Below are 72,089 nucleotides of genomic sequence, written 5' to 3'. Positions count from 1 at the left end.
AAAGCAGAAAATTAAAAAAAAAAAATCAAATATGAAAAAAAGTGCGATAAAAACATATGGTGAAAACCTGGCAAACAAGCGTTATCTATCGGCTAGCTCTGCCATCTATTGGTTCACGTAGTCTTTCGCTTGCATTCTTTTCCATCAGCACTGTTCATATCCATCATAAAGCCTTTGTACATACGCAGGCATCCTGGGTGATTTCTCATCATGGTTTGGATCATTGACTGTATCATAATAAGGTTTGTTTCTAGGTTGGGGGCAAAATCCTGAACCTAGTTGGGGGCAAAAAGTTGCAATCATTTTGAGCTTAATCAAAGCAGGTAGAACAACAGTCAGACAACGCTTGTCAAGCGAAAAACTGAGATACATCCAACATTGACCATAAGATAACATTGTCAACCATTAACTATCACATATCAATCTAAACATGACAAAACACATATCAATGGATGATATATCTTGACTCATGATTTTAACACTTTGGCAATAATGGTTCAACTATTTTATTTTGATTTTCGCTATCATGATTTCTGAGTAACTCGAGGATGTCTTTGACTAGAGGAAAGAACGTGATATTTTTCTTGTCTACTGTCTGTAAGTTAATCATTAATCTGTGCAAAGTTGTCTAAGGAAATGATCATCAGAGTATCATCGAATACATTTCGAACTTGCATATAGAAATGGTTAATACTGCTTGTTTTACGCAAGCAACACTCTGGTCATCTTGGTTCAATATACCTCGATGCTTGTGCTAACTTGCAATATCAAAACCCAGGAAAGTAGTGCTCAGGTCATCATGGTTCAATTATATCATTGATGTTTGCACTCACTTCCCACATTTTAAAGGCTCAATGATGAAACAAACCAATGACTCCATGACCGGTTCAATCACTGCATTGCATTGCATCTTAAGATAGATTTGCATTTCATTCTGCATGGGATCACAATGCTCATCTTTTCCAAGGCCAAAGCTAACATGGTGTTATCTCTCTTATTACGTGATTGAGTACATTGTACAATAACAAAAATAATCAATTCATTCATCCTACATGATAAGTTAGTTCATCTCATGTAACCATTGCATACCAAGGCATCATTCATATAAAGCATCAACTCATTCATTCATTTAGTAAGATCATTGCATGGCATTCATCAAATAACAAATCATATAAAAGAACACCATTGCATTGCATTGCATCCATCTCCTATTAACATGCATGAGAAAATCATAAAATATCATAAACATAGAAAGCATTGCATTGCACAAATATCGCATAACAATTATAAGCATCACCATACATATTTGCATTTGCATACATCATGTAAATACTGCATCATCATATATCCATCATCTAGAATTCATAAGCGTATAGAAATTAAAGCATACATGAAGCATATGTCATGAAAGTTACTGCACATCATAATCATATATCATATAGAATACATCCATCATTTCATAGGTCATGTAGAGCGAATAGAATCAACTGCATATCATATCATCAAAACAAGATCAATGTCCAAGATATAATGATATCACAAAATATATGAGATACATCACAAATATACATCACAAGAATCATCAATATCTCATCACAAAAATGTGTGTACATAAATGGATCAATGTCCCATATCAGTGTGACCACTAGGACGTGGAGCATAACTCTGTCCTGACCCGACAGGTAGAGTAGCACTAGCTGGTACTCTTGTACCTGAGTCCCCACCTGGGGGAGCTCTCTGAAGTGGCCCTGTCACTCCTCGACTCTTAGTCTGGCTTTGTCCCGATCTCTTGCTCAACTGTGAAAATCCTGGAGCCCTCCGATCAGGAGGAACAGCAGTAAAGTATAATGTCCTGTAATACTCAGCCTCTCGGATCCCCTGGCACATCATCTTCAAGGCAATCTACCCTGAAGTAGACCCTCCTGACAATTGTACCTATGTCTCGACCTACCGACACCTATCCATAGCTGCGTCTCTCTCGACTAGGAGAGAAACCATCTAAATCTCTAGCTGGGCCATCTAAGAGTCCCTCTCTGCTAGTTGACTCTCTAGCTGCTGAACCTGAGCCTGTAAGTCCGTAATCTGAGCCTGTTGCTGATGAGACGGCATCCTAATGAGGATCCATCGAGCTGCCTCTACCTGTGGCTGCTCAGCCCATGATACTGTCATATGTACCTGCTCAACTGGGGGAACCTCCTGCTCTGGGACCTGATGCCCCTGATCCCCGAGAACTGATCTCCTGCGTCTGACCACTTGGGCCATCCAATCTATATATACATCTCTGGTAGATCTAGAACTACTAGCTCCTGGTGTGCCTGTTGCTGTCACTACCACTGCTCGACCATCTCCCCCATCATCATCTCCCCCATCCCCTCCATCATCATCTCCGGCACCATGATCTCCTCCATATCCATCCCCATCTCCGCTCTCATCTCTCACCTCACCATCCCTCCATCGTCTAGGAGCTCTGCGTCGTAGCCTCTCATCATCCTCATCAAAAACTGGCTCTGGCTCATCCGAACGTGTCAGCCTCGAAAACTATGTACAGTACAATGCATGGCATACTCATGTGTCATCCCGCTATCCATCGCGCCTAGAAGATGATCCCAATCAACTGGCTCCAATGATCGATACTCTGCGCAAGCCTGGTCGTATGAAATAGAAGGCCCCCAAGTAGCCACATCCAATCTCCGACAAGCATAATGAGTTGTACCCTGTGGCATCCCCTATATCCTGCCATACTGTCTCAACACCCTCATAAAAAGGAATCGCTCAATGACATAGGGTGTTGATCCAATCAGATATTGCGTCATGAATACATACGACATCTCCACTGCATCCTCAAGCCAAATCTCACAATCCATGTAGGGTCTCCATATCACAATATCCAGATCATCCAAGGTCTGTCGCCAGTACTCTAATTTGTCCAGCTTTCGCTAGACAATAATACCTGGATACCCCTCAGCATAAGGCCTGCCTACAGGTCTATCTCGGTCAGCCAATGGTCGTGTGATAGGTAAATGCTCCCAAGCCCATATCTGAAGCACAATCACCCCTGTTGATAATGCAACTGATCCCTGATACACAACTCGGTGCAAGTCATGATACAAATGCGCCAACATACATGACCCCCATGCAAAGCGGGTCCCCTCTGTCACCATCTGCTCAAGCAGACGACCCCATCCAACAGATAATCCCTTTGACCTGTGATCAGGACAAAGGAAGCCTCCAATAAATTTGGCAAGCACAGTCGGTAATGTGGCATATCCTAGCTCTAGCATCTCCTGCCACGCAATATCATACCCACCTATCTCATCATCCCCAAACACATGGCAAAGTGCCTCTGTCCCACCCCACTCGTTGAGATCATAATATACTAGATCGCCCATAACAGGGATGCGCAGAATCCGATAAACATCCTCGGGTGTCACCGTAATCTCTCTCGTTGGCAAATGAAACGTGTTATGCTCACTATGCCAACGCTCTGCTAAAGCTGTCAGTAATCCTCAGTTTATCAAAGGCCGGGGCATGTCAAGAAAGGAAGATAAACCACACCTGCCAATGTGGTCTCGCTCCGCCTGGCTAAAGCGGGGTATCAGCATCCATGTCTTTGGGAAACGCTCCCGAGACTGAAGAACGGTAAAGTGCTCCTGCACTCAAATCATCTCATCATATCAGTTTCTTGATTTATCTATCTATCAAATCAATCTATCTATCGGTCTATTTTGCTCAATGGAGATTTTTATCAAATCTCGTTGGGCCCCTATCAATGACGCTCGTCTATCATGAGGTCATTATCAATCTTATCTCATCTCGCACGTGCATCGAGATAATCAGAACTGATCATCAAATTTATCAATCAGGAGCGTCTAATTTTATCAATTAGATAGCTAATCAAATCTTACCCTTTCAAAAATCAAAAAATCAAATCCAATTGACAGCAAATTAGACCAATTGGCAAATCAGATCATTTTCTCAAAATCACCTACATCGAAATAATCAAAAAATCAAATCAATTCATCAAAACCTCATCGCCAAAAATCGTCAAATCATCAAAAATCATCAAAATCGAAAAGTCAAAATAAATAAATAAAAAGATTCCCCCCGCGAGGTAGCGCCACCCATGGCGCCCTAGGCACTTGCGGTGGCATCCAAGACGCCGCCCGCAGCGCCGAAGGCGCCCGCGGTGCCTCTTGCCACCATCGCCCCTCTTCCCGCCGAAAATTTCAAAACAAAAAAATAATTTATTTTTTTTAATGTAACTTTTTTGTTTTTTAACAAAAAAAAAATGCATGTATAATTAATTTTTTCGAATGCAAATTGGAAAAAATTTCAAAAATCCAGAAAAAACCCATTTCATGAATCGAAAAACCCATTTCAAATATACAATTTTCTTCCCAACCCATATGGCAAAAACGCTAAAAAATGATTTTTTATGCAAATAGCTAATTTTTTCAAAAATTAACTAAAAATTAACAAAGCTGAGTTTTCTCGAAGTACGTATCGGTGGACCGTATGTCGGAGGACACTCATATCGCCGAACTCGCTCGAACCTATGCTGGTGGTACGGGATTGCCATTTCCTTTCTCCAGAGCAAATTTTCTCCAAAAACTACAGTGCACAAATGAGGAGTGGTAAAAGAAATTCACCTTTTTAAACTCATAATGGGGCATTTAAGTGGGATTTTTATTCCTTATTTTTAATCATCTAATCAACTAATCAGCCTGGCAGGGCAACATTTTCAAATTTCTTATCGGAAAATGAATCGGATTGACTCTAAAAATCTCTAAAAATCGGAAAATCATTAAAAATTTAAAAATCGAAAGAATTTCAAAAAATTTCAAAAAAATCAAAAAATCGCAAAAAAATCAAAAACATTAGAAAATTATTTGATTCATCTCCCAAGGGGCATCCTCGCATCGATATCTATCAATCAACGTCTGGGACATCATATCGAGATTTATCATCTCCAAAATCGAATCGACATCATATCGAGATTTATCATCGCCAAATCAAATCAGTATCATATCAAAACCAAATCCGCATCAAATCAAGATCGAATCTACATGCTATCAAAATCAATATCAACAACATCATCAATCAAGTTTTCTTTGAACCAACGCGTCGTCACACATCGCTTCAAAGAGGGGCAAAATGTATACACCTAAAAATGGTCTGAAGATAGTTAATTAAATACACAGTTATTTGATTAATTCTACTTCCCAATTAATTGAATTCACAAGCAATTTAATTAATTTCTCTATTCATCTACTAGTAAATAAATCTAAATGATTTATTTATATAGTTCATCTCACATCCCCCTTTGATTAATTAATTCTAAATTAATTAATGTCTCCCCATACTAATCAATTCTTCTAATCACTAATTAAGATTAACAAACTCAAGTTTGTTGAGATTAATTGTCATTTTCCAATTATTTGAATTTCTAAATTCAAATGAGCACATGGCTCCTAACTTTAACCACCTAACCTAGCCATCCCCTAACTTAACCCATTCAATCTAATATTGGGTCTAACTAACCCTCTCCTATCTTGCACATCCTAACCTCCTTATCATAACCTCCCATGGTGTGGATATTCTCTCCTTGAGACACATGGCACTTTTGCCACATGTCTCATCCCTTGGACACTTTCCCTCTCATGAGCAAGGCTCCTTGACACTTGTCACCACAGAGATGACAAGTGTCCCTTCCTTCAACCTCTTCTCCAACTTCCTCAATCTTGGCCCTTGATATCTTCAGATCAAATATGGACCGTCGATTCCTGCCACCTCAGCTTTGGCCTTGTAATTCTTATAAATATCCCCCATTTTGGAGCAATATGGATCCCATCTCATATCAATTTAAGCATCATTACTATAGGCAATTTGCATTTCAATTATCTAGCATTTAGCTTTTGGATTAATCATAGCATGTTAATCTAGTTTCTTAAATCAAGCATTTCATATCATCTCCATAGTTAATCATGATCAAATAGCTACTCAACTCTTGAGTTGTCACTTTGGAGGTCATTGCTCCGCTGAGAACCCATCAATCCAACACCTTCAAGATCCTCAAGAATAGAGGAAAATGGGACATTTCAAGGAAGGCTTATGGTTTGCATATTTGATTTAGTTTTGAAATTAAGCTTTTCAATTATATTATATTGTCTCATTATATGTGTATGTCTCTTATATACCACATTTTTAGCATCACAATACCAAATGTTGAAAATATAATAAAACCATACAGTGAAATTATGTTGATAATTTTATATATCCAATTAAACAAATAGGAGTAAATCATAGATGAAAATGGATAACAAAATGAATGCAAACCATAACTCAAGAATTACGTGGAGAAACCCTTACAAAAAAAACTCCACACCCAAAGAGATCCAAGACTTGTATTAATCCTTCAACTAAGTTACATCAATACAACTTCTCTCTGCATTCCTTGAGCACTTCTTTACTTCAACAACTTACGAATAACATGTGCTTCCTTCAACTCAAGCACTAAATATATAAGCATGAGAGAAACCATTAAAATCACAAATGATTTTGAAAACTACTTAGGCACAAATCACAACAACAACAAAATATAAAACTTCATCTTTCAAATTGTGATTTTATCTATCTTTTAAAAGATCCCCCTCATCTTCTCAAGCTTTCATTTATCTTTTCCTTTTTTATGTTTTTACCATTTTGACAATTAAAAAACACCTTATAAGTTGTCCCAATTGCATTTAGCAACTTTCATGACAACTAAAAGATAATTACAATTTATCAATTAATAATTTAATTCAAATATAGAAACAGTAAGATTTAACATTTTCTCAACATTAATAAGAAGATATTCATGTCTCAGAACTTAGAAGGTTAGGGCCACTAACTGTATGTCAGTTCACTCAATGATTCCTACCATAGATGCAAAAGAAAACATCACAATTTTTTACAAATAGCTCAAAATTATTATCTTAATGAACTTGTTAGACATGTAAGATGAATATCAAATGCAAGTTCTTAACTTGAAATGCAGGGATCACAACAAATACAATCTATGTACTAGAATATATTCACAATTGAGTATGAAATGGTATAACTGAAAATATTGTCTAAAACAAGTCCTACCACCTACGAAACCCCTATTGGAAATTTATTGCCCTAAGCACTCCCATTAGCCACCTACCTATCAATAGCTTCTCGTGAAAATCTTCATGGGATCTTCATCCCTCCTTCCCCCTAAAACACAACAATAATAGTTTAATGTTTTTCCAGTGAAGTTAATGTCAGTTGGCAAGTTTGAAATTTAAAATTTGACTAAAATATTTTGTGAAGGATAGGAAGAGACAAATAGTAGTTAGTTTTTGTGGAGAAGAATGTTTTTGTGAACAACAATTCTGAGTAGAGGAATGTTGCAGCAGCAGCTATGTTTGTGAAGAGTGAGCAGTGCATTAGTAGGCACAAATATAGAAGTTAGCGTGTAAGCTCCAGACAAGCAGAGGAACATGGAGTTCTGAGCAGCTCCAAATTGGATGTGCTTGGGTGCATCTCCAGATCACTACTAAATTGTTTGTATTAAACATTGTAGTCTAAATTTGAAATTGTTTATAAATGTCATCTTTTATGATTAATAAAAAATAGAAATTGTCTCTAGCTTTGTGTGTTTTGAGTGTGTTGCCAGTTGTTTGGCAAACAAAGCAACGTCTCTGTGTGTTGTATTTTGGGGGATTTTATCCCATCAGATTCATATCTGGTGCAACCATAACTGGTGAATCCTCAAAAGAGAACTGATCGGCTTATGCAATAAGAGTAACACAATGAAAGCAACAATAAAACATAGAAAGATTACGAAAACGGATCATATTATTATCTTAGATCCTCCGGCAACCAACTGGTTATCATCATACAGTCATCATAGAACATCTGGTAGTCAATCGGTTACATGCAGGCTAACATGCTAGAAACAATCCATCTGGAACTCTCAGAGTCAATCGGATCTCTAATCATGAATTTAAATCCTTATTCTGATCTCTACTGTCCTACAAATGATTACATAATACCCTATATATACCCTCTGGAACACATCTGAGTCAGCCACAAAATATTACATTTACCAATGCAGGAAAAATGAAACGTGTAACTAGGTCGGCCCTAAGAATGAAAAAAATTCCTCCGGAAAATAACAACCAAGAAATGTGGATCAACAGGAAGGTCAGCCACATGCCAAAAAACATCGGACAAGACCCCAAATAGATCCACACGCCAAGAAACCGTTCTGGAAATGAAGAAAAACCAACCAGTAAGCTCAAGAACTGTCCCGGAACCCAAAAATAGTCAAACCGGAAGTGATAACTAGTCGGAAAATAATCCAAATGGACTGAAAATCTGGAATTAAGCACATGAACCAGCCTGGAAACCAAAAATAAGATTTGCAATGAAAAGCAAGCAACTATCGGCACCTACCGACAGGAACATCGAAAACTGCACATAGAACTAAAAAAGAACTAAACTGAAAGGAAATGTTTTTGGTTGATGCAAGATTGCTCATAGACCGGGAATGCTCCTACATCAATATCAGAGTTGTGCACTCTATGATTTATTGGGATTTAATTCCTACAACCCAGCCCATCCATTTCTTGATAAATGTTTGCAATATATGTTTAATATACTCAGCAAATTAGAACGCATGCAGTTTTCAATATTTGAAAGTAAAATTCAGGTATTTTGAACCATTTACACACAGAATGCCATTCACAATATGTTTAAAAATGAATTGAAAAACAGATTGACCTTTCAAATATGAACGCTCACATTCTATGGTTATGCCTAATTTGCATAGAGCTGATACAAGCACCATGAGATTTTATGAGCCAAAGTAAAACCTGTCTTTTTTAAAATGCATGACACTTACAACCTAAGATATCTGTTAAGATCTTAACAACAGACACTTTGAACCCAAAGCTTCATTCTCCAGGCAGCCTTGCAGACACTTCCACATGGTATGCATAAAAAATATTTTTTTACGTTGTTATTTGACAAACAATACTACAAACTATCCCAGTGTCTTAAACATTGCAGAGTAAACAATTACATCTTACTGCAACTTGCTGTTAAAAACCCACAAGTAGCCATTAAGGCAAAAAAAAATACTGCAATAAAGGAAGATTAACAAAATTTAACATGTCTGCCTCAAATAACTCCGTAGAGGTAACAGTTCATGCAAGACAACCCACAAAAAAATTCATGTCTCAAAAAACCCGTGCTTCCAAAAATTGTGTAGTGAAGTGCTGCATCAAAACTGCTCTGGCACCTTATGATGAGATGCCACTACGAAGAGGGACTCTCTTTTGTCTAGTTGCGGATGCAATCTGAGATTCAGCCTGCTTACAAACCAGGAATATTTTAGTCAAAATCTGTAAAATGACAATAAAGCACATTAATAAATTGTGTTGACAAATATTCATAGGGTCACTCAGAAAAGTTTTATAATTCTAAAAATGCAATAAAAATCCAAAAAAATGCAGAGATGGGAGTTATTTATACATGACAAACCTTCACACAAATTTCATTTCACACCAACCATCATGTTCAGTATTGACAGGAACACACATTTTCTTCTAACATGAAAAGTAACTAAATTTCACTTAACAAAAGTATAAGATGCTGACTAAATATGCCTGTGAAATTTCAAGTAATGACAATATACAAACATCATTCAAGAGTAATTGGAAATGTTATGAAATGCTTAACAAAGTATCTTTCATGTACATCTTTTTGAATATCTACTTTTATTCATTTTAAATATTGAAGTAAAATAACATTTAAAGAAAGAGAGTTTAGACTCTATTGTAATCTGGATGATTGAACTGTATCAGAAGTCTCAGAGTGATTCTATGTGAGGGAGAGCATCACTCGAATGCTTTACTTCCAACCACAGACCTAGCAGTCCCCCACGCACCTTCCTTATGGAATTGGCTCCACTCTTCACAAAGATGCAGCACAAGGATTGGTCAAAGTTGCCATCTGAGCTTAGTGTTTGCATCCTACACAATTCTAGTCAGTCACACAACTATAGCTCTTTGCTAAATATTCATGACCCAATAACTAGACTATATATCTGAACATAGTGAAATGACTAAGCGCAAACAGAACTATGCACCACCTTTACCAAGGTTTTTATACTAAGCACTTTCAAGAAGTGCAATCATCTACTCACACACCCTTACTCAACTTGATACTTCAAATGTCCTATGATTATAACTTATTGACTCATTAGATTATCTGACTTGGTTGATAATGAACTCCTGGTAATGCATTCACCCAATCTCCGACCTTGGCATTTGCCTCTAGATCTCTTGTAAAAGTATCGTATAGATGGTGTAGTTTCACTTTTAACTTTGTTATTCTTGACTTTCAAGTTTAAAGATACACATCTTTCACTTCTCACGCTCTTGTGTCTAAGGGAACTTATGTGCTTAGAACGAGGAAGTCTAGATTGAATTATCACTATATTCTATATACCTCGCTGGCCACATCCATCTAAGAATTGTTTTTGCCTAAGCTCTGTGGGACCCTTACTGTGATTACAACATTAGATCCTCCCGGGCATCATTAACTAGTTCTTTATTGAGAAAGAAAACATTTATGGAAAGCAGCTCCTTAAAAGTCTACTTGAGTCTTAATAGTTAATACGGTTTTCTTGAGGTTCCCTTTCATATGGAATCATGTAATTCGGCCCCTTAGATTTCCAACAAACTTATGTAAGCATGTAATTCGGCCCTTGAACTTTAATGTGTCATATGGAAGTATAACCCAAGAAATTACTTATTCAGATCCTTAGGTACAATCAGTTCTCAATTACATAAGACTGAATTAGTCTCTAGAACATACATCCTGTTTGTTATGAACCTATCATATATCCGAAAGGTTGACTTCATAACAAATTTCTTTTCATAAAGAACACTTCTAAAAACTGAAAATTTTCATTATATCTAAACTATGTTCATTATCAATTTTTTTTGGTTCACCATGAACATTTCAAATAACTGAAAATCTAAATTCATATATCTAAACTATGTTCATAAAGAACACTTGAACTGACTGAAGATTGTGTTACTTACAGCATTACAATGATAAAGAACATTCAAAGAACCTTGCTGGTATAAAGTGTAGCCAAGATAGATCTAGCTAGGAAGATAAAAACAAAACTTACAGATCTAATGCACATAAGAAAAAGAAAGAGAAGCTAAGAAAATGAAATGTCAATTACATTATGCAAAAATGCATGTTAATTCAGAGAACCATCGCATTAGCAACGGAGGAAACTAATTCATAACAACTACTCCATGCTAAAATTACGGTGGAAATAAAGGCAACCATTGGCGCCTGGCAGTGAAAGAGGCGGAGAAACCAAGCCTAACACCATGTCCATATTAGTTAGCTTATGCAAAGCAGAGCAGACTGCGCCCTTGACTATCATGTAACATGAGTTCTTCGTGGATTACGGTAGCAAACAAAGTGTTATATGGTCAAACAGGAAGATTTGCGCTAACATAAAGAAGCAACTGTATTATTATTTTTTAAAAGAAACTACGAGTCTTACTCATAAAATATTATCTTCTTATTAAGAGCTTCGTACTTAAGTATGGAGAATTGTATTCCCTTTACGATTCCTTAGAAATGATAACTTATGATAAGGAAGGAAATAACCGATAGTGGAAAACTCTTGCCTAGTAAATAAGTTTCAAGGGAAATGGAATACACAGCTGCGACTTTCTTTGAAAGCCGACACTTCCTTCCATGACCTGCGCCTTTCCACCATTTCTAGCTTCTATCAAAACTATATAAGCCTAAACTCAGCTTTGTGAAGCTCTTTTACAATGCTAATGCGCACTTTCTCCTCCAACTACTAATGCGAGCTCTTAATTATTAATAATATCAAGTTCACCATACTTTCCTCGAATGTTCACCATAAAAGTCCAAGAGAAAGAAGTGTTTCTATGTCCTCGCCGAATGAGAAGCATAAAGGATAATAATGAATATTAACCACCTTGAAGAACTAATTGTTAGGATTATCTCCCAAAGTGTGGACTTGAAAACAATCAGTTGAGTTTCTTTTAGGATACATTAAGAATACATTTTTAGGCTTAAAAGTGTTAAACATTCAGAGTTGACTAACATTCTTTAGACTTAATATGTTGCTTAGTTTGTGTGGTTTAAGGCTGGCCGGCTTAAACCCCACACACTAAGCTTATAATACTTCTAGACTTAAAAGTGTTAAACACTCAGAGTTGACTGACATTTTCTAGGCATAATATGTTGCTTAATGTGTGTGGTCACACTAAGAATACACTTCTCGGCTTAAAAGTGTTAAACACCCAGAGTTGACTGGCATTCTCTAGGCTTAATATCCTGCTTAATGTGTGTTGTTTAAGGCTGGTCAGCTTAAACCACACACACTAAGCTTATAATACTTCTAGACTTAAAAGTGTTAAACACTCAGAGTTGACTGATATTTTCTAGGCTTAATATGTTGCTTAATGTGTGTGGTCACACTAAGAATACACTTCTAGGCTTAAAAGTGTTAAACACTCAAAGTTGACTAACATTCTCTAGGCTTAATATGTTGCTTAGTGTGTGTGGTTTAAGGCTGACCATCTAAGTCATTCCTTATCGTATGTCAGCCTTAAACCACACACACTAAGCAACATATTAAGCCTAGAGAATGTTAGTCAACTCTGAATTTTTTAACACTTTTAAGACTAGAAGTGTATTAAATCAAATTCCTCAAGGATGGTTTGAATATCTTTAGGAGAGTTTTCTCTAAAAGCATTCTAAACTTATATAAATAAAGTGTGAAGGTTGCGTTAACACATGCAGTCACAACATAAGTCTTTAAGAAAGAGATCTTCTCCATGATTAATATCCGGCTGATATTGGCCTATAATTAACTTTCAAAAGTTATTTGAGCAGTTCAAAGCTTGGTTTGAAATAGTTGTTAGTAATCGTCTTGCAATAATATTAAAAATCTCAACTTCAATGTTGGCTAATTAGCCATAGGGTACTAAACTTAAATTTCTCATTGGATAATATAACTTAGTCCTCAATATTGTTAATATGTATATATCTTCATATATAAAGCCTATGCATGTACATGCATATACCTATATGTGTTTTTATTTACATATACATATGTACGTATATACATTACGTAATTGTATATCCCGATACATATATGTATTAATAGTAATCAAACAATATCAGAAGTATAAAAATTTTGACATTTTAAATTGCATATGTCATTAAATTGATTAAGAAGATTAAGCTCAAGACGTCGACTCACTCTTAGGTCTAGCTTGACGTCTAAAGTCACTGCAAATTCAATTGATACATAATAGACGAAACACAAGGATAAACCATCTAAGGTTTGACTAAGGACAACTTATCCTTTCGTAAGTATGTGTGTAGACTCAAATGGCAACCTTGCTTGTTCTTGTGTGTACAACCCTCTCTCTGGTGATACTCTCCATTTTCTCTTGGAAGGCGGGGTGATGTGTCCTACAACCAACTTGGATTCATGACTATAGTTAGGCCACACATATATAACCATTTTGAATATAATGAACATCGAAATATAAATCACATTCATTAATCATAAAATTAAGCATTCACTCCATGAAAACTCATTTGACAACAATAATTTGATGTAGTTCCACATCTAATCATATATTCACCACAAAATTACTATGCAAGTAAGAAACATTATCAGCATCATAAGGAGGGTTGTAACACATTTGATATGAAAAGATAATCCAATTCTTAAACGAGTCGCTTACGATTGCAACAATAGTCAACAATGAGAATACCTTTTTTTAAGCAGGTGTCTCTTTTTCAAAGAGTATAAACTCAATGTGGCATGTATGCGACTGGTAAGCAGCAAATCCAAATAACCCAAAGGTAATTTAAATCCAATAAATGGCTAAGAATCAATGAAGAAATGAGCAAATGAAAGTATACCAGAATTGTTAACCACAACATATTAGAAGGAACTAAAAGCATACGACCGATTCTTCTAAGAGAACAATAAGTTCTTCTTTGTTGATTTTGTGCTTGGTTGCTTAGGCTTAACCAATGCACTCTAACTTTTGACTGCTTAGATTCCTGGCGTGGGCCCATTCTTTCCCCCAAAGTCTGTCATCCCTTGCAACTCATAAGGCAATGGTTGTGGAGGTGTCGAATGCGATTGTGAAGGATGGAATTGCTTGACTGTTACACTTTTTGTTGATGTTGTCAATCAACAATAAATACATTCAAAGTCCACAAGGAGAAGCTTGCATAACAATGAGAATATAACTCATAATGGCATTTACTATGTTCTTGCATGTTTCCTATTTTAATTGTTCTTTAATGTAATGTGAGTTCAATTAGGATTGTCACACCATTTACTCTTGTTGGTTAGGTTGTTATTGCTAGTTATGGAGAAAATAAGCGATCCTTCATTTTCATGAAGGGTCAATAATTGTTAAAAAAATTGTTTAGTTTTAAAGAAATTCACTTTCGAGTTACAAATATAAATTCTAAATCTTAACAGGGTTAGGGGGTTATAGGGGATATAATAGTTATTCAATTGTTAGATTTTATAATAGATTTTTTGTCAATTAGTGAATACTATTATCAACTTATGTATTTGTGTTTTGAATTTGAATAAAGGATAAAATATTGATGATATTTTGAGTTAGACTAAACATTTGATGATATTCTGAGTTAGACCAAATATTGTTAACAAAGGTTGCAACACTCAAGCAAAGGCCACTTCAGCATTGTAACTCTCTTTGTAAGCATCTATATTGTTAATGTCGATGATAGTTAGAATGTTCATTGATTTGATAATTTAATTATCATGTTTATTTCCTTTGATTGGCATGATCGATTGATAGCTTTATTAGAATAAGTTGTGTATCTTAAGCTGCAACATAGTCATAGTAGACAATCACCCATAACCACTGTTGTGTCAATTAATCAATGACCTACAAGACCTGTTATGTAGTTAGTCTTATTTCTAGCATCATTATGTTTTCAATCTAATTCATTATGTTCAGTGACTTTTGTATACACAATTGATAATATAACTTAGAGAGCCCTTATTTGTACATATAGTTCTATCATCATCCAAGAAGACACATCCATGGTTGATGATTAAATGAAACCCTTTGGGATAATAGGTTGCTTGATAAGGTATCCATTAGTCTGTTCAGTTGTATGCAATGAATTTTCTACATCAACCTATTACACTTAGTAGTAGTCAATCAAGGGCCAAAGTGGTTGAGGCAATGGATGTAATCATGTTATATAGTAATAATTCCAAAGCTAAGAATAAGTCATACCCAAAAGGAGTAGTCAAGATCATATAGAGGTATCCTAGTAGATGAAGATCTACTATTAGCATTCATGGAAGTCAATAGGTAGATACAACATAAATGAGAGTAATGGGACACTCAAAACCTTTAGTTTCGTATTTATCATTTAAATCTTCATTAAAACCTCTCCCCTTATATTTTGTCAAAGTTTTAGAATAAACACGAACCTTGTCACATTTTTGTAAAGTTTGTGAACTTTATGATATTTGGAACTTTGTAACTCTTCATCATTTCCTTCTTTATCTATTTCCATTCCTTCTATCTTTTCTTTGTTGCACCTTTTTCATATCGGTGAACTATGTTGTACTTTCATGAAGTTTGCAAACTTAAAAACTTTGTGATATAAAGAATCATGTGGAATTATATCTCCCTTTACTTTTTTTTTTTATTACTATAAAATTATTCTTTTATTAACTTAAAAAACCTATGTTGCATCATTGTGGCGTTTGTTGGGAATTAAGGCGTCTCAACCTTAATATTTCCTAGCATTGATTTATGTATTTAATGTATTTAATTGATTCTTATATTGTATTTTCTTGCACATCCTATTTTGTCTTCTAGTGTGGCTTGGCAGAGTGAGTTTTCATCACACTAGGAGGTGACATGAAATGTGACAAGGATGGATTTTTCCTCATACGAGGAGCTAGGTGTCCCACTTTATGGTAAAGTTATTTTTCCATGTGTCGACACTTTAGGTAGTCTGTAAGAAGCTATAATGACTTATGACAAGTTATGACATGTAAGAACATAACTTTATGACATAATGGACATGTGTCAAGAGACGCATTTGCATGGAGAAGGTGGGCACCCAAGTTGGGTTATGAGAGGTTGTAAGAGGATCAACTATTAATGGTTAGTTATGATAGATTTTCTTACAATTGTAAGTGTTGTCAGTTATGATAGATTTTACGCAATTGTTAGGTGTATAAGAACATATGTCACACCTTATTATACTAAATTTTGGGTGCCCAAGTTTAGAGGTATGTATGCTGGAATAGAAAATGATGTACAAGTGACATTTGCATACTTACATGTGATTGGGAAATGTGCCACTTTTTTTTGGATGCCCATCTATTCTAGGTTAGCTTAGATGCTTTGTCCTTGCTTGAATTCTCTATATATTAGATGTCTTGTTGAGCTTATTGTATCAAGTTTTATGAGAATTTTTATGTAGGTGAGTTGAGTTGCCAAAATCATTTCAAGTGTAGGATAAATTGTATTATACTCATGTTTAAGAACCCTGGTGTTGTCATTGTATTATAATCGCTTTGTTTATAGATTTGACAAAGTGTTGTGCTTTTGGAGTGTGAGGTTTTTCTCCTTAAAGGTTTTTCCCACAAATATTATGTGTTCAGAGTAATATCCTATTAGCATGTTTTGTTATCTCTTTTTGTATGTGTTTCTTTTATTATAGCAATTAAGATTTGTTTGAAAAAATTGCAATAACTACCCCAATAGGTTAGTGGTTGGAAGTGTTTTTTGCACTTTGTTTCCTTTCAATGTTCAAAAAATTGTAAACTTTACAATAATACAACCCTATAATTTTTATTCTTTTGTCCCTTAGCCACATGTTGCGACCTCAAATATTTTTAGAACTTTGTTGAGGTTCATGGTGTTCAAATACTAGTAAAAACCATGACACAATAACTTAATAATTTCAAGGACCTCTAAAGAATATAAACATGAATAGAGGGGGTAAAAGTATAAAGTTGTGTCACACTTTTATAAAGGAAATGGCCAATGATGATTCAAATTTTTAAATTGAATCAATAAAAATTGAAAAATATGTTTTGAATTTTGACTAATACCATGGGATTACAAATTATTGACCTCACGTTTAATATTGGCTACTAAGTTTTTCACTTTATTAAACTATTTTCTCTAGTATTAAATAAATACAATTACATGTGACATACAACACATAAAGTGGCCCGAAGAATGTTAACTTAGATAGTGATACACATACATCTAGGTCCCCCTAGGTGCACCACGCATATAATAATAATGATACATTATAAACATTATTCAAGGTGTACAACACCTAATTCCCAACAAGAATCATATAATAAATTTGGAAGTTTCATAGGAATCTCTTATTATATCAAAGAAAGATGATTCATTATTTATTTGTATGGCTAAAACATTCATGTGCAATTCTATTGGTCTCATTCACTTCTAGCAATTATAGGATCATCTACGAGACTGTAAAGCGGAAAATCACGATCGAACCCTAGTTGCTCTCCCCTCTTCCAACTCCAAGGAGAGAGAAGGGAGGTTCACTAGGGTTGATGGTTTTCACTTAGGGGAGAGACTTTGCATTCAAAAGAGGGGTTGAAACCCACAAGATCCAATCCCACGCAATGCAAGATTGGATGCTAAATGTGTTTCAAGGGTTAAGACAGCAAGGCTACCCTCTTTTGTAAAGAATGTTGATAGAAGAATTAAGCTAAGCATGCATAGAAAGTGATAAAGATTCACTTATAAACTGAGATAGGAATACAGTATGAAGCTGCGGACCTGGAATTAGCAGTAAAATGTCGATACGCCGTTGTCCTGCAAATTTGAGCAAAAGTTGTCGGGACGATGGCGCCCGGCGCCACGGTCCTCCGAAAAATCCGCGAAACGAAGGGGGATCTGTTCGTCTCTGCACAAGGATTCCAGATCTTCAATTTCAGCCGCGTACCTGCAACCTACACACAGAAAAGTGAAGACGATTGGGGGGTTAGGGATTAGGGGTTTGCCTTTAGGTCAAACCCCGGTTTTGGAATTAACCAAGAAATGAGCAAGAGCTGTAAATGTAAATGACTGTAAAACAAGTACTAATACCTTGTTCTAAGGATGTTGGTATCCTTATGTGTGAAGGTTTAGATGTTGTTGTTTGTTGTAGTAGTATGTTGTATGTAGCATGTAGTAAGTGATCTCCTCTTCAATGGTTGAATCCTTGTCTTGAATGCAACACTTAGCCTTGAATGGAGACTTGAAATGATCAATTGCTTGAAGGAATGCTTGAATGCTTGAGTATAATTTCCATGCTTTTTCATATATCCTCTTCATCATGCCCCAAATGAGAGAGAAAAATGTAGTTTATATACTTGTCATTTAGGGCTGATAGACTGATTTTCCCGACCTTAGGCCGACCAGGAAAGTTAATTTCCAAATTGCAAACAAAAAGACCCGAGACCCCTTAGGAGACCGGGCCCAAAATAGGACCTAGGGACCAGGGCGCTGGGCGCCATGGTCCTGGGGACCAGGGCGCTGGGCGCTCTGGTCCCACCTCTCGGGACAGCAGGGTGCAACGAGGTTCAGGCCAGGGTGCTTGAAAAATGCAGTTTTCAGTGTCATGAGCAAGTTTTGGGGTCTCCATTCAGGTTGCGTGTTGCATCGCCATCGTGAAGACCGAAATGCAGTCGAAATTGCAAGTGTCGCAATTTTAGGACGCTACATTTAGCCCCCACTTTAGCAGGAGTATGTATGCTCATACTTCCGGTAAAGTACAAGGAAACAATATTGAAAGACTTTCACCACATCAAGGAGGCAAGATACACCAAGCCCCCAGTGGACTAAGGATCTTACGACTTCGATTGACAAAGTAAAAGGGAAGATCACGAGGGAGAACCATGACTGTCAGTAGTAAGGTTCCCTCACTATGAGTCATGCAAGAAAGATATCAAAAATTTTCAAGGCAAGGTTAAATTTGCCAAGAAATTTTCAAGTATCTTGAAAAGATATGAACGGGATGTATGCCCCCCTACGTTAAAGCGATCGCACACGCCTCATTGGGGGGTGATTGCTTTAACGTAGTTATACACATAAGAAATGAGAAAGGAAAGGAGCACGTTATCGCAAGGATTTAGCCCCCAAGTGTGAGATAAACCCAAGGATAATAGACACAAAACACAAAGCACGAGGTGACTTCGCTTTCCTCGGGGTCAGTATGTTGTATGATAATTCATGTATATCATATGTATGTATGCATAATTGTTCTTCATTCCCCAATCAAGGAAGGTCACCTAGAAGTAGGGAACACATGTGTCTTTTGAGTCAACATGAGAGAGATCGAGAGATCTCAATACTTTGCATCGTCCTCAAGTAAACAACACTAAGGACAACAAATAGAAGAATGAGAATAACATATAGAAGAAGTAACAAAAGAGAGGAGGAAAGAATCTGCTATGCTAATGAAACTAGTCTAGCACGTCATCTACCCCCCGATCTTGCTGATCAATGTTTCGGGAAGGCAGGGAATACGCTAGAGGAGGAACATCCAACACAGCAGATGGAGCTATCACAAGATCCAAACAAGGGCTATGTTCATGTTCCGAGCCACATTGTTCTTGTCTAGGAGCTAGGATAAGTGCTTTAGAAAATTCATTAGATAAATGGTTATCAACATCAACAAGTTCATATTCACTATCAAAAGCAAGAGGAGTAACATTTTCATCATGAATAACATTTTCATCCATATCATCATCAAGATTTATAAAAATAGGATTTTTAACTCGCACCGGATCAAGACCATCATGCATCTTATGTTTAGGAGATTTAGGCTCAATGTTCGGCTGAGGAGAAAATGGAATAATGCTTGTTGAAGGTGTTTTTGGAGATTGCAAAGTTTGAGCTCTAAGACGACGCTTTCGTCGGCGTTCACGTGCAGAACGATTTCGTCTAGTCTTAGTAGGAAGTGGAGAAGATTGAGGAGGAGGAATGTTCTCATCCTTAGCACTTGGGTGTTTAGGTTGTGGTCTCTTAGACTGGATAATAGGAGAAGAAGAAGGTCTCTTCTCTCTATAAAAAGAAGGAGGAGGAACCGCTCCATATAAAGGAGGAATTTTTGGTTTAGGGAGAAGCCCAATTCCATCATGACGAGGAGGTATAGGTCTACTCTTAGGAAGTTTATTAGGCATAGACATAGTCACATCCATAGGGATGGGTTGGGAATCTTCTTGAGGAAAGACATTAGTTTTATCTTTCAAAGGAAGAACTTCCTTCTCAAGAATGATAGGAATATCAAGTTTAGGTGTTCTAGGTTCACTTAGAGATAGGATCATATCTGTTTTCCACTTTTGATAAGATTTGAAAAGATGATCACTTCACGGAGGAAGAGATTGGAATTGTTTAGGCCAAAAGTAATCAATAGGAACGCTAGAAGTTCTTTCAGCTGGTTTAAAGAGACTATGATTGACAGTAACAACTTCACCATTATGGGGAAATTTCAAACACTTATGAATAGGAGAAGCAATAGCTTTCATGGAAGATAGCCAAGGATAGCCAAGCTTCACACGAAATTGTTCGGCAGATGGAATAATAGCAAAGTTCACCTCAAGAGATTTGTTATGGACCTCAATAGGCAATGTAATAGAACCAATTGCAGGAGAAGAAAATGCATCAAATAATTTCACAATCACATCTGTTTTGTCATATATCACTTGATTCAATTGCAAAGTAAAAAGGAATTCTTCAGTAATAACATTAATCATGCACGAAGGGTCAATAAGCACTCCACGGCAAGGTGTATTCTTAACTTTTGCAACTATGTATAAAGGACCATCAGGTGCCCTAATGGTTTCACTAGAATCAAATGTGATGGAAGGTTCTTTAGGGATTTCTCGTTGCTCTACAAAGTTAATCACATTCGGAGTCATAGACACAAGACCATCAGATGAGAGAGAGGAATCATTAGCCTCAATTACATTAGAGGTATGAGAAGGCAATGGATCAGTGAAAATCTGAAGATTTTGGTTAGGAGGAGCTACAGATGTGTTGTCTTTATCATTCACTCCAGAAACAAAGATAGTATTGTTATCAATCAAATCTTGAATTTTACCCTTTAAAGAAAAACATTTTTCAGTATCATGCCCAGGCTGAGGGTGAAATTGACAAAAAGATTTGTTATCAAAATAAGGTGAAGTAATCTTTGTAGGATCAATTTGTCTTATAGGAGGAAGAGTAAGCACATTTTGTTCCAATAACTTATTCATAATACTATGCAATGATTCATTCAAAGGAGTATACTTTCTTTCTTTCTTGAAAAATTTAGAAATAGGAGGCACACCTGATGCTACATTCACATTGTTGTTGATGATGTTTTCATTGAATTTGATGGAATCTCTATTCGGTTTAAACTTCCCACATGGTTGTTGACTGCTATCACCCTTATCACTCGGAGCCATAGGATGTGATTGTTCCATTTGACTCACAGTCAGTTGATAATTGTGAAGAGTTGCACACAACTGTTGGAAAGAAGTAAACTCAGAAAACAGAAGTTTGTCTCGAATATCCTTTTGTAAATTAGAAATAAAGATTCTTTGAATATCATTGTCAGGCACTGGAAAATAAATTTGAGCATACAAATGCTTATATCTACCAATGAAATCAGTCACTTTTTCTTTAACACCTTGTTTACAATGCATTAAATCAATCAAAGTAACTTTAGGACTTATATTGTTTTGAAATTGTTGAATGAAAGCATTTGCAAGTTGTTCGAAAGAAGTAATAGAATAGGAAGGCAACGAGCAATACCATTGTAGGGCTTTGTCTCTTAATGTTCTAGTAAACAATTTTGCAAGCAACCTTTGGTCATAAGCAAAATCAGTACAAATTGTTTGAAAAGTCTTAACATGTGTTAGAGGATCACCCTTACCATTATAAAGCTCCAAATGCGGAATTTCAACATGTTTAGGGGGAATAGCTCGGACAATGTCAAGAGAAAGTGGGCTCGCAACGTCAAATGTGGGCACACTAAACTTAGATTGATTCATAGAGGCAATTTGTTGCTGTAAAGAAGAGACAGTTTGTGCTAGATTGTTAATGGTCGCTTCAGTCGAAGAATTCATATTGGATGTGTTAGATTGAGATGGAGTTGTTATGTTATTGAAAGAAGGTAAAGAGTAAGGTGGTGGGACTCTATGATAATTAGTCATAGGAGATGATTGGATAGGAGGAATACTACAAGGAGGGATGGAATGGTTAAATGAATTGCCCCCTTGCGTCATGTTCATTTGTGGAGATATAATAGGGACACTCATTGAAGGAATGAATGAAGAAGTCGGATTAAATGAAAGAAGAGGATTAATTGAAGAAGAAGGGTTGCCCCCATGACTGGTGATCATAGGAGGAATGTCTTGTGTAGAAGTAGCCATTATGTTTGATGTAAAGGTAGGTATGCTAGCAATAGGAGTTGTCAAAGGAATAGAATGATTGACTTGAGTAGGAGGTTGTGTATAACCCAAATTTTCAGCACAACTCTTCATAGGCATCACATTCGAATCCACAATGTGTGCAATACCACGCAAAATATCAATTCCATTCTTATCACTTTGAAGCATACGTTTTAGACCCTCAATTAAAGGAAGAGCTTGACTATCAGGGTACTCATGAGACATCCATTGGCGAAAATCGTCAAATTGGTTATCCAATTTCGAAAGTTGTTCTACAGAAACCTCATGGAGAGCTTCTTCATCATTAGGAGGATTAGAGGAATTACCCATGTCCTCGTTAAAAAGGCTACTCAAATTAGGTTCCATCTCCTCAGTAGTTAAACCTCGGAAATACTTAATTCTACGGCTTCGTCTAACGGGAATAGTGTAAGTAGGGCTTATTGTTGTAAAACTCATGCACTAGAAAGAGAGAGAAGATTTTGAATTTAGAGGTAGCAATTTTTCAGTAAAATCAGCCAATCTTCTGGATTTAAGCTGTTAAATGCAATCACGACAGTCTCCCGAAATTTCGGAAAAAATGTCCGGGACCGTGGCGCCCGGAGTGCAACACGGTCCTTGCAACTTTTTTCGAAATTTGCAGGGATGAAAGGTATGATGATTTTAGAGCTAATCTGAAAAAATTGAGTGATTTTACGATCTGTAGATAGGCCAAATTAAAGTTGCAATCTCGAAATTGAACCCTACCAAGATTGTCGAAAAATGCAAAATTTGAATTTTGAAAAAGAGAGGGAAACTGAAATTTTGAATTTTATGATTTTAGAGGGAATGTCAAGAGCAATGCAAATTTTGAAATTTGAAAATTGACTCAATTTCACGCAAAATTCAATTTTGAAAGCGGAAATCAAAGTTGTTGTAATTAAGCACTTAATTTCAAAAGTCACAAATTGCAAGAATTTGAATAAAGCACTGAAATTTTTAATGAATGATAACACACTTTTCAGATTTAGGACAGTAAGAACACAATTTTGACACAAAATTTCAATTTCAATGATTTTTAAATGTTTAGAAGCCTTAATCCAAGCAATCACAAGACCAACTTTGACTGTAATTTTGAAGGTGTTATAATTGATAAAATCAGCCAAAATTCTGAATTTTAGCAGAAAAACACAGTAAGATCTCGCTCCCGAAATTTCGGAAAAAATGTCGGGGACGATGGCACTCGGCGCCACGGTCCTCGCAACTTTTTTCCAAATTTTCAGGGATGAAAGATATTGTGATTTTATTGCGGAATCCAAAGTTACAGCTGATTTGGAGATGTTTTGATCAGTGAAATTGTCGGACAAAGGTTGAATCAAGAGGGTTTCAAAAATTATGGTTTTGACACTTAACCACTTAATTTTCAGAATTAAAGCACAAATATGAATTGAAAATTTGTAATAGAAGGGCAGATCTGAAACAGGCATTAACATTTAGACATTTCGCAAGTTCAATTACTAAAAAGAAAATTTAGGGTTTTTATGCAATCACCTCTAAAATTTTGCAAAAGATCAAACATGGAAATGTAATCAATTTTTTCAGATCTAAGCATGAAAAATCAGAAAGGATGTTCACGTCGGGTTCACCAAAATGTAAAGCGGAAAATCGCGATCGAACCCTAGTTGCTCTCCCCTCTTCCAACTCCAAGGAGAGAGAAGGGAGGTTCACTAGGGTTGATGGTTTTCACTTAGGGGAGAGACTTTACATTCAAAAGAGGGGTTGAAACCCACAAGATCCAATCCCACGCAATGCAAGATTGGATGCTAAATGTGTTTCAAGGGTTAAGACAGCAAGGCTACCCTCTTTTGTAAAGAATGTTGATAGAAGAATTAAGCTAAGCATGCATAGAAAGTGATAAAGATTCACTTATAAACTGAGATAGGAATACAGTATGAAGCTGCAGACCTGGAATTAGCAGTAAAATGTCGATACAGCGTTGTCCTGCAAATTTGAGCAAAAGTTGTCGGGACGATGGCGCCCGGTGCCACGGTCCTCCGAAAAATCCGCGAAACGAAGGGGGATCTGTTCGTCTCTGCACAAGGATTCCAGATCTTCAATTTCAGCCGTGTACCTGCAACCTACACACAGAAAAGCGAAGACGATTGGGGGGTTAGGGATTAGGGGTTTGCCTTTAGGTCAAACCCCGGTTTTGGAATTAACCAAGAAATGAGCAAGAGCTGTAAATGTAAATGACTGTAAAACAAGTACTAATACCTTGTTCTAAGGATGTTGGTATCCTTATGTGCGAAGGTTTAGATGTTGTTGTTTGTTGTAGTAGTATGTTGTATGTAGCATGTAGTAAGTGATCTCCTCTTCAATGGTTGAATCCTTGTCTTGAATGCAACACTTAGCCTTGAATGGAGACTTGAAATGATCAATTGCTTGAAGGAATGCTTGAATGCTTGAGTATAATTTCCACGCTTTTTCATATATCCTCTTCATCATGCCCCAAATGAGAGAGAAAAATGTAGTTTATATACTTGTCATTTAGGGTTGATAGACTGATTTTCCCGACCTTAGGCCGACCAGGAAAGTTAATTTCCAAATTGCAAACAAAAAGACCCGAGACCCCTTAGGAGACCGGGCCCAAAATAGGACCCAGGGACCAAGGCGCTGGGCGCCATGGTCCTGGGGTCTAGGGCACTGGGCGCTCTGGTCCCACCTCCCGGGACAGTAAGGTGCAAGGAGGTTCACGCCAGGGTGCTTGAAAAATGCAGTTTTCAGTGTCGTGAGCAAGTTTCGGGGTCTCCATTCAAGTTGCGTGTTGCGTCGCCATCGTGAAGACCGAAATGCAGTCGAAATTGCAAGTGTCGCAATTTTAGGACGCTACAGAGACTACACCATCTTGCTCTTCTTCAATATCATATATTAGCTAATATACATGCAACTCTAAGTTGATTCACATTTGCACTTCTATTCAATGGACTGGTACCAAATGAATCTTACCAATAATTCATTTTTGAAATTTATCTTATGAGCCCATATTACATACTTCAATTTATTATCCCACCTCTTATTGTTTATATCCAACATTATACTTATGATCTCAATAAGGCTCTTATTGTTGGACTCATCCTATTTGTTGCTCTAAGGATGATAAGGTGAAGAGTGAAACGCATATCAATATCAATAATAATCCTCACAAGGACACAAAATTGGTTATATATTACTAATCAAATGGTCTACTTCTACCTTAGATGCAGCATTATGGACCTTGGAATTATCTTAGCCCACTCAATGAAGTAGTCAATGACCACAAGAATTCAATTATATTCATTACTATTCTTATCTTAAATCTATCCAATAAAACATATCCTCCACTACTAAAAAGGAGCATCTATTGGGGTTACCATGAGGAGGATCCCACATGCAAACTTCAACTTACCATACAATATTTGGAAAGTGTTGCATCTCCTAACTATCTTAGCCACATCTTCTAACAAGGTAGGCCACCAATATATTGACCTAAGGATCTTGTGGGTAGTGATATTCCCTTTGAAGTGTGACACTCATTCATTATCTTATGAACTTGTTTTCGGTCCACTAATTTTTGCAACAAACCATAATGACTTATCCACATCAATTCACTCTATATTAGCACATATTTTTGGGATTGCAACTTTAATATTCTTTTCTAATATAATCATTCATCTTGGGCAAGCAATTCATGTTTTCTAAATATAACTTTTTTTTATACATGAATTATCTTTCAAGTGAAAAGAGTTGGAATCACAATTGGAGTCTATCTCATTTATCTATGTTGCTTCCAAATTAGCATGTCCCATCAACTTGGATAGATCTTGACCTTTTATCAATTTAGTAAGTTGCACCTCTAGATATATTTTTAGATATTATTGATCCTCTAATACCTTTTACTTGAGGCCATTTGTTGAATGAGGATATCCTTCATTATTGAGTGTAGCACATACAAAAAAAAGATAGATAAGGCCATGTATTTGCACTGCATGTTTTAAACAACAAGTGTTTCACATTTAATCTTGCAAAAATCTAAAGTAGATCTAGGATGAGTACAAGGAGCTATTTGGTACAGTTAATGAGTTTAAGGCATTACAGATTAAGGCAAAATTGACTACAATTGTAGCTAATTCCTTTCCCTCTATAAAGGAATTTTAAGTCAATTCAAGTCTCTAAGGTCAGTATTACAATGGAGTGAAAGGGGAGATACTAAAAAATCATGCATTTTTTTTATTTTGTCTAAACTTAGAGGGATATTTTAGCTATTCTCTTCTACATTTTATTCTACTATGGATCCATTGGGTGAGACTTTTACCATGCCTTATTTTGATTTTTTTTATAAATTGACATAGGAATAGGCTAATTTGGCATAAATAGATTCATTTTCCCATTCCAAAAACAAACCATTGGTAGAACACTCATCTAAAGAGAAAAGAAAGAAACACAAAAGCTTGAGACAGATTATTCATTAGGTAGTGAGATTTTTTGCAAGCCAAGATAGAAGTCATAATAGAAAAACTGATCCACTCAAGTTGAAAAATATAAATCTTTTATTTTTTTGTCTTCCTCCAAACAAACAAAAAAGTAATGATAAAAGTATAGTTTTTATGGAAAAGCGGGACATGCCATTAGTAGATGTTGGAAGAGACTAGACAATTTAGTGGAGGCCATGCAATAACACAACATTTCATCCTATAAGTCTTCTTCCACCAATATAGGCAAAGGTCAAGCTCTTTTGAATGGGATTTATATTTAGCATCAACTTTGATACTTAAATCAAGTGATTTTCTCATATGACATATTCTTAGGATATTGTCCAATCACTTACTGGTTGTAGTACTTCATAGATTGTAGTGGGGTAATTCTACATAGGTTTTAGTTTGGGGGTCAGGTACTATTCCACTTAAAGATGGGTGAACTCACAATAATGGTTCCCACTTTTTTGCCACTTTTGACACTGAGATGAACATTTTTAAAATAATCTTCAACTTCTGAGAACTATAACGTTTAAACTGAAGATGATGTAAATTAGTGTTTTGTATCATTTTGTCTGTAGATTCTATATTTATTTATTTTCAAATTTTTTTGAAGTATTTTATTTTTATTTTTCCATCTCCCTCGAAAAGTAGTTTTTTACAACAAACTACATTTTTTAAGAGTGATGTGCCTCCCGAAACTCATAACTTTTTTTCTATAAATGATAAAAACTCAATTCTTTTGAATTTTGGTTTGTAACATCAACATCCAGGGCTTGCAGTTGGTTTGATAGTGATATGTTGAATATTTTTCATTTTATTAAGTTTTGAAGTCCCACTAGTCATAATTCAGACATAGGTTTAAGTTTGAACACATAATTTGTTCTATATATATCAAAATTCAATTTATTTATTTTTTTTAGAAAGAAGACATCAATACCTAAGGCATAGATATTTTTCAGAATTTTTTTGAATTAGTTTCCTATTTTTCCCAATGCGTTGAACAGAGAAGTTCATGTTCAGTGAAAAACCAATATTCCATAAAATTTAAAAAAAACAAGAACATAATAAATTCACAATGTAATAAAATTATACTCGTTGGAAAGCTTGCTCCAAGTACTACCATCTAATATTTTTGGGTTATCAATATTATTTCATTTGTGCCTTGAACCAGAGGTTCGAAGGCAAAAATTCCTCAGAACTCTGAAAACTTTTGGGAGAGACCTCTAACAAGAGGGTTCGAATGAACATGGGTTCGAGCGAAGGGGGGTCTGCTCGAACCATAAGCGAACCCCCTCTTCGCTCAAACCCCCATGCTAAATTATGACACGCACATTTATGTAACGGCCAGTTTCGAACGAACCCAACCTTTTCTAACTGTCGGCATTCGTTCGAAAACCCAACCTTCTCTAACTATCGGCATTCGTTCGAACCCTGGCCGACTCAAAAAAAAAATTACATTTTAGTAGAGTCGTATAAATATACATAATTTTTTTCATTTTTTAACACACAAATGATTAAAACAATTCGCATTTTTGGATGAAAGAAGACATTTGAAAATTATTTTGAGGGCAATAATTTGAAGATATTTGAAGGCTTTTTTAAAAGCATGGGGAACAAGAAGAGAAGGCAAAATAAGACTTCAAGGAATTATTCTCCTAAAATGGAACAAAGATATCAAGAACAAAGAAGGCAAAGATATCATGATGCAAGTATGTATTTTTATTTTTATTTCTATTTAATTTTATATGTATTACATACCAAAAATTGTGTTTATTTGTTAGTATTAATTAGTTAAATATTTTTTATCTAATATTTTTAATGAAAATTAATTTAAATAATATTAATTTAATTAATTTAATTTATATAATAATTCTATCTTAATTAATTCTAAATGATGTTATTTTTAATAAATTAATTGGAAATAGTAGGATTAAAAATAATCTCATATTAATTGGAAAGCATAATTAATTTGAAATAATATGTGTATTTGCAAATTTCGAATTCCATTAACTTGCTTGTTGTGTAATTGACTTTTTCTCCTATATAATTAAGTCCATTTATAATAGATCATGGTTTTAAATTAAAATTTAGATCTTTAGGACCCCTCTCTTTCCCATTTATTATTTATAATTTATAATTTAATTTAGATAGTCCATAAATATATAATTTAATTTAGATTTTGAAACCATGTGTCTTTATAGTTTAGCAAACACTTCAATTGGTGCTCTAAAATTAACAAACTTGTCTTTTGTATCTTCAGCAATAGGCTCTTTTTGTTTTATCCTTAGAAAGGGGTCTGCCTCCCGAGTAGCCCTTAAGGCTTGGTGAGAGGGAACGACCCAAATTGGTAACAAGCTAAATCCAAGCTCTTCCAAGCCACTATAAATAAATGTGTTTGTGAAGAAAGTTGCAAGCAACGAGTGTTACATGTTGTTATAACAGCGTTATGACTCCACATAAACCCTATAGAGCGCAACCTCTATAGGCTGGGAGGCCTTCCATTTAACAGAGCGTAACATGCTGCTGATTATAGCCACCTGAACCGATGCCCTTACTAGACACCTTTTGTGTTAGAAGCCAAAAACCTTCTAGTTGTTGGCGCGGGAGGTCAGACCTCTGAAGTGGCTCATATTCTTACGGTTCTTAGCAGAGATACAAAGTTTGCCATGAGGAGTTTTCGTGGGGATTGGTGCTTGGTTGCCCTAAAGAAGTGAGTGTTGTGGAGGGGAGCCAGTGGGGTCAAGCACCTAAGTATCCACTTTGAATTGCGTAGCTCGAGGTAACCCCCAAGAGAGATTCAACAATTACTGTCTCGTCCATCCCTAGGATTTGTGCTTGCATGATCAAAACAATCAAACACTTTCAAACAAACAAACATTGTGTCTTCCTTGTTTTTAAGTGTATGCAAAAATGTTTCACATTATACTTGAGTCCCCTTAAAACCTATATTATGTGATACTAGGACCTATTATGTGATTTTAAGACCTATTATCTGTGTTAATACCTATCTTAAATATGACATAATAGAACCTATTTTGGCTTAATAGGTCTTATTGTGACTTAATAACATGATCACGTATGCAATTTAAACATTTTGGAGGCAAAAATCTTGTGAAACGTGGCCGAAGGAGGGTGATAGGAATACCAAATTTTTCCACAACTCTACAAAGGTAAGGTGAAATTTTAATAAGATATTTTTAATACACAATATGGAGGGGGGACTGCTAACAGACCAGGAATCCATTAATAGAGAGGTTGTGAACTACTTCTCAAGCTCTTTCAATGGAGAGGCAATGGCAGACCAGGGTTTGCATTCTATCATGGACATCATACCTACCTATGTGAAGGAACAACATAACAAAATGTTACTCAGGGTTGTGTCGCTGGAGGAGGTAAAGGCTGCAATTTTTGGCATGGGAGCAGACAAAGCCCCAGGGTCGGATGGGTTCCCAGCTCTTTCAACATTTCTGGGACATTCTAGCAAATGATCTTTGGGAAGTAGTGGAGGAGTCAAGAACAGGTGGTTTTATCCTTGAGGATTTTAACAATACATTCATAGCACTGATTCTGAAAAAGGAAATCATATCTACCTTCTATGATTTCAGGCCCATCTCTTTGTGCAACATGATCTACAAAATGATTTCTAAGGTGATAGAAAATAGGTTAAAATATATTTTGGAAGATGTTATCTCCCCGGAACAGAGTGGTTTTGCTCCTGGGAGATCGATATATGAAGGTATTATTTTTGCACATGAGGCAATTCACTCCATTTGTTTATCTAAGAAGGAGAATATGATAATAAAAGTGGATATAAGGAAAGCCTATGACGAAGTTAATAGAGATTTCCTCTTAAAAGTCCTAGAAAAATTTGGCTTTGACTCGATTTGGATAGCCTGGATAGAAATTTATATCAAATCCCCTAGGTTCTTAGTTCTTATCAATGGGAGTCCTTGGGGTTTCTTCTCATCTAACAAGGGTTTAAGACAGGGGGACCCACTGTCTCCTTTTTTGTTTATTATTATGGTAGAGGTGCTGGGGCGTATGATTTCCAAAGATTGCAGAGCTGGCTATTGGAAGGGTATAAGGATTGCTGGAGGGGTGGATCCTTTGACTCACCAGCAATTTGTTGATGATACTTTTCTGGCTGGACAGGCTTCGGCAAGGGAAGCTCGAGTAGTAAAACATGTGATAGATAAATATGAACAAATGTCAGGTCAAAAAGTGAACTGGCTCAAATCTGAGATATTTTTCTTCAATACCCCACCTCTTAAACAGAGGGAAATCAACAACATACTTGGCATGAAGTTGGGAACTTTACCAAGCAAATTTTTAGGTGTTCCCCTATTTGGAGGTGCCAATAAGTCAACAATTTGGAAAAATTTGGTAGAAAGTTGCTTCAACATATTGGAGGGATGGAAAAGTAAATGGATGACTTTGGCAAGCAGAATTCTAATGTTAAAAATAGTTGTCTCTACCATCCCCATATTTTCAATGACATGCCTAAAAATTCCCAGTAAAATCATCAATGTGATCAAACCGAAAATGAGGAAATTCTTTTGAAATGGAGCTAATGAGCAAGATAAAATCCCTCTGTTGGCCTGGGAAAAAGTTCGCAGTTCAAAAGTGAAGGGTGGTGCTGGGCTTAGGAATTGGCAAATCATGAATGAGGCTTTGGGAGCTAAACTCTCTTGGAGAATCTATGCTAACCCAAATCAACTATGGGTTAAAGTTACGAGGGCCAGATATTTGGACTCAATGGAGAAACATAGAATCTTCACAATCAAAAAAACCCCTAGGGGATCTACAATTTGGAACTTCATAGTGAGTCCCAAGAAAGTTCTTACAGAACACCTTACATGGCACATTGGTAATGGAAAGTCAACTAAATTTTGGGATGACTCTTGGGTGGCTTACCCAGTTATAAAACACACGGCTGATTTTTCAGATATAAAATCACATCTATGCAGGATCTGGGGCGACCAGGTCGGTGACTATTTGGTGACTAAGCAAAGTCACCTGGGTGAAGTCTGGTGCTGGAAAGACCTCTCAAACATAGGTCTATCAAAACGACAACAAATCCTTTTAAACATTTCTTAGATCAGAGAAAGATTTACCTCACAAAAGGTCAAGACAGAGCTATTTGGTGTGGCTCTAAAGATGGGAACTTCTCAGTTAAATTAGGCTATAGGCTTCTGGAAGGCATGGTGGAAGACAACATAACAGCCAATGATTTAATTTGGCACGAGCACTATTTACCCAAAGCAGTGGCGTTTGCATGGTTGGCTCTAAAAGGGAGAATACTTGTGGGTGAGAGGAGGAAAAGGCTTGGTCTGGCAGGATCGACCAAGTGCTTAATGTGTGGGGAAGCTGAAGAGGATCTTGACCACATTTTGTTACAATGCAAGATAGCACAGAAATGTTGGTATATGGTGAAAGGAAAATTGTAGTGGCAAGGCCTATTGCCAAATTCTCTCAAATATGTTTTTAATAGTTGGCCAAGACTAAACAAGAAATCAACTTTCTCAAGTATATGGAACATATGCCCATCACTTGTGATATGAGAAATCTGGAAGGAAAGAAATCGTAGGATCTTCCAAGATAAGGCTGAGGATGTCAGGAGGCTATTTAGTAGACTTGATCATGCAATTGAGGAAACTTTGGGGGCTGCATCTTCTCAGATGGACTCTACGAGAAACCCATTTACCATATAGGACATGAAAATACAAAAAGCATGGCCTAATGTCAAAATAAGGCATGGGGTCTGGCCTTCTAGGAGGATAAGAAAGAAGTGTAACTCACCCACAGAATGAGCTCCACCCCAGAAGGGGTGGATCAAAGCCAATTTCGATGGGGCTTCTCAACATGGAGGGGGTCTGTCAGGTGTGGGAGTGGTGTTTCAGGACCATAGTGGCAACATTGTAAAATTGGGAGCTCAACGTATTAAACAAGGCACCAACAATGAAGCAGAAGCTTATGCAGATTGGCTGGAAACTCAATGTGCTCAAAATATGGGGATTAAAAAACTACATCTTGAAGGGGATTCACTGATCATAATCCAAGCCATAAAAAATGGTCAAATTAAAGCATGGCATTTGCAAAATTTTATTTCACTAATTTTAGAGGATTTGAATCACTTTGAAGAAGTCATGGTTAGCCATATCAGATGAGAGGGCAATACAGAGGCAGACAAATTGTCTAAATGGGTCTTGTCCTTTAATCAAATTAAGAATACTTTTTTTGAAGCTTTTGATGGAAATTTGGATTTAGAATAAAATTTGCTTTAATCTCAAAATGAAATTTAAATGTTAACAAGACAGTGCTAACACATGTTTATAGACAACATTTGATAGCCTTTGGTTTCCGAGTACAAGTGTGATTTGTGTGTATCACAAATTTTATGTCATTAATCCTTGCTTTGTAATGATTGGTAATTTAAGTGTGTTGCTCCACAACTTTTTTGAAATTGGTGTGCGGGAATGATGCCAATAGCGGCAGTGATGTGAACTGAAACATGTGGTTCCTTACAACAAGCTCCAAGTTATAATGACCTCATCTATAAGAGCGAGTGATGACGTGATGTTCATAGCGTCAATATTTACTATCAAGGGTTGTGGCAATAATGTGATTGATCACTCGCACGAACCAACTTTCTTTTTAAAGAAGCCAAACTTGATGCATATCACATCATTCTCCTATTGGTTGTCTTGTGTGTTTTCTCTGTGCAGGTGTTGTTCAGTGAGTGGATGGAGGCCACGTTTACCTTCCAAACGCAGAAGCAACAAAAAGCGTGTTATGGGTCGGTGGAAAATTGAAGACTCAAGCTTCTTCTCAAATGCTCATCAAAGGAGGTGATAAGGGCAGTGCAGGGGACGCTAGGTTATTTCTTCCAGCAAGCTACTCACCTTTGGAAATGCAATGTGGATATAGCTGCGATGATTTTGGCCCAGGGCCTGGAATTAGGGATTGTCGAGGAGGACATTCGTTGGGTTATGAATTCTCTCTTTGAGTAGGAGCTAATATCTGGAATGGATTCTATTCTTGAATGGGCGCACTCGGGACATGGATTTGATTTTGACAAGTGCTTTGAGAGCCAGATCGCAATGGAAGAGTTGGGGTTTGTTCCTTTTGTGCGATGGCCAAATATGGTAAACCAAAGACTTTTATCTAAGTCATATCAGGGCAGAGTAGAATTCGTTGATGAAAGCTATCAGAACATATCTTCATGCGCAGGATATGCAGAAGCCATGGTATTTTGAGTTTCATCCCGAGGAAACGACGAAGTGTGAGACAACGACCAGCTCAGGGTTGAAGCTTGAGCGTATAAGTTTCTTTCTCCTCCGGTTGAATAGGAGAGTTTGGGTCTACAAGTGTTTGTTTATCTGGCTTATTCTCAGATGCAGCTTCCAGTCCTCCTTGGAGTGGAATTTTAAAAGTTGATATGGACATATTACATTAGCAAGACAATTTAGGTGATAAGGGTGGTGAACCTTGTTTTTTGCGGCCCAAGCCCTTTTGGGTGTTCAGGTTTCAATCCCTTTTTGCAGTGTCTTTGTAATGTATAAGGGTAGGCAGATATATTCAAGAATGCATGTAATACTATGGGCTTAAGATAGGCCCCTTTTGTAATGTAAACTTATTTTTCATATATTAATACAAAAAAATCTATATTACCGACCAATAATAATAATAATTTATAATTTTATATAATAAATATAATTTAAATATATTTTTTTTATAAATTTTGATATAATTTTAAATAAATATTTTTCTTATATATTATAAATTATTAAATTTATTATAAAAAATAATATTATAATTATATTTATTATTATATACTTTAAAAATTTTAATATATTATATTTATATTTAATTAAAATTATCTATAAAATTTATAATACATATAATATTATATTTAATAATTTATAATTTTACATAATAATTAAAATTTAAATATGTTGCTCCTCCTTGAACTAATGTCTACAATTATTTTTAGTCAAGTTACTATTCAAAGACTAAAGACCAATCAGCAGGAGGGTTCTCGATTTAAAGGATAAAAGGGTCATCTTATTGATTCAAAATGGAAAGTTGTTGAATCTCAAGTATTACAGATAAACAAAACATTGTTGTATTAGCACTAGAGGATTAAAAACAATCTTCCCCCTCTCAATCTATCTCTCTGCATCTCTCCCTCTCTCACTCCCTCCCTATCCCCCATCTATATTTCTATCTCTACCACTCTCTCCACTCTCTCCCTTTGTCTTCCCATATATCTCTATCTCTCCCTCTCTTTGCCTTGCCCTCTATACCTTTATAGCTACTTCTCTTCATTTGTCTCTCTCCATATTACTTTTTCTTTATCTATCCCTCCCCCCTTTCTCTATATCTCGTTATATTTATATCACTATATTCAACCATCTATATATCTCCCTCTCCCTCTTCCTTCATTTATAATCCTCTCTACCTCTCCTTTTTTATCTCCCTACCTCTTTATATGTATCTCCCTCTACCTCTCTATCTCTCTATATCTCTATATCTGTGTACCTAGCGACCTCATGTACAAAACACAAATTTATATAAAAAAAATAGACCACAAATTTTGCTACCTACTTGATCTTCTACAACACATGTACCCATTGCACACCAAGATGTGATTGCTAGTTATTATTATTAATAGAACATTTATCACTAGTGTGGCTTTTAGCCCGAGAATTCAAATGGCTAATGCAAGTTGATTGGCCCTTGCCAAACTACGAAACCTCGCATCATTTTTTTGCAATAGCTTGTCATGCTAGAATTCAAAATTTGCATTCATTATGCTATGAAAATCATTTTATTCTATTTTATCCAATGACTACAAACTGTGAATCGATATTCTTGAGGAGATTAATGTGAGTCTCAGAGCAAGCAATTCCTAGTGTTGCAGGTAACTGAAACATGACACACTCGATGATTCTATCTCCCAATTGGTACAACACACTGGTTTTCCCTCTTTATGAAAAAAACTACAAATTTCGTGGAACACAAGGAATGCTGACCTTTCACTAAAAGAGAAAAGACGTACGCAGTTTTAATGAGGACTATTAGGTAGATCACGAGCTAAGACTTTTATCTGTTTGCTATGGGAAAGGACCCAGTAGTTGTGCACTCTAACTTCGTGCTTCTCAAAATCCTACTTGGAAATTTCAAATCACTCCGATTTTTTTACAGTAGCTTACTTGGCAAGTCCCTTGCTTATAACTAAGGTTTCAGGGCCACATCATCAAATATGATGTCACATCAGCATGCTTTTTGCCAAGGTGTCCAAAACAACCCCCAAAAAAAGTGAGACCAATAGGCGTGGAAAAGAGACCCCAATAGTTGTGCAGCTGACATGGCATCACCTGATTGGTTACTTTTTACAATATTAGTACATTTCTTAACAACTATTGGTACATTTCCTACCTACCAACTATTGGTACATTTCCTAACAAAAATTGATATTTTTTGTTTCAAACAATAGGTTTTATTTGTTCAATTTTTGGAACAAAAGGTATCAACAACCCTCACAACAATTGGTACATGCTCAACTACTGGGTCCTTTCCCCTAGTTTAATCTGATCATATTTATTGAATAGTTCAGTAATTTATGTAGTACTTTGTGCATATATAGTAGAACTTCACGTGATGATTCTTCACTCACAAATGCTTTTAATAGAATTACTCTCTGTAGCTTCATTTGTTTTACGAAACGTTCAATCTTTTTGTTTGATCCCAATCCGTACTCCATCTACCAAAGTTGCACTAAGGAAGGGTTTACCAACACTCCATTGATTCTCCTCCCCGATCTTGGTTTTTTTTTTTTTTTTTGTGGACTAAATTCTCAAAGTAAAATGGAAATAATCATATTTTTTTTCATATATATTGATAAAATGCAAAGGAAATTACAAAGGATAAATACAATCAAGAGACTGTTTATGAAATATAAATGATACCAACAAGACAAGAATTATATCTGGTCAATAGACAAAACTATTGAAAAATGATGATTACAAGTTGAGAAACACCATTACATTCTAAATTTGAAGAGTCCTTGCAAATGTTTAGAGAGAATGTAAGGTTTGAAGTTTAATAGCGTCTAAAAGATTGTTGGTCTTAGCATGTTCTTTAATGACTCCTTATACCTAAAAACAAAGAGATACAAATTGAATCAGAATTTCTGAGTATAACCTTAAAAGATCTTCTTTCTGATAAACTAAATGATTTGAATTTGGTTTAGATACCTACTCTTCATATATTTAACAAAACAGTTTGTCTCGTAGTATTCATCATAACATTATGATGAAAATCAATGCCCGAGAGAGCCAGCACAAAACATGATCAATGATAGTAGGTAGATGATTAAAAATAGCATTCCTTTTTTTTTCTTGGCTAAAAAACAGTTCCAAAACATGTGTTTCACACTTTCTATTTGATGACAAAAATGGCATTTGGTAGGTTGGACAATCATACATTTTAATTTGTCTCCATTAGGCAGCTTAAAATGTAGGATTTTCCAAGCCAATATCTGAGCATTAGCCTCAATCTTTGAATTCCATATTTGAGCACCCAGCTTTTTCCATGTCCATTCATGAAATTAACATTTCCATTTTTTGTTCGATCTTGGGTTTAATGGCATACATGGCAGAATATTTAAATAAATATTTTTCAAGGAAAAACAAGAGAAATGGAACTTGGACAACCATATCCAGTCTTTCCAAATATTGCATTTTAAAGGAGAACAAAGTTTCACAACCAAATCCATCGGCACCAAAAAAAACTACATAGTTTAAAAACCCTTTAGGAGAGTTATTTAAATGGAAAGAGTTCTTAGAGCATTGCCAAGAGGCCCTATCAAGAGCATTAAAGTCCCAAATGTCACCAAACTTATGGATTCATTTCCTGAACAAAATAAGAGGCTTGCCTAGGAAAGGCAACAACAAGGGGTTGGCCATGATATCGAATTAATTTGTTCCACCAAATTGGAAGAGGTAGCAAAGCCTTCCAAATGGAATTTAGAGGAAAATAAGCTTTTAAATAGAAGAAGGGAGTAAGCCACCTAACATCTTGTCATTTCTTCTTGGCTATAGAAAGCATAATGTGATAACAAACCAAGATTTTTGAAGGTTTATCACCAAAAACACCTTTGACTATCCATTAGGCTACAAGATAGAACTGTTGAGTTTTGGGATCAAGAATGCCCAAACCACCTTTAGCCTTGGGTCGAACACAATGCAACCATGAAGTAGCTTTAAAACTAACCTTTCCATCCCACTTGAACCATAAAATTTGTTGAAAGAGGTTAATTAAATCTTCGTAGCTCTTGTTGGAAGGCATCCAACAAGACAAATAATACACATGAGAAGCCAAGAAAATACAATCAATAACTTGAATCTTGCCTACTAATGATATAAATTTATTCCCCCAAGTTGAAATTTATGTGTTAACTTATCAATAAACCACCACCACCACATGTTAGAAAGAGAAACCCCTAGCCCAAAGGGAATGCCCAAATAACAAGTTATTTGCCCATTCTGAATGCATTTTCGCTCTTTAGGAATCCAAGGAGGCACAAGATCAGCTTGAAACATTAGAAATTCAATTTTATTATGAGCTATCTTGGAACCCAAAACAGAGCAATATAAGTTAAGGACCTCTGACATGTTATTAATATCTTTTTTCAGAATTTTGTAAAAAAGAGTAAACTATCATCAGCAAAATGTGAACTAATCACCACTTGATTATTAGGGATAGAAATACCCTTGACCAAATTCAGTTAATTGTATTTATGCAAAACATAACCAATAGTGAAAATGTATAAGAAAGGAGCTAGGGGACAACCATGCCTAATAGATTGATGCAAAGAGAAAGGATCAGATAAAAAATTATTAATAACCAGTTGAGCATTGGCATCATTGAAGAGCATTTGTATGCACTTCTATAATTTAGGACCAAAACCCAACCATTGCAGGAACTTGAGGATAAACCTCCAATGCATTTTGTCATAAGCTTTGTCAAAGTCAAGTTTAACCAACAATGAATTTTGTCCTGATTGTTGGGCCCATTTGCTAGCTTCCCAAGCCAACATTAACTTATCAAGGATAAATCTACCTCCAAGGAAACCTACTTGTTTGGACTTAACTATCCCTTTATCCATATGTTTTATCCTAGTGGTTAAGGCTTTAGCAATACTTTTATAGCATATGTTAAGCAAAGTGATAGGGTGTCGTTTAATAATATTCCTTATTTTTCCCTTTTGGAAGAAGTTTGATAAGACCTTCATTGATATTCAAACCTAATGATCCATGTTCTAAAGCCTCTATGTATAAAAGGTAAAAGTCCTCCTTGATATGAGGCCACATTATCTGATAAAACTCAATTGATAGCTTGTCAGTACTAGGACTTTGGTTTGGAGCCATTGAAAATACATCATCTTTAAGGTCTTCAATAGATAGATCATCGTGATCTAGAAATCTGCTATACTTAGAATCCACCTTCTTAGGAATGTGATCTTTTATAATATATGTATGCGGGAAAAGAGGTTCCATGAAACTCAATGTGAAAATGTTCAAAGGGTTTGCCCACACACCCATAGCACTCTTGGTGCAAGTTATGGAGCTATGAAGGATAGCTCAACTTGCCAAGGTGGGTTCCATGGTTCTCTATCTCACAAGGTCCCTCAAGCCAATGCCTTTGCTCTCAGATCACTGAGCAAAGTGACTTAGGGATGACGAATGCAATAACGAGGGATGCTTTAGATTGATTTTAACATGAATGCATCCTATTTATGCATGATTATACAAATGAGTTAAACTAGATTATAAGATGACAAGGTTAGTAACAATACTATCCTAACATGATATACTAGTTATACGATTTAAGCTAATGATAATAGAAATGCTCTAAAATGCTTATTAGATTAATTCCTATTACAAAGAGAGGTTGGATGCATGCTAAAATTGAGTATAAGTGTGATACTAAAAGCTTGGATATATGAAAATGGAGGAATGAGGGCTCTATTTATAGGAAAAAAAGGGCAATGGATGGTCAAGATTGGAGGAGTTTATCAAGGGTCGGGATTGAAAGTTATCAATCCACGTTTACAATTTCTACCAATGAAATGGTGACAATTGTCAACATAAGACTGCCTAAGAGGAAAGGTAAAAAGCATTAAATGCTTGAGAAGACCTCATGGTTACCTTAGAAGGTAAGGGTTAAGGTTAGGTCAGGGTTACCCAATGGATAAAGTTTTTACCCAAGGGGTAAACTCTTGTGCAAAGGTTAAAGGGATAACCATGGTCAAAGCAATGAATGTGTGATGAGACCCCTGGGTTAGATGAGGGTTAAGTTAGGCAAAATGTCTCTAACCATGCCACTAAGGGTTAGTTAACCATTAATGGTTTGAAGAGTTTGGGGACAAATTTGTAAGAGTCCTTCCAAATTTGGGGGTATTCAACAAGTGAAGGCATAAAGGCTTTAATGAAGACTTTACTACAAATTTGAGAAGTGACCTCCTCAAATTTAGGGAAAGGGGATAATTGATGGGTTTAGGTTAATTGATTAGGATTAGATGGGTTCTATAAGAGTTTAGAAAGAGGGTTAGGATGCAAGTGGGAGATGTAGGAAAATGCAAGTGGATGAGGGATAATAGGATTTAAGTAAAATAAATTGCTTTATTTCAATTTGGTTGCAAATTGGGGATTTAAATAAATTAGATTTATTTAATTGGGGTGAACTATTTAATTAGATGTAAATTTAATTAAAAAGTAGACAGAAGGGATTTAATTAAATAAAATGATTTATTCAATTAAATGATATAAAGGACTTAAGTGAATTTAAATAAATAAATTGAATAATTTATTTAATTAAATAGAAGAATGTGGACGATTTAATTAAATTAGATTTAACTAAATAGAGGAATGAGAATAAAATGAACATTAAATATTCATTTAGGAATATGGTCATTTTTATATGTCTACATTTTGCCCCTCTTTGAAGTGACGTGTGTGCACATGTTGATTCAAAGAAAAATGATGTGTCGTCATGATTTGGTTATGATCAGTGTGATGTCGTGTCGAGATGTTCATGTCGTGCCCTCGATTTGATAAATGATGTTGATAATGCCCCCTTGGGAGATGAATCAAAAATTTAAATTTTTTGATTTGATTTGGTAAATTTGACTGCATTTTAAATTTTTGTCTATGTTGAATGCGATAAGTTGATTCATCCCTCAATAATGATGTTTACTAGGGTTAGAAATGAGACCACAAGTAATTTGCGTGTTTGTCCAAGCAACTCTAATTTTCATTTACCCTATAAAAAGGTAAAAAGTGATTTATTTTGTCTCATTTGTGCTTGTTGACTTTGGAGAAAGTGATACTTGGAGAAAAAGACAAAATGTTGATTCCCTTTGCTTCTCATCGATTCGAGCGCGTTCGGAGGTATCAGAGGCCTGCCACATATGGATGACCAATAAGTCATCATGTTTGACCCCTTTTTTATTTTTATTTTGTCATTTTTAGGTATATTTTTTAATTTTTCCACACGGATTTAACAGTTTAGCGCGTCGGGTAAAAACCGTAGTGCATACGATAAGAAGTTTAGCGCGTGGGGTTTGATGAACTAGGGTAGCGTCCGGGTAGCTTAGGATAGCGCAGGGGTGGGTTAGGGTAGCTCATTGAAATAGGTTAGCGCATCAGGGGCACAAGGTAGTGCGTAGGGGAAAAAGGGTAGCGCGTAGGAAAGACCTAGCACATAGGGTTAGCAAGGGCTCACAGGGGTAGTGTAGGATAGTACCTAGGAATGACCTAGAGTGGAGGCAAAAAAATAGGATTTGATGAGATGAAGAAAGAGGGGTAGGTGTTTGCCAGTTTTTCCAGGATGGGTGTTTGTAAGTCTTCGTGTCTGTTGTCATTGTTTTGATATATTGTCCAATATGAGTTCCAATATGGTTTGTTTGATAGATACTTGATTTGATTTGCAATGTTTCAGGTTGATGTTGATCTGATGTTGATTTGATATGATGTGGATTTTGATATGGATGTGTGATATGAACTTGATTTGATATGCATTGTTTCAAGTTGATATAAATGTGAGACTTGAGTTGTTTTACAAGCTGATATGATTGTGGAACTTGAGTTGTTTTACAAGCTGATATGAATGTGAAACTTGAGTTGTGTTACAAGTTGATATGATTGTGGAACTTGAGTTGTGTTAAAAGTTGATATGATTGTGAAACTTGAGTTGTGTTACAAGTTGATATGATATGATATGGATTAAATATGATGTGGAACTTGATTAGATTTTCAATGTTTCAAGTTGATATGAATTTGATTTTGATATGAATTGATATGATGAGGAAACTGATATTGGACATGTTTTGTTTATGACAGGAGCGACTTGGGGTTGTTCAGTCGCGAGAGCGATTTTCGAGACCGTGGTCATTGATACCACGATTGACACAGGAAGACAGGGATATCATTGAGAGGTGTGGCCTATACTCTTTGTTAGAGATGCCTCAGTATATCATTAATTGGGGTTTGTTGATAGCTTGGGTTGAGAGGTGGCATAGTGACACCAACACCTTCCATTTGGTGACAGGTGAGATCATAGTGACACCTGAGGATTGCTACTGGATTCTGCGGATTCCCGTGGCAGGTGCACTTTTACCCTATGAGCAGATGGAGGAGGGCGGGACAGAGGCACTTCACCGGATTTTACAGGATGATGCAGTTTGCGGATACAAGATCCCCTGGTAGGAGTTCATTGATTTAGATTATGCCCCTCTACCATCAGTGCTAGCAAGATTCATAAGTGGTTTCTTATGTCCTGATCGTAGGTCGAAGGGATTGGCAGCAGGATGGGGGTTGGTCTTAGAGGACATGGTAACACAGGGTCGTCGATTTGCATGGGGGTCTGCTATGTTGGCCCACTTATACAGGGATCTGCATCAGGTGGTTTACTTGGGATACAACAGTCTATCAGCTGAGGTTACACTACTACTGATATGGGCGTGGGAGCATATTCCCATACCCAAAGCCACGTGTGGATAGAGATAGGCCTATTGGGTGTGCTTATGCCTATGGATACTGAGGGATAGGTATCCATCGTAAAATGGGAAAACTAGAGCATTGGAGGCGAGTGTTGGATGATATCGATACGGTCATCCGGAGACCGTATATGGATTGCGAGGTATGGACAGAGGATGGGATGGAGATGCCCTATGTCTACATGTCTTGATTTCTGATAGGGCGGATGCCCTTTGTGATTGAGAGATTCCTGCACAGCCGAGTGTTGCGGCAGCATGGACGACAGCAGGGAGTTCCGCAGGGAGCATGTTTGTATGCTCGACAGAGGTAGGATGTACCAGAGTGGGGACCTACTATTGATAGAGCGGCGGCGGTTGAGGATTTATTTCACCTGGTCGGCCATATATGGGACTATGCTTTGGGGTAGTGGATCCAGGGATGACCGATGAGTTTGCCACATTGTTTGCGGCACATGTTGTGGCTAGGATATCAAATCCAGTGGAGATGATTCCCGTTTTTTATGATGATGAGGATGAGCAGCCCGAGAGGCTAGGGAGACGGGGAGAGGATGGAGAGGAGATGGATGAGGGAGGTGGGGATGGTGGAGGAGGTGATGGTGGAGATGGTGGAGGAGGTTGTCGAGGTCGGCAAGGGGATAGAGGGAGAGGAGATCGAGGGAGGAGAGGAGACAGAGGTGGAGACCGGGGGAGGAGAGGAGATAGGGGTGGGGATGGTGGTGACAGAGGGATTTGGGTGGAGAGAGCAGCGCGGCGAGCTGTGGTGGATAGAGGGAGGGGAGGTTTAGCTATTGGAGTTGGGGTGAGGAGAGGGTAGGAGAGGTGATAGAAGCAATGGGAGGGATAGATGAGTTTAGACAGCCAACCCAGAGGAGGAGGTCAAATGTTTTACCCCCACCAACACCGAGGATGGGGGGAGGGATAGGGGGTACCACTTCACAAGTACCCATCCAGATGTGGATTCTGACACACCGAGAGGACACGCAAATTAGGTCTCTATAGCGTCCTAAAATTGCGACACTTGCAATTTCGACTGCATTTCGGTCTTCACGATGGCGACGCAACACGCAACCTGAATGGAGACCCCGAAACTTGCTCACGACATTGAAAACTACATTTCTCAAGCACCCTGGCCTGAACCTCCTTGCACCCTGCTGTCCCTCAGGACCAGGGCGCCCAGCGCCCTGGTCCCTAGGTCCTATTTTGGGCCCGGTCTCCTAGGGAGATTGTGGGTCTTTTTGTTTGCAATTTGGAAATTATATTTCCTGGTCGGCCTAAGGTCGGGAAAATCAGTCTATCAGCCCTAATTGACAAGTATATAAACTACATTTTCTCTCTCATTTGGCATATGAGGAGGATATGTGTACAAGCGTGGAAACTATACTCTAGCATTCAAGCATTCAAGCAATTGATCATTTCAAGTCTCCATTCAAGGCTAAGTGTTGCATTCAAGTCAAGGATTCAACCATTGAAGAGGAGATCACTTACTACATGCTACTACAACATACAACAAACAACAACATCTAAACCTTCGCACATAAGGATACAAACATCCTTAGAACAAGGTATTAGTACTTGTTTTACATTACAGTCATTTACATTTACAGCACTTGCTCATTTCTTGGTTAATTCCAAAACCGGGGTTTGACCTAAAGGCAAACCCCTAATCCCTAACCCCCCAATCGTCTTCGCTTTTCTGTGTGTAGGTTGCAGGTACGCGGCTGAGATTGAAGATCTGGAATCCTTGTGCAGAGACGAACAGATCCCACTTCGTTTCGCGGATTTTTCGGAGGACTGTGGCGTCAGGCGCCATCGTCCCGACAACTTTTGCTCAAATTTGCAGGACAGCGCCGTATCAACATTTTACTGCTAATTCCAGATCCGCAGCTTCATCCTATATCCCTAACTCAGTTTATAAGCGAATCTTTATGACTTTCTATGCATTCCTAGCTTATTTCCTCTATCAACATTCTTTACAAAAGAGGGTAGCCTTGCTTTACTAACCCTTGAAATTCATTTAGCATCCAATCTTACATTGTGTGGGATTGGATCTTATGAGTTTCAACCCCTCTTTTGAATGTAAAGTCTCTCCCCTAAGTGAAAACAATCGAATCCTAGCGAACCTCCCTTCTCTCTCCTCGGAGTTGGAAGAGGGGAGTGCAACTAGGGTTCGATTGCGATTTTCCGCTTTACATTTTGGTGAACCCGACGTGAACATCCTTTCTGATTTTTCATGCTTAGATCTGAAAATTGATTCCTTGATTACATTTCCATGTTTGATCTTTTGCAAAATTTTAGAGGTGATTGCATGAAAACCCTAAATTTTCTTTTTGAACATTGAACTTGCGAAATGTTTAATTGTTAATGCTTGTTTCAAATCTGCCCTTCTATTACAAATTATCAATTCATATCTGTGCTTTAATTTTGAAAATTAAGTGGTTAAGTGTCAAAACCCTAATTTTTGAAACTCTCTTGATTCAACCTTTGTCCGACAATTTCACTGATCAAAACATCTCCAAATCAACTGTAACTTCGGATTCCGCAATAAAATCACAATATCTTTCATCCCTGAAAATTTGGAAAAAAGTTGCGAGGACCGTGGCGCCGAGCGCCATCGTCCCTGACATTTTTTCCGAAATTTCGGGAGCGAGATCTTACTGTATTTTCCTGCTAAAATCCAGAATTTTGGCCGATTTTATCAATTATAACACTTTCAAATTTACAGTCAAAGTTGGTCTTGTGATTGCTTGGTTTAGGGCTTCTAATAACTCAAAAATTATTGAAATTGAAATTTTGTGTCACAATTATGTTCTTACTGTCCTAAATCTGAAAAGTGTGTCTGCATTCATCCGAAATTTCAGTGCTTTATTCAAATTCTTGCAATTTGTGACTTTTGAAATTAAGTGCTTAATTACAACAACTTTAATTTCCGCTTTCAAAATTGAATTTTGTGTGAAATTGAGTCAATTTTTAAATTTCAAAACTTGCATTGCTTTTGACATTCCCTCTAAAATCATAAAATTCAAAATTTCAGTTTCCCTCTCTTTTTCAAAATTCAAAATTTTGCATTTTTCGACAATCTTGGTAGGGTTCAATTTTGAGATTGCAACTTTAATTTGGCCTATCTACAGATCGTAAAATCCCTCAATTTTTTCAGATTAGCTCTAAAATCATCATACCTTTCATCCCTGCAAATTTCGAAAAAAGTTGCAAGGACCGTGTTGCACTCCGAGCGCCACGGTCCCGAACATTTTTTCCGAAATTTCGGGAGACTGTTGTGATTACATTTAACAGCTTAAATCTGGAAGATTGGCTGGTTTTACTGAAAATTGCTACCTCTAAAATCAAAATCTTTTCCCTCTTTCTAGTGCATGAGTTTTACAACAACAAGCCCTACTTACACTATTCCCGTTAGACGAAGTTGTAGAATTAAGTCTTTCCAAGGTTTAACTACCGAGGAGATGGAACATAATTTGAATAGCCTTTTTAACGAGGACATGGGTAATTCCTCTAATCCTCCTAATGATGAAGAAGCTCTCCATGAGGTTTCTGTTGAACAACTTTCAAAATTGGATAACCAATTTGACGATTTTCACCAATGGATGTCTCATGAGTATCCCGATAGTCAAGCTCTTCCTTTAATTGAGGGTCTAAAACGCATGTTTCAAAGTGATAAGAATGGAATTGATATTTTGCGTGGTATTGCACACATTGTGGATTCGAATGTGATGCCTATGAAGAGTTGTGCTGAAACTTTAGGTTATACACAACCTCCTACACAAGTCAATCATTCTATTCCTTTGACAACTTCTATTGCTAGTATACCTACCTTTACATCAAACATCATGGCTACTTCTATACAAGACGTTCCTCCTGTGATTACTAGTCATGGGGGCAATCCCTCTTCTTCAATTAATCCTCTTCTTTCATTTAATCCGACTTCTTCATTCATTCCTTCAATGAGTGTTCCTATTACATCTTCACAAATGAACATGACGCAAGGGGGCAATTCATTTAACCATTCCATTCCTCCTTGTAGTGTTCCTCCTATCCAATCATCCCCTATGGTTGACTATCATAGGGTCCCACCACCTTACTCTCTACCTTCTTTCAATAACATAACACCTCCATCTCAATCTAACACACCTAATATGAATTCTTCGACTGAAGCGACCATTAATAATCTTGCACAAACTGTCTCTTCTTTACAGCAACAAATTGCCTCTATGAATCAATCTAAGTTTAGTGTGCCCACATTTGATGTTGCGAGCCCACTTTCTCTTGACATTGTTCGAGCTATCCCTCCTAAACATGTTGAAATCCCGCATTTGGAGCTTTATAATGGTAAAGGAGATCCTCTAACACATGTTAAGACTTTTCAAACAATTTGTACTGATTTTGCTTATGACCCAAGGTTGCTTGCGAAACTATTTACTAGAACATTAAGAGACAAAGCCCTACAATGGTATTGCTCGTTGCCTTCTTATTCTATTACTTCTTTTGAACAACTTGCAAATGCTTTCATTCAACAATTTCAAAACAATATAAGTCCTAAAGTTACTTTGATTGATTTAATGCATTGTAAACAAGGTGTTAAAGAAAAAGTGACTGATTTCATTGGTAGATATAAGCATTTGTATGCTCAAATTTCTTTTCCAGTGCCTAATAATGATATTCAAAGAATCTTTATTTCTAATTTGCAAAAAGATATTCGAGACAAACTTCTGTTTTCTGAGTTTACTTCTTTCCAACAGTTGTGTGCCACTCTTCACAATTATCAACTGACTGTGAGTCAAATGGAACAATCACATCCTATGGCTCTGAGTGATAAGGGTGATAGCAGTCAACAACCATTTGGGAAGATTAAACCGAACAGAGATTCCATCAAATTCAATGAAAACATCATCAACAACAATGTGAATGCAGCATCAGGTGTGCCTCCTATTTCTAAATTTTTCAAGAAAGAAAGAAAGTATACTCCTTTGAATGAATCATTGCATGGTATTATGAATAAGTTATTGGAACAAAATGTGCTTACTCTTCCTCCTATAAGACAAATTGATCCTACAAAGATTACTTCACCCTATTTTGATCATAAAGCTTTTTGTCATTTTCACCGTCAGCCTGGTCATGATACTGAAAAATGTTTTTCTTTAAAGGGTAAAATTCAAGATTTGATTGATAATAATACTATTTCTGTTTCTGGAGTGAATGATAAAGGCAACACATCTGTAGCTCCTCCTAACCAAAATCTTCAGATTTTTACTGATCCATTACCTTCTCATACTTCTCATACTTCTAATGCGATTGAGGCTAATGATTCCTCTCTCTCATCTGATGGTCTTGTGTCTATGACTCTGAATGTGATTAACTTTGTAGAGCAGCAAGAAAACCCTAAAGAACCTTCCATCACATTTGATTCTAGTGAAACCATTAGAGCACCTGATGGTCCTTTATACATAGTTGCAAAAGTCAAGAATACACCTTGCCGTGGAGTGCTTATTGACCCTTCGTGCATGGTTAATGTTATTACTGAGGAATTTCTTTTTACTTTGCAATTGAATCAAGTGATCTATGACAAAACAGATGTGGTTGTGACATTATTTGATGCATTTTCTTCTCCTACAATTGGTTCTATTACATTGCCTATTGAGGTCCATAACAAATCCCTTGATGTGAACTTTGCTATTATTCCATCTTCCCAACAATTTCGTGTGAAGCTTGGCTATCCTTGGCTATCTTCCATGAAAGCTATTGCTTCTCCTACACATAAGTGTTTGAAATTTCCCCATAATGGTGAAGTTGTTACTGTCAATCATAGTCTCTTTAAACCAGCTGAAAGAACTTCTAGTGTTCCTATTGATTACTTTTGTCCTAAACAATTCCAATCTCTTCCTCCGCGAAGTGATCATCTTTTCAAATCTTATCAAAAGTGGAAAACAGATATGATCCTATCTCTAAGTGAACCTAGAACACCTAAACTTGACATTCCTATCATTCTTGAGAAGGAAGTTCTTCCTTTGAAAGATAAAACTAATGTCTTTCCTCAAGAAGATTCCCAACCTGTCCCCATGGATGTGACTATGTCTATGCCTAATAAATCTTCTAAAAGTAGACCTATCCCTCCTCGTCATGATGGACTTGGTCTTCTTCCTAAACCAAAGATTCCTCCTTTATATGGAGCAGTTCCTCCTCCTGCCTTTTATAGAGAAAAGAGACCTTCTTCTTCTCCTATTATCCAGCCTAAGAGACCACAACCTAAACACCCAAGTGATAAGGATGAGAACATTCCTCCTCCTCTATCTTCTCCACTTCCTACTAAGACTAGACGTAATCATTATGCACGTGAACGCCGACGAAAGCATCGTCTTAGGGCTCAAGCAGCTGCTTCTCAAACTTTACAATCTCCAAAAACACCTTCAACAAGCATTATTCCATTTTCTCCAAAATCTCCTAAACATAAGATGCATGATGGTCTTGATCCTGTGCGAGTTAAAGATCCTATTTTTATAAATCTTGATGATGATATAGATGAAAATGTTATCCATGATGAAAATGTTACTCCTCTTGCTTCTGATAGTGAATATGAACTTGTTGATGTTGATAACCATTTATCTAATGAATTTTCTAAAGCACTTATCCTAGCTCCTAGACAAGAACAACGTGGCTCGGGACATGAACATAGCCCTTGTTTGGATCTTGTGATAGCTCCATCTGCTGTGTTGGATGTTCCTCCTCTAGCGTGTTCCCTGCCTTCCCGAAACATTGATCAGCAAGATCGGGGGGTAGATGACGTGCTAGACTAGTTACATTAGCATAGTAGATTCTCTCCCCCTCTCTTTTGTTACTTCTTCTATATGTTATTCTCATTCTTCTATTTGTAGTCCTTAGTGTTGTCTACTTGAGGACGATGCAAAGCATTGAGATCTCTTTGGTCTCTCTCATGTTGACTCAAAAGACACATGTGTTCCCTTCTTCTAGGTGACCTTCCTTGATTGGAGAATGAAGAACAATTATGCATACATACATATGATATATACATGACTTATCATACAGCATACTGACCCCGAGGAAAGCGAAGTCACCTCGTGCTTTGTGTTTTGTGTCTATTATCCTTGGGTTTATCTCACACTTGGGGGCTAAATCTTTGTGATAACGTGCTCCTTTCCTTGCTTATTTCTTATGTGTATCACTACGTTAAAACAATCACCCCCGTTGAGGCGTGTGCGATCGCTTTAATGCAGGGGGCATACACCCTGTCTATCCTTTCAAGATACTTGAAAATTTCTTGGTGAACTTAGCTTTGCCTTGAAAATTTTTGGTATTTCTTTTGCATGACTCATAGTGAGGGAACCTTACTACGGACAGTCATGGTTCTCCCTCGTGATCTTCCCTTTTACTTTGTCAATCGAAGTCGTAAGATCCTTAGTCCACTGGGGGCTTGGTGTGTCTTGCCTCCTTGACGTGGTGAAAGTCTTTCAATGTTGTTTCCTTATACTTTACCGGAAGTATGAGTATACATACTCCCGCTAAAGTGGGGGCTAAATGTAGCGTACTAAAATTGTGACACTTGCAATTTCGACTGCATTTCGGTCTTCACGATGGCGACGCAACATGCAACCTGAATGGAGACCCCGAAACTTGCTCACGACATTGAAAACTGCATTTCTCAAGCACCCTGGCCTGAACCTCCTTGCACCCTGCTGTCCCGGGAGGTGGGACCAGAGTGCCCAGCGCCCTGGTCCCTCAGGACCAGGGCGCCCAGCGCCCTATTCCCTGGGTCCTATTTTGGGCCCGGTCTCCTAGGGAGATTGCGGGTCTTTTTGTTTGCAATTTGGAAATTATATTTCCTGGTCGGCCTAAGGTCGGGAAAATCAGTCTATCAGCCCTAATTGACAAGTATATAAACTACATTTTCTCTCTCATTTGGCATATGAGGAGGATATGTGTACAAGCGTGGAAACTATACTCTAGCATTCAAGCATTCAAGCAATTGATCATTTCAAGTCTCCATTCAAGGCTAAGTGTTGCATTCAAGTCAAGGATTCAACCATTGAAGAGGAGATCACTTACTACATGCTACTACAACATACAACAAACAACAACATCTAAACCTTCGCACATAAGGATACAAACATCCTTAGAACAAGGTATTAGTACTTGTTGTACATTACAGTCATTTACATTTACAGCACTTGCTCATTTCTTGGTTAATTCCAAAACCGGGGTTTGACCTAAAGGCAAACCCCTAATCCCTAACCCCCCAATCGTCTTCGCTTTTCTATGTGTAGGTTGCAGGTACGCGGCTGAGATTGAAGATCTGGAATCCTTGTGCAGAGATGAACAGATCCCACTTCGTTTCGCGGATTTTCCGGAGGACCGTGGCGCCGGGTGCCATCGTCCCGACAACTTTTGCTCAAATTTGCAGGACAGCGCCGTATCGACATTTTACTACTAATTCCAGGTCCGCAGCTTCATCCTATATCCCTAACTCAGTTTATAAGCGAATCTTTATGACTTTCTATGCATTCCTAGCTTATTTCCTCTATCAACATTCTTTACAAAAGAGGGTAGCCTTGCTTTCCTACCCTTGAAATTCATTTACCATCCAATCTTACATTGTGTGGGATTGGATCTTATGAGTTTCAACCCCTCTTTTGAATGTAAAGTCTCTCCCCTAAGTGAAAACCATCGAATCCTAGCGAACCTCCCTTCTCTCTCCTCGGAGTTGGAAGAGGGGAGTGCAACTAGGGTTCGATTGCGATTTTCCGCTTTACAGTCTCTATGGTTATCAGTGCAAAATTTGTAGACATAGCTACTAGCGCATTAGCGGTAGATTACACAGCTGACCACTGAGGGATACAGTTTTGGAGCGGTTGGGTTGAGTCGAGGCTCAAGCAAAGACTTTGGAGAGAGCGGCGGCAGGTGGCTTGATGAGAGACACCCTGAGAGAGGTGGCTTTGAGAGCCAAGGAGGCAGAGTACTACTAGAGGCATTATGAGGATGTGGTGCCCAGGGAGCACCGAGTTCTGAGTTTCATAGCTTCAAGATCTAATCGATCTAGGTAGACTAGGTCGAGGACAGAGAGCAGAGGCGTGATAGGGCCTACTCGTCAGGATCCACCTGGGGATCCCGGTGCTGGGACATCTGCCGCGAGACCGTCACCCTCAGGAGATAGTCATACCTGAGAGACTTTGTCTCCATTGTATTTTGATCATTTTGTGGTATTTATGGGATAGACATGACATATTTTGTACTTGATCATTTTTGAGATATATATACGACACCATTTTCCTTGATTTTCATGTGATGTGTTACGGATGATGCTTTTGATATGCTTTTGATATTGCTATGATGATGATGCAATGCTTATATGTATGTGATTTGATATGTGATGAATATGATGTGTTAATGCATGATTGTGTGAGATGTATCTTGAAAATGAGATGTATGATATGCAACTAATTGTAAAATGATATGCAACTGATTTGTAAAATGATATGCAACTAATTGAGCATCCTCATTCTTCCGTTTGTCATTCCTATATAGTCACATGTTTTTGCTTTCGTTGTAGGTATCATCATTGAGCATTGATTTGTTGGGATATGTTGAAAATTTATACAAGCATTATGGTATAATTGAACCATAATGACTTGAGAAAAAATTACATGATTTTTTATTTTGCAAGATAGCACAAGCGTCAAGGTATAATTGAACCAGGACGACCTGAGTGCGGCTTGCGCATAAACAGACAAGATTAAACCATTTGTATGTGCAAAGTGGAATCATGTCTTCAGTGATATGGATTGAATCACGTCTTGAGACAAGTATTTGCACAGTACAAGTGATCGCCTCACAAACATAAAACTAAAAAATATTAGAGTCCCTATGACTTTCTCTAGCTTGATACATCGTTGAGAAAATATAGAGGATCCAATAGTTTAAGAAAGTTCAAGTGCAAAAAATAGTCAAAACTTTATACAAGATGCAAACATTTGATACTTCAGAAAATCATCCATCATGTGTTGTGAATCCTTTTAAGTGATCAATGTTTGTTTTTGTGATTGTTGATTTGTTTGTTGGATATGATGTTCTGAGTTTGCTACAAGTTTTGATTGAAGATGAAATTTGGATCAATGTTGCCCCTAGCTGAGTTTTCCTCTTAATGTGGATATGTAGAGTGATTACCAAGCATGGTGGGATACGATGAAATGATATTTGGATAAACCGGGATAGTGACTACGCTAAGTATGTCCTGGATAATGCGATAAAATGTCGGGAAATGGCCGATAGTGCTTGACCGTGGATATAAAGGCTTTGAGTAAAGATAGATAGAGGAGTTGTTCTCTCACAATAGCGCCTATTGTCAGGTTTTCACTAGTTGTTTTTATAGTACCTTTTTATTTGCCTTTTCTTGATTTTTGATATATTTTTTATTTTTTCATGCATTAGACTACTCAAGTATAGTATTTCTTCAAATGGATGTTGTTAGTTGGTTCGTCGAGCGCATCTCCTTCTGAAGTTGTTAGCTGATAAGCACCTGATCCATAGGCTGATATGATAACATAGGGACCTAACCAGTTAGGTTCAAATTTCCCTTTCTTTTCCCGATCTTGTTGATTTCTAGGATTTTCTTTGAGTACTAGATCACCAATTTTAAAAATTTTGGGAATGACCTTGTGGTTGTAGCTTCTGCACATGCGTTGTTGATATGCTTTGAGGTGAGTATAGGCATGTTGGCATTTTTCATCTAGAAGTTCTAGCTCTTACAGTCGGTTGACTCGATACTCTTCATCTAGAATGAGGCCTTTCAAAGATACTCGAAGAGATGGAATCTCTACCTCCAAGGGTAAAATTGCCTCTGATCCATACACTAATGAATATGGCGTAGCTCCCGTAGGTGTGCGGATGCTAGTTCTGTATGCCCAAAGTGCTGGATTGAGTTGCACGTGCCAATCTATGCCTGCATCATTCACTATTTTCTTTAGGATTTTCAATATTGTTTTGTTGGATGCTTCAGCCTGACCATTCCCTCGTGGGTAGTAAGGTGTAGAGAAACGATGTTGGATTTTGAATATGTCACATAGTTCTCACACATCTTGGTTCTTGAAAGGTCATCCATTATCTATGATGATGGAACTTGGAATGGCATATCTGCAGATTAGATAATTAAGAATAAAAGAGGCAATTTGTTTCCCAGTCACTGTGGTCATGGGGATCACTTCAATCCATTTGGTAAAATATTCTGTTGGAGTTATAATGACCTTGTGCCCATTTGAAGATGAAGGATGTATTTTTCCGACTAAGTCTAGTCCCCACTGGAAAAAGGGTCAGGATGTTGTGAATGGTTGTAGTTCCTGTGTTGGTGCATGTATAAGATTGCCATGGATTTGGCATTTAGGACACTTCTTTGCAAAATGGTAAGAATCTTTTTCCATTGTCGGCCAGTAATATCCCATTCTTAGAAGTTTTTTAGCAAGAGTATGACCACTTGAATGTGTGCCACAGATACTTTCATGAAGCTCTTGTAAAGCAAAGTCTGATTCATTACGATCAAGGCAACGAAGAAGAGTACCATCTAGACCTCAACGGTACAAAGTATCAGCAGTGAAAGTATAACAGGCAGCTTGTCGGATAAAGTTGTGTTTTTAGTTTCGAGATAGCTCAATGGGTAGGATATTGTTTTTAAGATAGTCGTATATCGGTCCGTATAACGGAGAGTCAGAACTAGTCAAGGCATAGATAACATGGGATTCAGAATGGTCATAGGCTAGGGAGAACAGTTGCTCTACCATAAACTTGTAACGACTCTGTTGCTCTGGAATTTGTAGTAGTGAAGCAATAGTAGCCATTGCATTGGCTGCTCTATTGTCCAACCTTGGTATTTGCTCGAAGGTGATGTGTACAAAATATTGTTTGAAATCATCCACCATTCGTTTGTATGGTAGCAGCTTGTCGTCCTTTATCTAATAGTCATTGTTGATCTAATTGATGACTGGTTGTGAATATTCGTAGACTTTTAATTATGTGATTCTCCATTCTATGACCATTTTAATGCCTGTAACTAGTGCCTCATATTCAAAAATGTTATTTGTGCATGGAAACATGAGCCTATATGATTTTGGTATGGTGTGTCCGTCAGGAGTGATGAACAAAATGCCAGCACCTGAGCCATGTTGAGTATAGGATCCATCAAAGTATAGGGTCCATTATTTGGTAAAAATAGCAAGAACATCCCTGTCCAGAAATTCGATCTCCATTGGTTGTTTTCTAGGTAGCGGTGCTTCAGCTAGTTGATCTGCAATTACTTGTCCTTTGATAGCTCGTCGCTCTGTGTAGTGGATATCAAATTCACTGAGAATCATGACCCATTTAGCCAATCTGCCTGTAAGAGCTGCTTTGCTGAGAAAATATTTGAGAGGATCAATTTTTGCGACTACCTTAATTGTGTGAGCTAGCATGTAATGTCAGAAATTTTGAGAAGAAAATACCAATGTTAGACAAGCTTTCTCAATGAATGTATAGTTGAGTTCATATCTGTTTAATGTCCTGCTGATGTAATAGATAGCTCGTTCCTTGCCTTGTTGATCTTCTTGTGCTAATAATGCCCCCAGTGATATATCTGTTGTTGATATGTAGAGAATGAGTGGCTTCCCTGCTATTGGTGGTACTAGAACTGGCAGGTTCATTAGATATTGCTTGATTTGATAGAATGATTCTGCACATTTGGCTTCCCATCTGAATGGTACATTTTTATGTAGGAAATGGTTGAATGGTAGAATTTTATCCGCTAGTTGAGCAATAAATCGCCTGATTGACTAGAGTCATCCTTGTAGAGATCTGAGTTGGCTGATATTCTTTGGTGATGGCATCTCCATTATGGCTTGTATCTTTGTTGGATCCACTTCAATGCCCTTTGTTGAGACTATGTAGCCTAATAATTTGCCTGATGTAACCCCGAAGACACACTTCTTAGGGTTGAGTCTAACTTGGAATTTCTCCAATTTGTCAAAAATATTTTCTAAGATGCTTAGATGTTCTGCTCGGGTAAATGATTTAGCTAGTAAATCATCCACATAGTCCTCCATGAAGGTATGCATCATGTCATGAAAGATTGTTGTCATTGCCCGTTGATAAGTTGCCCCTGCATTCTTTAAGCCAAAAGGCATGACATTCCAACAATACGTTCCCCAAGGACAGGTAAACGCTATTCTATCTTGATCCTCCGGGGCTATCTTGATTTGATTATAGCCCGAAAAACCATCCATCAGTGATAGCATTGCATGGCCTGCTATGAGGTCTACAATTATGTCGATACTAAGCAAAGAAAAGTCATCCTTTGGACAGGTTTTGTTGACATCTCTAAAATTGGTGCATATCTTGATGTTGCCATCTAGTTTGGAAACTGGCACAATGTTGGAAATCCATTCAGCATAGTCGATAGGTCGAATAAATCCGACGTCTAATAGTTTCTTTAGCTCAACTTTGACCATGAGTGCTACATGTGGATTCATCTTTCTCAATTTTTGTTTGACTGGCTTAGCTCTTGGAGCAATGGATAAGTGATGCATGATTAAATGAGGATCAATCCCGGGCATATATGCATATGACCAAGCAAAGTTGATCTACTTTTCTTTGAAAAATTGGATAAACTCTGATTTTTCTTCCTTTGTCAAAGATTTTGCAAGGTGTATGTTTTTGGCTGCTTCTATTGTACCAATGTTTATTGATTGAGTGGGCTCAATCAATATGGATGATCGCTCCTGATAATGTTCAAGAAGAGTGTCAAGTCTCCCATCCTTAGGTGCCTTAATAAGGTTTTCACCTGCGGATGCATCCTTTATTTTTACTTTTTTATGATCTATTGCTGCCATTGACTAGTTTTCAGCTATAGATCCTTTATTTCATTCATTTTTGTGACTGAGAAACTTGGCACTCCCCTGATTGCAGATGTCGTTACTTTGTTCACTAGTAGATTTGTTTCTGGGTTGACAGTACACAAGTAATGGATAATGGATTCATCATTTGGGAAAATGGGTATGTCATGATTTTTAGGTTCGTCCCAATCTATGAGGTCAGGAAAGATAAGTGGTAAAGAGTCATTGGGTGGATCAAGTTAAGTTGTTGTAAGTGTCAAGATGGAGGTATCATCATGATTGGTTGGGATATTAAATAAGTTAATGATTTTTGATGGTATCATCTTTTGTGTAGACTTTCTCGTAATGTCACTGCTCGTTTTCCTTGGCGTCATAGATATTTTGTGGACCAAATTCAAGTAGTCTAGGTTTTGTGCCTTGTTCTTCTTGAGAAATGGGTGTATGATTGTCATTTACAGCAATATCTTCTGTAACATTGGAACAACTACCCCATTCATATTCATTTGAATCAATCTCAGAGGTATTATCCCAGATTCTGGCAATGTTGTGGACTGGTATATTGTAGGGTGAAAATAGGTCTTTGATGATTGATACAAGTCTAATAGTTTTCTTTGATTCTGTATCAGATCCTGCTTCCACTCTCTGCATTTGCTCATTTACTGTCTCTCCTTGGGGAGGAATGATGTTATCAGGAGGTGATTCCTCTTTGTTGGACATTGGTTCTTGAACATGATGTACTTATGCAGTAGATGCTTCCTTCTTTTGATTGGTGGGCTTCTCTTGACGTTGCTTTCGTTCTTGATATTCACGTTCCTTGCGTATTGTTTCTGTTGATTCAAATAGTGCCCTCTGCAATGAGTCCTCCTTTTATTTCTTCTTTGCCTTCCACTGATGTTTTTGGTATTTGCTTGGTGTCTTCCTTGGTGGTAAAGTGTGTTCATAGCCCAATCATGTTTTCTCTTTACAGAATTGTGAAGGAGGATCTAATGGTTTTGTGACGCCTTCCTGACGTTTAGCAATAGGTCCTTTGTCATTGTATCCCATTTGTTGCCATTGTATCCCATTTGTTGCATGATCAAGTAGCCTTTTCCATACAGGTGTGTTGGTATAGCTACTTCCATAGTAGTCACTTTGTCTTCTTCCTCATCCTTGTATAGCCAACTAAGGATGTCCTTTTCCTCTGATTCATGTGCTAGAGTGCCTAGTTGGATAAATTTGTCATCAAACTTGGTGATGGGCTGTGTTGTTTGATGTGTTGATGTTGTAGGTAATCCATGAGATTTAGGCGATGTTGGTAAGTTGGCTAAACACAAAGGTTCCAAAGAGTATTCTCCCATGCCTTGCTCTTTGATTTTCATTTTCTGCTTGAAATCCATAGATAGTGATTTAGACTTTTCTTGCTGAAGATCTAGTGCTGAGGAACTTAGTTTTTCTCTATTATGTGGAACCAAACTGTCTTGGCTTGCCCCCATAGCATTACAATGTTGAAAAGGGTTATGATCTACTAATATAGAAATCTCATGTCCATTGTAGGGGAACTTAACACACCGGTGATAAGTAGAAGGTACTACTTGCATTTCATGTATCCAAGGTCGACCCAATAAGATATTATATGTGAGGTCTATGTCTAAGACTTGGCACATAGTGTCCTTTTGTGTTGGTCCTACTTGAATTAGCAACATTACTGTTCCTTTGGATGATCTTTCTTCATCATCATATGCTTTGATAGTGATCTTTATGCATGGATCAATAGATTGCTCAGAGAAGCCTAATGCGCGGATAAGTTTCAAGGTACAAATATTGAGTCCAACTCCTCCATCTATTAATACTCTTTTGACTCGATGCTTGTAGACCAAGACTTCAATGTGGAGTGGAGTATTGTGAGGATGGTTCAATGATATATTATCATGCTCATAAAAGGTAAGGTTATGAGGCCCTGTCATGTAAGCTACCATGGCTTAGAATTTGTCAGCATCCAGATCTTGAGGTACATTCGTTTCCAATAGGGCTTGTTCCAAGATATCTTTGTGTTTTGGCAAAAGTTTTAGTAACTCCAGTATAGATATTTGAGCAGGAGTTTTGCGCAGTTGACTGACTAGATCATATTGAATCATGGGTTTGGTGTTTGTTGTTGACGTATGTCCCTTCAAGACATATTTTTGAGCTCTGGTGGTTACATTGATGGATTCATGTTCCCACTTGTCTTTGATCGTAATGGCATTTACTTTATTGTCCTCAACTGATATATGATTGATGGTGTTATTGTATATGTGATTGATCCGAGCTCCACATGTATTATTTGAGGTTGAAGCTCCATCCTTGTTGTAGTTTGGAAGAGGATTCTTAAAGGCTCCATGGTCACCATTTGTCTTGAGACCATCGACTGTCAAATTGCCTCTATCAATCATGTCTTGAACAATGTTTTTCAGTCTCATGCAATCATTTGTTTGATGACCTTTGTTTCTATGAAAATCACAAGAGTGTGAATCATTCCACCAGGGTGGTTTGATTTGTGGTTCAAAGTTATTGATTGTTGGTAAGGAGATAATTTTGTTTGCCAGGAGTTCTTTGAATGCTGACTCCAATGATTGCCCTAATGTTGTGTAGACGTGTTTTGGAAAGCTGTTGGTGTTACCTCGTGAGTTTGTATTAGGTCCTCAATTGGTGTTATTGCTTTGGGTATTGTTGGTGTTGTTTGTGTTGATATGATCTTGATTGGTAGCCGGTGCATAAGTGTTAGTACTTTGGTTAGCACCTTTTGGATTCTTTGTAGTTTGAGGATTTCCTGATAAAGCTAACACTGGTTGCTTGGATTTTGCATCATTTGATTCGTTTCCTCCTTCATTTTCATTGTTTTTGTTTCTGGTCCAGAACCTGGATTTGTCTAAGTTGTTATTTTGGTTGTTGTAGTTGGATGAATTTGTTCCTTCTTTGAAGAATTTCAATGTTCCTTTCTTGACACGTGCTTCCTCTACTTGGATGCCATTTTCAATCAATTTGGCAAAATATGGTATGCATTGAAGTTTGAGTATGTAGCTCATCTCACTATTCAAGTTGTCGATGAAAATTTCCATCTTTTCCTTTTCGGGCACATCTCGAGGATATCTCGAAATCATACGTCGCCAACGTTGAAGAAATACCATGAATGTTTCATTTTTTTTCTGCTTAGTGTTATAGACATCTAACATAGTGATGGCATGTTGAATGTTGCAGGAATATTGAGTGATGAATTTGTTGACTAATTCATCAAATGATCTGATAGGAGGTGTGATTTTGGATAACCATTCCATTGTTTGTCCTCCCAAGCTTCTTGGGAATAACCTCATCAAATAGTTGTCACCAAGGGCAAATTCAAGACTCATGGTACAAAATTCCCGAACATGATCACGAGGATCGCTTTTTCCATCATATTTGTCAAATTTGGGAATATTTGAGTTTGGGGGGAAATGTACGATGTTTAATCGTCTGTCAAAAGGATAAGGACAAATTCCATTCAAGGAATACCATACTGTTGTCCCTTGTTGCATGTATTGCATTTGTCTTTGCAACATTTGCATTTGTTGAGTGAAAGCAATCAAAGGCGCATTTGTTTTCCGAGGGAAGAGTTCTTCCCTCACATTGTTTCCAAGCTGGAATGGCATGTGCAGGGGTATGTTTTGTTCAGGGATGTTTTGCTAGGGTAAATTTTGTTTTGGTAGATTTTGTTGAGGTGTGTTTTGTTCAGGGTCACGTGCTTCCTCCTCTCTTTGTCGTTCTTGATAATCATAATGTCGAGACCTTGTTCTAAATATGTTAGTATCGAAGTCCTCAGGGAGTTTAACTCCTTTGCTTGTGAGCATGAATAGCTATTTCTCTTTGTCGTTTTCCATGAGTCTTTCCACAAGTTTTTTAAATGAAGTGCTTTCTTGACACTCTTGGAGGAGTTCCTCAGAAATTTCGATGTCTTCTAGATTTGGACATTCAAAAGGATTTGATAATCTTCGATCCATGCTGGACTCTGGTTATGTTTCGCTTTGTTTGTTTCATTAAGAGCGAGTAACAATGGGCATCTAGTAGAAACTTTCTGTGACAAAGGGAACAAACTCCTCTTCGATGTGTTGTTCAAGGGTTAGTGGTTCAAATCGAGGTATATCGTAAGTGATGCACACTTCGGGGAAGAAAGTTGGATTGATCTTTCCTCCTTGATTTAGGCGTTGACTGAATGCTATTTTTTGACAGAACGCTCTACTCCTCAATGGTTCCTTGTCAAATTCATTTGTTTTGTCTTGAAGATACAAGCGCATATGACAGAGGAACGTTCGATGATATTTGAAGAGTTGGCAATTGATGTATAAAAATTTATTTCATTTGGCAAGTTTCAGAGAACTGGGTTGTTGTTTCCTCAACTTAGTGTTATGATAAATACTCTTTCTTCTCTAAATATGAGGATTAGTCATGCACAAGTTATCAATGGTTTCCTTTGCTTTGTTTTGGATTTGGTTAGCTTGTTTGAAAACTTAAGTTTTACTTTATCAAATGAAGGTTTAGATGCCCCCTCACGACAAAACATGTCAAATGATATGGAATAGGAGCTTTCCCGATATGGAAACTCGATTTGACAACTTGGAGTTTAAAACAAGTATGTTTTTGGATAAAAATCTGTTTGATTGAAGGACCTTTTGATACGTGTGATGATGTTTCCTAATTTTGATAGGAGAGATGTGCTTTATCTTGCGACTAGTTTTCAGATTTTGACAACTTTGTTTTACGGAGAACTTGCCTTGGGAATAGTTTTTGATACTTTGTTTTGATTCTCTATTTGATGAAGTTCAAGCTGGGGGAAGAAGGCTCCCTAAACTGTTTTTAGATTTTTCAAAAATAGCTTCTGTTTTGCCCCTTGTTTTCTCAGTTTTTGTTATGCGCTAAGACAGAAACTCAATGCGCTACTAAATTTCCTCAATGTGCTAGAGAATGGACTCCACGCGCTAAGCTGCCCTTTGTGACATGCTAACTAAATGTTTTGAATTTGTTTTGGTCTAAATGGTTATGCGCTAATATGGGCTCCCAATGCGCTAACTATTGGTCTCAAAGCGCTAATTCTTGATCCCCACATGCTAAGTTGTTGCTTCAATGCACCAGAATGTTTCCAGAAAGCGCTAAGTTTAAACTGCTAGTTTTTTATTTGATGATGCACTAAATTTCTGAATGAATGCGCTAAAGTGAAGCTTTTAAGCGCTAAAATATGGTTTCCAAGCGCTAAGATGTTGTTCTTACGTGCTAAACTGCGCTGGTAGTTTGACTTGGTGGTTTTTCTGCAATTTTTGAACTTTGTTTTTAATGATGGTGGATGATTATCTGAAGTAATAAATGAAAGCACGACACAAAAGAGGTAACCATTTTGCTTAGTCTAAACAATGAGTGTATGTTCTGTGAGGATGTGTTCAAATCCCCAATGTTTTAACAGGTTTCAGATACAACAAAATACAAATCAGTCAGACTCTTTATTCAAGGGTCATAAGTAATACCATAGCCCACTAGTCTTGATACTTTGTTAGCTCAAATAGCCTTGTCACCCCCTGGGGGGCGCCCATTTTTTTGCCTTTTGCCATAAATTAACCCAAAGTGAATTGCTTCACATTTGAGTAGTTATCTTGGGAGATATATGGTGAGCAATCTTGGGGGAGAATTCTTCCCCACCCTTGCACTATGATATTACAAATGTTTGGATACTGACTCGGCTCAAAGTTTCTATGCAAGTTCATTATCAGGCTTCTCGTTCGGTCGTCAGTGATAAACTCCCTTGAGAGGCTTCCCAACCTTTAGAACAAAAGCTTTACGTATCTCAAGGATACTGGGGGAAGGCTAATCGCTGCGCGCAACCATTGAAAAGGACTTTCGACACTCTCCAGTTTTGATTATAGTGGGTTGGAACACTTGGTGTCAAAGTCATTCCCCACTTAGGTCGTTCCCTTCACACCGGCCAAAGAATGGCTTTAAGAGTTGTTCAACCCCTCGGGAAGACATGTCTGCTAAAGGATTTAATGCAATAAACACTGAAAGTGTAAGAGTGGTCTGGCTTTTTGATCACCCAGTTAAGGGGAGAGCATATTCCTTCCACTTTCGCAGTAAAGCAAACAAGTGTTCTTTTTAACCTTTTATTGCAATGATTTGGTAAAATATATATGGAAATGTTGCTCCACAAAAACATGGTATTCCTTTTATTTCCTCAAACCAGTGATTATCTAATTTAGGAAAAGAACCTGGTCAATAAAGCAAAACTTCGACGTTTGGTCAACAAAAGAAATCGACTAAAGAGAAAGAACTTCCCTTTTTAACTTGAATAAAACAGGACAAGTGTGATTCTTTTACTTTGCAAAAATTGAAGTTGATCCTTTTATGCACCAAATGATGGTGAGGTTCTTTTTAAGCTCTTTTTGCAAAATAGAAAGATTGTCTTGTTCTTTTTAGAGCCCAAAATGAAAATTCTTCTCCTAAGAAAGCAAGAAATATTTCTTTGTTGTTCTTTTTATTTGTCCAAAATAAGGTGTGTTCAATTTTATTTAAACAAGAAAAGAAAGAAATTTGAATCTTAGCTAACTTAGAAAAGTTAGTAAAATTTAAACTACTTTAATTCTAGCCTAAATAGAATAGATTCAAAACCTGCAATCAAAATGTTAGTAACCTGCAGAAAACCAGTCAATTAGTTAGCAAAAAGGTGAGTTTCGTGGACTTCCACAAGTCTAAATTTTGATTTTTGTTACAAATTAATTTTCGATTTTCCGTATGTGATGCGCTACAAAATGCACTGTAAGCGCTACAGAATAAATTGAATGCGCTATCGGACAGACCCGATGCACTAAGATGCTTTCCAAATGCACTGCTCTGTTAAGTTCCTGCATCGAGACCTACAGGAAAAAATTGAAGACTGCTATGCACTAAGTGATGGTCTCCACGCGCTAGGAAATGAGTCCTACGCACTGAACAGTAAGTTGGATGTGCTGGAATGTTAACCAAATGCGCTAAGGGATGTTCCCCATGCATCGATTCCTATTTCCCGCATATCTGCAAAAGTGGTCAGATTCATAAACAAATTTGATTAATGGGGTTATGCCCCACGGTGGGTGCCACAAATGTATGCGGGAAAAGCGGTTCCATGAAACTCAATATGTGAAAATGTTCAAAGGGCTTGTCCACACACCCATAGGACTCTTGGTGCAAGTTATGGAGCTATGAAGGATAGATCAACTTCCCAAGGTGGGTTCCATGGTTCTCCATCTCACAAGGTCCCTCAAGCCAATGCCTTTTCTCTCAAATCACTGAGCAAAGCGACTTAGGGATGACGAATGCAAGAACGTGGGATGCTTTAGATTGATTTTAACATGAATGCATCCTATTTATGCATGATTATACAAATGAGTTAAACTAGATTATAAGATGACAAGGTTAGTAACAATACTATCCTAACATGATATACTAGTTATATGATTTAAGCTAATGATAATAGAAATGCTCTAAAATGCTTATTAGATTAATTCCTATTACAAAGAGAGGCTAGATGCATGCTAAAATTGAGTATAAGTGTGATAATAAAAGGTTGGATATATAAAAATGGAAATGAGGGCTCTATTTATAGGGAAAATAGGGCAATGGATGGTCAAGATTAGAGGAGTTTATCAAGGGTCGGGATAAAAAGTTATCAATCCATGTTTACAATTTCTACCAATGAAATGGTGACAATTATCAACATAAGACTGCTTGAGAGGAGAGGTAAGAAGCATTAAATACTTGAGAAGACCTCATGATTACCTTAGAAGGTAAGGGTTAAGGTTAGGTTAGGGTTATCCAATGGATAAAGCTTTTACCCAAGGGGCAAACTCTTGTGCAAAGGTTAAAGGGATAACCATGGTCAAAGCAATGAATGCTTGATGAGACCCTTGGGTTAGATGAGGGTTAAGTTAGGCAAAAAGTCTCTAACCATGACAAAAAGTCTCTAACCATGACACTAAGGGTTAGTTAACCATTAATGGTTTGAAGACTTTGGGAACAAATTTGTAAGAGTCCTTCCAAATTTGGGGGTATTCAACAAGTTAGCTTGTTGAAGGCATAAAGGCTTTAATGCCTTTGGAAGACTTCACTACAAATTTGAGAAGTGGCCTCCTCAAATTTAGGGAAAGGGGATAATTGATGGGTTTAGGTTAATTGATTAGGATTAGATGGGTTCTAGAAGAATTTAGGAAGAGGGTTAGGATGCAAGTGGGAGATGTAGGAAAATGCAAGTGGATGAGGGATAATAGGATTTAATTAAAATAAATTGCTTTATTTCAATTTGGTAGCAAATTGGGGATCTAAATAAATTAGATTTATTTAATTGGGGTGAACTATTTAATTAAATGTAAATTTAATTAAAAAGTAGAGAGAACGGATTTAATTAAATAAAATGATTTATTCAATTAAATGATATAAAGGACTTAAGTGAATTTAAATAAATAAATAGAATAATTTATTTAATTAAATAGAAGAATGTGGATGATTTAATTAAATTAGATTTAACGAAATAGAGGAATGAGAATAAAATGAACATTAAATATTCATTTAGGAATATGGTCATTTTTATACATCTACAATATCTTCCAATGTTACTTGAACATACTGCCAATGAGGATCTCTAGTTAAAAGATTCTTATAAAAATTCAAAAATAAGGCTTTTATTTCCTCCAGTTTAGAATGCACGAGGCCAAAGTCATCTTAAATAGCTCCAATATACTCTTTTTTGTGTTTGTCAACAATTGAATAAGTACTTGGAACCTCTATTAAGGGATCTTTTATCCAATGAAATCTACCCTCCTATTTATCTTCTTGGCCTCTATGTAGGTCCATTTTACGAAGCTGAGCCTGAATTATAGTTATAAAGGTTTGACTATCGATATTATTAGGGTGAGAATTAAATAATTTTATGTTGTGTTCCAATTTTCCTTGCAGGGATTTTTCTTTTTGTTTACATTGTGAAGCCAATCTTTTACCAAAGGAGCATAAGAATTCAACACATTAAGAAATAGCATAATTCCATCATTCTCCATAAGAGTCCCTTTCTTTCAGTTTAGGAATAGAATTCCAAATACCAACAAGTGCAGCAACAGAAGAAGGTCTCTCCAGGTGTGAAATATAAATCTCAAGTAAGAAAGTTGATTGCCCATACTATATCTTTTGCCACTTGAGAATGAGAAAACAATGGAATATAATATAATATGTTCTAACAACTATGTCGACAAAATCTTGAGTCAACTCTAACTTAAGGGAGAAATAAAACCTGTCTAACCCACAAATTAACTTTATATCATCCTCGCTTCTGTAGTTTGACCAAGTGTACCAATAGTTCATATGACTAGAGTATTTATTATGAATAGGATCTATTACCCCAATACGATTGCGACAGTGCACCAATTTATCAAAGTCTTCCTTGTTCCACTTAACATGACTAGACCAGGTGAGATCATTATTATATTACACCATGTTAAAGTCACCACCTATGACCCAATCAACACTAGGAAGCTCTTTGGTCATCAAATCCCATTATTTACATCTCTCTTTTGCATTATTAGGTGCATAAATAGAGTATAAACCAATTGATAAAAGTAAGGGCCCACACAGAACTGTGTGAAGGGTCCTCAGTCTTGTCAATAACAAACCTATGGATCCACAAATCAAAGCCAATAACATCACCCCCTACCTTCTCTACGTGAAGTATGAATAAATGTAGCATCCCTTAATCAAACACCAAATAAAGAAGAAACAAGGTGAGGACCATATAACTTCAATTCTTGTAAGAAAACAATATCACGTTTCCATTTCACAACTACCTCCTTAACTCCATATTTGTGACGAGGAAGTGAAATCCACCTTACGTTCCAAGATAAAACTTTACAATTCATGATTAAGGAGAGTCTGAAAGGTTTTCACCTTGGATTAGAACTTCAAAATGATTAGCTAGAGATATGGCATGAATAGAAAGAGATCTTGATCTTTTTCTCAAAGGAGGAGGAGTCAAGGACCTACGAGAGGTTGAGGGGATAGATGAAGGCACTCTTGATCTTTGACATGATGAAGGGGGAGACAATAAGTTGTGGGGCTCTGAAGGAGGGGAACATTGTGCAACCAGATCAACACCTTAAGAGTTAGTAGCCCTAAAAGGTTCCTTCCTCTCCCTTATCATTCTCCAACCATTGAACATAATAGCCTCTTCAAACAAAGGTTCAAAAAAAGTCGATTTCACATTACTATTGACTTGATTACCAAGGGGCGAAATGTTGTGTTTCTATGGTGTAGATCCCTTGGGAGACATTGGAAATTGGGGGAAGGCTTGAACATGTTGTACATTACATGGGCCAAAACTAGAGGGATTAACAAACCTATTGCTCCTATAAGGACAACCTCCAATCAAGTGACCCTCTTGTCGACATAAAAAGAAGGTATTTGGCTTATTCAAATAAACTAAAGGTTGGGTGAACTCGAACCTGGGTTCAATTAGTTTAATATTCTTAGGAAGAGGGTTGTTTAAATCCATGTCAATACATACTCTAGGATGCACCCATTAAACTAGAGAATTTTTTAGAGTTGTTATTACACCAAATGACTTTTTTGAGTTGTGAACCAATTTCTTTATGAAAGGTCTAAAGGCAAGGTTTAAAAATAGGAGTTCAACCCACATAAGATAATGGGATCTTGAATGCCCTTTAGGATGAAATTCCAAGGTCTAGGCTTGTAAGTACCAATTTTGGCCACAAATTAACTAGGTGTCATATTACTACATAGCCCGGGCATGCTTAGAAAATTTAGACTTGCAAGACATGTACCCCATTGCCTAGACCTCACAAGGCTTCTATTATCCAACTCTTGTTCTCCCAATTTAGCTAAGCCCATTTATAAAAATCAGATTCAGTTGAAATTCCTCTTAAAAAGAAAAAGGTTTATAGATCCATGTTGACAATCATCAATTAAATCGATTACTTCATCAGGAAGCATAAATTATAAGGTTCAACCTTCTTCCTCAGCACGTGAGTCTTCCATTTCATTTTCAACACCATCAACATTCCCTCCATTATTATGACCAGACTACGAAAATATCTATATATGGAACCTCCACTATGTTCCTACATAAATGGTAGCTCCTACAATCAAATCAATATAAATTCACATGAGACTCATCATATCAATTTTATCAATGCATATTTCATCACTGCTATAACCCTTGATGTGCCTAGTGGCACCCACTCTAAGACCAAGGTACCTTGAGATGATCATGACACCTTGCCCGGGTAGGTCCACTTGGCCAACTAGGGTTACAAGTGAATCAACGACTCAAAAATAGTGAAATCACACAAAGCAAGGTTAGCTAGCCTACCTCATCTAGTGGAAGACCCTCCTCGATCGGTTGCCTCAAAACCTCCATTGTAGCGGGTTGATCTGGTCATTTGGATGGAATTTTCCCCTTTTGGTAGACCCCTTTACACATTAAAACAAAAAGTTTGAATAAGACAAATTAATAGTAAACATGTCACTATTTAAAGGTAATTTCTCTTAAAACCCTAATTTCTTATGAACTTTACTTATCATCTCATATCTTGAGCTAGAGAACTTTGAGTTTCATGTTTTTTGTTGCATTAGAATTGTGATTCAGTTCCTTCCTCGTCGAATGGCCATTGAGTATTTTTTATTTCATATCAACCTTTCTAAGAGCATTTATCATCACCTATCTTTCATAGCACAAAGTGGTAAACATGATACCTTGTTTCTATTTCCTAATTAGCAAGCATAAACAAAGGTGCATATAGCTACCCTTGAATGTTATCACTCTTAGCAATCATTCTTAAAGATATTTTCAATTTCAACTAACAAAGTGGTTTTGTAGAATGTGATTCCTAACATTGTATTGCAGATATCATTGGGGACTTCATTTGACACTTATGTAAATATCCTTTTTCATAAATGTTAAACTTTTCTATACTTTATCTTGCATATGCACGTAGTGTCATATGACTGCTAAAGTAGGGGCTAAATGTAGCATTGTAAATTGTACACCTTTAATTAGGATGTCCAATTCCATGCTTCATTATCACTCATTTTGGCATATCTCATTATATTATGCATTATAGGACTATCACATGCACTTAATTAATTTAATTAATTCAAAATATGAGCCCTTTCTTGATTCTAACCTTATCACACTCTAATTTGGGCCCTTAATTTTAGGTGTGCCCTTTATATTTCAATTATCTTTATTTATCATAGGTCCTACCCTATTTTAAATCTCAAGATGTATTTTGTTGACATTGGTTCGTCATTGATGTCAACTAGGATGATATCAACATAGATGTTGCTTGACAAAGACTAACTGAGCTGATGCTTACTTATTAAAGAAAGTATGGCAACAAGACAAGTGTATGTGTTCATGAAGGAGTGACATGATGTGTTCATCCAAGTTGAAGGTTGGGTTGATCAACTTGGGTCGATGAATGACAATGTGTCTACTTATATCAATGTTATAGTTCCTTGAAGTCCTAATGTAAACAAGGCAGTTAGGTTTTGTGGCTAAGAGTTGTAACATAAATATTCAATCTCGTCTTCATGGCAATAGGAACTTCAATACATATAGGGATCAACGACAAGAACTTTAAAGGTACATTAAACAACATAGTATCAATTGATAATCATGCATTAATAATTAAATTTATCTCTAAGGACATATCTAAGGTCAATTATTAATCTTTCATAAGCTGCATGAACATGATGATTAGATTTTGAATACCAATGGCTACTTGAGTTTGATAGAATAAACAAAGAAGTTGGAATGTTTTTATATAAGTGTCGTAATGGATTTGAGAGACTATGTTGATCAATGAACAATGACATGTTCAAAAGCCACGTTGGATACAATAGTTGACAATTTATTATGATGTGTTGTCATCATAAAATTGTCATAAGTGATTAAAGATATGTTCGTGATTAAAAAGAAGTGTATGACAGTTATAGAGTCAATTGGAAATTGTTTTTGCAAACCATTTTGGGAAGAAGAAAAGTATTTTGTATCTATTCTTCTCTTTAAGGGTTGAGATTGATTGTGAGAGTATCTACACAGAGGTATTAACAAAAGATTAACAAGATAACTGTGTGGAGAAGAAGATAAAATCTATAATGCTAAAATATGCAGATGGGATAAGTGTTGAGATGACAAATATATAAAAATATATCACTACATAAAGTCATGAAATATGTTCACTACTAAAAGGAGTGGTGTATCAGATACTATACTTGATTATGCGGTATGATTTGTATGGAAAGAAGTCTTCAGGCCAAAACAAGAGAAGATTCTGAAAGTCTCTGCATGTGGTGAATTTGATCATTATACAAGGAAGGTAATTGTTCTAAGTTATCAGGTATACCAACTCTTAAACGTTTCTTCAATCAATTTCAATAGTGCTCTACATTGTGAGGCTTTTATGGCTACATGTACAAAAAAGTGTGCTTGACATCTTGTCATGATAAACAAGTCTTTGTAGCAGCTAAAAAAGTTTGATTGCAGAGCTAATATTTCAGATTTGTTTCAAGACACAGAGTGTTAAGTTTGTGATGAGTGATTTCTATTGAAACAAAGTAATCCTCTATACTTTGATTGTTTTCTTCGTAATGTGTTGTGTATGGAGTGGGTGCTCCTAATTTGAGTTGGTACTTGTAGACACATAAATCTATCCACTAAATTAAATAAATATTTAATATTTATTTAATTCTCTAATATTCTCCTGTTAATTAAATATATATTTAATTAATTCACTCAACCCCCATTCCACTAATTTAATTAAATAAATTTCATAAATTTATTTAAATTTAAAATTACTAGCTATAATCCAACAATTAAATAAATTGATCCAATCTATTTAATTCTCCTCTTTCCTCTCATTTAAATAAATTAAAGATTTATTTAAAATACCTAACCAAAATCCCTACTTAAATAAATGAATATTTATTTAAAATACCCATCCAATGCAATTACACATTTAATTGAAATGAATTTTATTTTAATTAGAATCCTATTTATCCTCACCCACTTGCATTCTCCTACAAAGTTCACTTGCTCATTAACCCTTCTTCTAGATTCTTCTAATCCCTTCTAAATTAAGCCTAAACCCATTTATAATCACTTACACAATCCTAATCCCAAATTAACCTTCAACCCATCATTTCACTCATTTAGGACTGTTACAGAGTCTTAAATGCTTCCCTTCTTCAACACACTAACCCACATGGGTCTTGTCCCTTTGACCAAGGCCTAACCATGGGTAAACATTGCACAAGAGTTTACCCATTGAATAATAGATTTACCCAATAACCTAACCACATGAGGTTACCCTCATGTCCTCTCAAGCCCTCTCATGATGCCACTTGTCACCATTGCATTGGTGGAAGTTGAAAACATGGATTGAGGATCAAGCCCTCCTCATGCAATCATATCCCTTGCTAAGCTATATCAATCTTGACCCTTCAATCAACCATTTTGCTTATATAAGGAACCCTCATCCTCGAGCAAAGGAGGAAACATCTTTCACATTGTTATTATAATTGCATAGGCATATCTACTTAGCTTTCTCATAGCAATTCTATTTTGTCCATTTGCATAGCAATAGAAGTTTATTTTTAACCACATTCAATCCTTCATTTGGCATCCATGGCTACATGCTAAAATCGAGAGCTACACTCAAGCATTGCATTTTGGATCTTGGAGAGGAGAAGAACAAGGGAGAGACATCAAGAGCATCATGAGAGCTTCTTAGGGAGTCTTTTCTCTTTTATTTTTTTTGTTATTGCTTCTATCATATGCTTTTAATCTATTTTGTTAAGCATTTGGAAAGTTTAAAGATCATTTGGTTTTAGTTTTGGTTGAGACTAACTTATTGACATTTGAGCTTGGTTTTGCTTGTTCTCCTTTCTTGTGCATTAGTGCTCATACTGCTAGTGAGGCATAAAGTTTGTAACTAGTGAGGTTTATGACTAGTGAGGCATAATAAAGTTTACTTTCATAGTGGTTTTTTTTCATTTAGAGGGTTTTCCACTCAAACACT

Source organism: Cryptomeria japonica, chromosome 3 (assembly GCF_030272615.1).
Source record: "Cryptomeria japonica chromosome 3, Sugi_1.0, whole genome shotgun sequence".
NCBI lineage: Eukaryota > Viridiplantae > Streptophyta > Pinopsida > Cupressales > Cupressaceae > Cryptomeria > Cryptomeria japonica.
This window is presented reverse-complemented; position numbering follows the sequence as displayed.